The 69,956-nt window shown below is 56.0% G+C and overlaps 1 protein-coding gene across 1 annotated transcript; it reads left to right on the plus strand.

The window, feature by feature from the left end:
- Positions 1–10,404: 10,404 nt before the first annotated feature.
- LOC130024604 (CAP-Gly domain-containing linker protein 1-like) lies at positions 10,405–34,873 on the plus strand (the record flags this gene model as incomplete). Its single annotated transcript, XM_056115310.1, has 8 exons — positions 10,405–10,887; positions 11,571–11,695; positions 12,877–13,099; positions 16,608–16,778; positions 17,207–17,262; positions 18,331–18,385; positions 18,912–19,268; positions 34,769–34,873. Coding segments are annotated over 8 exons (1,575 nt in total), but the record flags the coding sequence as incomplete, so codon positions are not given.
- Positions 34,874–69,956: the final 35,083 nt, after the last annotated feature.

The following is a 69,956-nucleotide window of genomic DNA, read 5'->3' on the forward strand; positions in this document are numbered from 1 at the left end:
CGACCTTTCTAGAAAGCAGGTGCATCACCAGGTTTCCGGGCACCCTTTCCCCTCAGCATGTTGTTCTCAGCAGCACCTTAAGAGAAAGAACCCGGGCCTCGCTGTGCCATCGGCCCATGTGGTTAACGTAAACAAATTTTTTTTAAATACGGAATTATGGCTGGAGCGATATTACAGCGGCAGGGCGTTTGCGTTGCACGCAGCCAACATGGCCGACCCGAGGTCGATTCCTCCACCCCTCTCGGAGAGCCCGGCAAGCTACCGAGAGTATTCGATATGCCAGACACAGTAACAACAAAGTCTCCAATGGAGACGTTACTGGGCCCGCTCGAGCAAATCGACGATCAACGGGAGGGCCTTTACCTTTACCTTTACAGAATTCTGGGTGGTGTGGAGATAGCTTAGAGGGCTAGAGCCCCAGCATCACCTGGAGAGCCCCGGGTTCAGGACAGGAGGGTCCCACACACCACCAGATATGACCCTAGGGGCTTTTAAAGAGGAATTGCAAGGGCTGGAGCTATATACATTCGGAGGGCATTTGCCTAGCATGCAGCTGACCCAGGTTCAATCCCCAGCATCCCATATGGTCCCCGAAGCACCACCAGAATAATTCCTGAGTGCAGAGCCAGGGGTATCCCCTGAGCCTCGCCGGGTGGGAGTTGTTAGAGGTGTCTCTGTACTAATACGCTGTTTTTCAAAATGAATGTTTAGTTTGGGTGCTCGGGGCTGGGCAGGGCCGGGCAGGATCCGGCTTAGCTGTCTGCAGGCAGACACAGTTCCCGCTCTGAACAGTCACCTGGGCCCTTGAGCAGTTCGAAAGATGCCCCCTAATGCTTTCCTTCCCCTGAATCATCCTCTCTACTCTGCTCCAATGCAGAGTTTCTGGTCCTTTTCTGAGGACTCTTTGGACATCCTGACCAGGGTGGCTTAGACTCAAGTGTGAGGCTGCACCCCAGACCTGGAGGACCCATCCTACAGAATCTTTGGGGATGTTATGCTCACTCTGGGCCACTCTTTGGGAGGTCTCCCTCTGCACCCCGCCCCCAGTCTGCACATCTCCACGGTGTTATATTTTTATTGTTAATTTTTTCACCCGGTGATGCACAGGGGTTACTCCTGGCTCTGCACTCAGGATTTACTCCTGGCGGTGCTCAGGGGACCATGTGGGGTGCTGGGATTCGAACCCACGTTGGCTGCATGCAAGGCAAATGCCCTCACTGCTGTCCTATCGTTCCAGCCCCAATACTAGAAGCTTCGACCTGGGATTCTTGTTCCTTCGGGTCTTTTGCATGGAAGGGCGGGTGTGAGTCAGAACTGAGCGACTGTGGGCGTTGGGGGGATTCTATAGCATGTGGGGTGCCCGTGAGTCTTCCGAGGCATGTGAGGTCACCCCTGGCAGGTTCTGCAGGGCAGCTGGGGCTAGGACCTGGGTTAGGCCAGAGACCTGCCTCACCTCCGGTCACCTTCTCTCAGTCCTGTTTGCCGGCTTGCTCTTCTCTTCGAGCTCTTGCTAACTCTGATTTTTCCCCCGTACATGTGACAATTTCCTCGATCTGGATATTTTGAAGTTGAATGCCAGCGTGAGGTGGGTGACTGGGCTGGCTGATGACATTGAATAGATGCCGTTTGCATATGTCCTGTGCCTTCAGGGTATATATAGTCTTGAACTGTGTCTGCAGCTCCTGACATTTTGTTTGGAACGAAAGACTGATTTTTATGTACTTCCTCATAGAACGGTGTGTGGTGCTGCCTCTCACGCCACAGCTCCCAGGGCTGGTGTTTCCCTATCCAGAAAATGCTGGACAGACGTGAGCCAAAGCTCTATCTGGGAGGAAGCATTTGTACCGTGGGATGAAATAGAACTGCCTTTGAGTCAAGCTGACATTTTCAAGAAATACAAAACAGACTTCCCCCCTCCACAACACCCCCCCCCCTTTTTTTAGTACCAGAGCAGATAATCCCCTAAGGTTATTTGCTTCCCTGAAAGATATTTAGCTTGCCCTTTCAAAGTTCATTTAGAGCAGATCTTGGCGTTCAATCAGAGTTGGGTGCTAACCGAGGTCAGAGTGTTTGCTTATTTGTGGCCTTCTTTGTCTCTTAAGAGGAACCGTAGTTAGAGGCCACCAGAGAAAACAAAACACAAGCACCCGCTTCCTCCCAGCTTGGTTCCTCTGTTCTCAACCCCCGGCCATTTGTGTATGCATCTTCCCCAGAACAGGCGGGGGACAGAGGTAGAGGGAAGGTCTGAGAAGCCCCTGCATGGTGCTCCCTGAGCAGTGCTCCCCATCTTTGTGGTTTCTGTTGAGGTTCTGAAATGAGTCATCAGGTGCTAGTGACAAATGTGTCATGTATGGCGTGACACAAAGATGGAGTTTGTGCCATCAGTTCCCAAGGTGGGAGGAGGGAACGTCGAGTTTTGGGGTCAGTGGCAGGAGGATGTGACCCATAGCGTGTCGGCTTTATCTCGGGTGGGGGAAAACGGATCGATTGGGGAGAGGTGTGCTTGGGGTACAGATTTGCCGCATTTTTCAGGATTTCTCTCTCTCTCTCTCTCTTTTGTTATTTTTTTTTTTAATGTAGGAGTACTGCTATTTATCCAGCCACTGATTAGCTGATTGAATTGTGCATGAACTCCACCTTACTCTTTTTTCACTTTTTATGATTTTATTTATTGAATCACCGTGAGAGCAGTTACAAAGCTTTCAGGTCTAAGTCTCCGTCATACAATGAAACACCCGTACCTTCACCAGTGCCCATTCTCCACCCCTAACAACCCCAGTATATCCCCATCCCACACCCTCCCCCTACCAGTGGGGCAGATGATTTCCACATTACTCTCTCTCTACTTTGATCACATTCAATATTTTGACACCAGACCCACCATTATTATTTGAGATTTTGCCCCAACACTCAGATCTGCTGAAAAGGCAACAGTAGACAATTTGTTTTCTATTGCTGGTTATGAATAACATATGATGGTTCGTGGCTGCAGTACTGGCTGCACGATTTTGAAATTCTGACATTTGAACACTTAAATCTGGAGGGATTTCTGTCAAAACCTGTTGGGTTCCCGAGAATTGCTCCTAAGTCTCTGGGATCATGGTCGTTAAGCAGCTTGATCAGGAGCCAGAAAGGCCGTTCGTGGGCAATGACTTGGGGTCTCTTGGGGATGGGGAGGACAGGACTGGCTCCAACCCCATCCTGTGAGGCCCAACAAGTTTTGTCACTGAGGTCCCAAGCCTGACTGTCCAGTGGCCTCTGGAGGATGGCGGCCACCGGGCCACCAGAGGGAACAGGCCAAGGCACGAAACCGTGGGCCCAGCACTGCAGGGACCAGACGCATTTCTGCCAAAAGCCACTGGGTTTCGAGATTTGTTTCTGAGTCTCTGGGATCATGGCCATTAAGCAGTTCAATCAGGACCCAGAGAGGCCATGCCTCCAATGATCTAGCTGAGCCGGAGGTGATTTGTGGGTGTGTCTCCCACATACCTAACTTTTGGCCATTTACTTTCTTGGTAAACTTTGCCCCAAGTATTTGGGGTCTGGCCAAAGGCACAACAGCAATTTTGGGGTATCTGGAAGTGTGGAGGCGCCATCAGGCTGCTGATGCACTCGCCTCACAGGTACAGTGATTTTTGTTTGATGGTTTGTGTTTTTATGTAGGAGTACTGCTATTTATTCAGCCACTGATTAGCTGATTGAATTGGGCATGAACTCCACCTTACTTTTTTTTCCATAATTTTCTTTCTTTCTTTCTTTCTTTCTTTCTTTCTTTCTTTCTTTCTTCTTCTTATATTTATTTATTGAATCACTGTGGGAAAAGTTACAAAGCTTTCAGATTTAAGTCTCGGTCATACAATGATCAAACACCGTCTTCTTCACCCTTCACCAGTACTCATTTTTCACCACCAAGAACCCCAATATACCCCACCTCCCACCCACCCAATGCCTATGAGGCAAATGATTTCTAACTAACTCTTCTCTACATTGATTACATTCATTATTTCGACAAAAGATGCACCATGATTGCTTAGAATTTACCCCCCAACAATCAGAATGGCTGAAATGGCATTGTGAAATACATTGTTTTCTATATAAGGTTCGGAGTTCCGGGGCTGGAGAGATAGCACAGCGGGTAGGGCGTTTGCCTTTCACGTGGGCAACCCGGGTTCGAGTCCCAACATCCATAAGTTCCCCTGAGCAATGCCAGGAGTAACTCCTGAGTGCAGAGCAGGGAGTAACCCCTGTGAGTGCAGAGCCAGGAATAACCCTTGTGCATCGCCAGGTGTGACCCAAAAAGCAAAAAAAAAAAAAAAAAGTTTGGAGTTCCTCCCCTCCAAGTTTCGCTCAGCAAGCTGAAGGAAAGCAAAGAGCTTGGGACCGGGGCTTGATGCAGATTGCTGGGCCGGGCCGTCGATCAAGGGAGATTTGGGGATCTCTGGGACCCATCCTCGGGCCCAGTGCTCTCCGGGGCCCCTAGCTTGGTCGTGTCCTACGAGTTGGGGGCGAGCCTGGCCTTTGGGCTCGCGTTGTGTTTGGACGGGCAGGTGGGGTGTTCAGGGCCCAGCTGCTGACACCTGATCCCGCCCTGGCCAGGTGGGAGGACGGAGATTGGCGGCTGGCCCCTGAGATGCCCAAGATAACCAGTCAAGGAGATAACCAGAGTCAATCCCAGTCGAGCTGGGTGATAGGCTGAGATAACGCACCGAGCTGCTGAGGCAGATCCTGTCTGGAGACACTCGGGCACCTTGATCGCAGGCAGGCCTGGCCTGGCGGGGGGCGGGGGCGAGTGGGCACCAACCTCGGCGTTTCCGTGGCTTGGAGCTTCCATGCCCTTCGGCTTGCTCTGCTGTTATTTTGTTTTTGGGTCACACCTGGACGTGCTCCAGGGTCACTCCTGGCTCTGCACTCAGGACTTACTCCTGGAGGTGCTCGGGGGTCCCTATGGGATGCCGGGATTGAACCCGGGTCAGTTGTGTGCAAGGCAAATGCCCTCCCCGCTGTACTAGACTTCTGGCCCCAAGGCCCAAAACTTAAAGAAAAATCCTTGCTGGGTTTTCCCCGTCCCTGGTGCCCTGTCAGCCTCCTGGGTCTGCACACGGCTTGTGCGACTGACTCGAGTGGCCAGTGACAAGGGCGCCCGCGTGTCCTCCTGCTCCCCAGGGCTGCTCTCTGCCTGGTGCTCCCGGCCCTGCAGCCCTCAACTCCTGCCCTGTGTTCACTCCTTTCTGTGGTGTCCCCCTCCTCTCTCGGTGGCCCTCCCCCTGGGGTCACCCCCCTTCCTGCGTGGTGCTGGGACAGCAGAGCTGACGGGTTTGTGCCGGCTTTGTGCCAGGTGCACGGTTGACCCCGGGGGCTTGGATTCAGGACCTCCTGCTTGTGAGTCAGTGCTCAAAACCCCCTCTCGTACATTCCTCCCCTCCAAGCTGAAGGAACGGACTTGACCCACGTTCAGGCTCACACTTCTGCTTCCTGCCGAATCACTGCCGGCCGCTAGCAGGCCAGGACCCGTGTGCCACGCCTGTGTGAAGCAGGGACGTTCCAGGGCGTGAGCCTGCTAGCGTATTTTTCATGGACACACGTGGTCCCATCACAGGATTTAGGGTCAGGGTCCAAACACAGGAGCATGGGGGTGGGGAGGTGGGGGCTTGTTCAGGCCGGAGACTCTACTAGGCTCACACACAGCATTGAGTGCTCAAGTCTCAGGGAGACAGTGAGGCTCAAACACATTTTCTTTTGCGCTGTTTTTTTCTCTCTCTTTTTTTTTTTTGGCTTTTTGGGTCACACTCAGTGATGCTCAGTGTTGCCTACTGACCAAGTAAAAGAATGCTTGATTTTTCATTCCCCCTTTGTCCTGCTCAAAGCTGGGCAACTTCCCAGTACAGGAGGTTTCAGTTTGGGGAAAATGCACCCTCGTAAATGATTTGTAAATGGTGTATGAGGAACAGCACAATCTTTGCAGATATGTCAAAGCTATATCAAAGCAGGTCGTTCTGACCAATAGCATTATGCCGAAAGGGTCACCAGGTGGCTGACCAACAGTGCATGGCTCTGCTCATTGTCCCACCCCCTTTCCCACGTCCCATCCCCTTTCCTTCTTTTGGGTGGGCTGTGGAAACATACTTAAGTCTGTACTTATGCTCTGAATAAACGCACGCATTCATGCCATCTCCTGAGTGACGAAACCTGTGTGACTCGAGTGCTGACTTCACCCTGACGGCCCTCCCCTGGCTCGGCCCCGCAGCGCCGGACGTGGCACTCAGGAATTACTCCTGGCAGTGCTCAGGACTGGTGATCGAATCTTGGTCAGCCGTGAGCAAGGCAAACCCCTCCCCACTGTGCTCTCACTCCAGCCCCTCCTTTTGCATCTTTTTGTGTTTTTTCAGAATTGATTGATTTCCAAGTAGCGTTTGCTGGCCCTGGCGTTCTCTGCAGAGTCCCTTTGTTGCACACTGTGTTTCGTGGGCACCTTGACATGAAGACTTGGCGCTTGCCTGGTGCATGGCTGACCCCATAGGTCCCCTGAGCACCGCCAGGAGTGATTCCCGAGTGCAGACCCAGGAGTAACCCTGAGCACTGCCGAGTGTCCCAAAAAACAAAAGGAAAGAAAGAAAATAGGTATCCTTGCCTGGAAGGGTAGCCCAGGGCCAAGGAGCCTGCCTTGCCTGTGGCTGACCCCACCCCACCCTGTACGTCCCTCCCCACCCAGGTCCTGCCAGGATGAGCTCCCTTGACTGGATCAGAGTCAGCCCTGAGCACCGTCAGATGTCCCGTCCTCAGCCCCCAGGTTAGGTCACTCCGCCCTCCCCACCTCCCCCCCACTCCCCAGTTCCCGCTCACTTATCCTCGAGGGGACCCGCACTTATTCAGCTTGTGCTCCCATCCGGAGCAGGCCAGGCCATACTCCTCTGTACAGCTCTCAGGCCTTAGTGGGCTGGGCCACTCCCTGGCCATGGTGCGGCCGGTGTTGCTCACAGCACTGGGGACACAGAGAGCAGGGCTGTCAGGGTCGAGCTCAGGGCCTCTGCCCTGTCGCTCTGCCCCCCCGCCAGCACCCCCCCCCCCCGGCTCACAGATTTCCTGGCCCGGCTCCTGAGGAGTGCCTTGGGCAGGGTCACTGGGTCCAGGTCCCACTCGGGGGATGCTGAATGACCTCAGTTGGAGATCTGTAACTGACAAACATTTGTCAAAAGTTTTCTGAAACCACTTTCACAGGGCCCGGGGATCCAGAACTGGGCCCCGCAGGGACCAGAGGCTCATTGACCATGTAGTGCTGACGTCTGCAAGGGCAGCCCTCCGGAGCCTCAGCCAGACACTGACATCACGAAGGGTGGCGCCTGCCCCTTTAAGAATGGCCCATGATGCCCTCCTCCTTGCTGAATTCTACTTCTACCTCAGAACATTCTAGACTACAACTGCCATTTTCAGTCTCTCCACGAGACTGGCACGAGCCTGTTTGGCAGAGCTCAGTACTGAAGCTGCGAGTGCAGTGTGACACAGGTGAATCTGAGTCTCTGGGCTTTCTGCCCGCGTGGGGGCGGCTTTTTTCTCTAACAGTTCTTTAGTGTATGATAGTTTTTAATGTTTAGTTAGTTTAAGTTTTTTTACTAGTTATATATATATATTTTTGGGTGGGGTGGGGGCGGGGTGGGGTGGGGTGGCCATACCTGGCTGTGCCCAGGGGTGACCCTGGCCGGCTAACGTCCCTGTGCTGACGGAGATCGAGCCCAGGACAACTGGATATAAGGCAAGTGCCCTCCCCACTGTCCTGCCTCTCTGCCCCTTGCGGACTTCTCTATTGAAATATGGAATGACTCTGAAGTCAGTGGGCCTTCATGGGGGGCTGATGAGAAGTAGAGGAGAATATATCACTCCCCCGAGACTGGCTGGAGCGCTGGCACTGCTGAGTGCGATGAGCCCCGCCAGCCCCACGACGCCCACTAGGCCTTCCCGGGGTCTTGGGCCGGAGTGAGGGGTTGCCCTTTTCAGGGAAAGGGAGTCGATCCTCGACCTCCTCATGCCCCCGGGTCTTTGTCCTCCTCGCAGAAAAGCATTTCAGGAGATGAGCATGAAGCAGAAACATTTTATTTGGAGGCCTTTAGGAAGGGGAAGGAGGGAGGGAGTAACACGCTCGAGAGAGAGTGCGGCTTCTCCAGAGGTGCGGAAAGCCACTGAACATGTTATGTTGCTAGGTTGCATTCGGTCTGAAAGTCCACACCTCAGGAGGGGAGAAGCCCGTGACATGATGGACCTCATAGGCAAGAGCAGTACCTGGGCTCGGGCACACATGAGCGCCCTCCCTTGGTTCAAGGTGGCTTATCTAGGGATTTCCCCAGGCTGCCCCTGGTGGGAGTTTCTAGCTACCTAGAGTCCGTTGCTAGGGTGGTTGCCAACGGGGTAGAGTTGAGTGGTCCATGGTCCTCTTAGAAATTCCTTTCCTGCCCTTTGTTCCTATTCCCTCAGGGGGTCCAGCCTGCTCTGGGCCTCATAATGTGGGTTAATTTTGACAAGATCTTGGGTCCCGTGCACTCAGGTAGTCTTTTGGTGGCCATGAAGCTTTTGTTGACTTTCTCGGCGTTCCATCGTCATGGGGACGCTTTCCCCATCTACCTGTCTGCCTCAGTTCTGTGGGTTAAGAAATGGAGTTAATACTGGCTTGTGGTTATCCAACCTGGGCAGCGTCACAAGGAATGAAGGAAATGCCGAAAACTCCTTCGTTCCCCTTTGGCACAATTTTTTTTTTCTTTTTGGTTCACACCTGGTGATGCACAGTGTTTACTCCTGGGTCTGGATTCCGGAATCAGTCCTGGCAGTGCTTAGAGGACCATATGGGATGCTGGGAATCGAAACTGGGTCGGTCGCGTGCACGGCAAATGCCCTTCCCACTGTGCTATCGCTCTCCAGCCCCCCATGGCGCAGTCTTGCTGGGCCCTTTTCCCTTGCAGTTCTCAGCCCATAGAAAAAAGTGTGCCTGTTGCTTGCCTTAGCTTCTACGTGTAACCCCGGGCCTCTCACACATGTACATACGCACACACGCACACACAAGACCAGCCATCACTGCTGCGTCGCCTGCCGGCTCGTCAGTGTCTGGACGGGGAGGTGGTCAGTGACAGTCGCGGTGCTCAGGGATGATTTCTGGCTCCTGAATGTGTTTGGTGGTGGGAGTGATGGCAGGGAGGGCGCAAGGGTCAGCTGCCCGCAGGGCTAGTACCTGTCCCCTCTGCTCTCTGGCCCCGAATCGGCAGTTGTTTGTTTGTCTGTTTTGGATTGAGTTTTTGCGCAGGAATGACACTTGGTGGGCTCAGGGGGCTGTGCGGGAGACTGGGGGTCGCACTCGGGGTGGCGAGTGCCAGACTGGCAGCTCTCTGGGCTCCGGAAGCTGCTGTGGTCGCTCGCCTGAGACAGACTCTCTCCTCTGCTCTTCAGAGATTTAGTCCTGAGAACGAGTGTGCCTCAGAAGGCCCCACAGTGGGCTCGATGGTCGGGGCCTGGTAGTGGCCGCGGCAGCGTCTGACCGCCTGACCATGAGTCTGCTGAGGCCCAGCGGGCTGAAGGCCCCCACCAAGATCCTCAAGCATGGGAGCTGGGCCCTGAAGGCACCCTCGGCCGGTAAGTGCGCTCAGCCCAGGCCAACGGAGACTCATTCCCACCCGGGAACCCCATCCTGAGTCCTCGCCCGGGAAGGGCTCCCTGAGCTGTAGACACGTCCGTGGCTCTGGGGACAGCTCTCACACACGAGTGTCACGTTCTGTGAGTTTACTGTCACGGCAACCGGTGACAGCTGAGGCGACCAACCCGCTCCCTTCTAACTGCTAGCTCCCTTGCCCGGGCTTGGGGACAGGCTTAGGGAGGTGGACTCACCTGGACTAGAGGGCCTCATTGCCGGCCAAAGCCACAGTACAGTGGGGAGGGCAACTGGCACCCCATGTGACTCTCCACCCTCAACCTCACCATGAGTAACCCTGAACGGAGAACCAGAAATAGGCCCTGAGCATTGGCTGTGTTGCTCCCCGCCAAAAAGAAAAAGAAGATGGGCCAGTGGACACAGCAGAAATAAGACACTGGGTTCGAGCTTTCACCTGGCTTGGTCCGTAGTATCACGGGGTGTATCCAAAGATTTCCCCTGAGCTGCCCAAAGTATGACTGCGGCCTGGGATGCTGCGGTAGGTGAGCACGTCCGCTTCACGGCTGGCCCGGCCAGGCTTCGCCACAAGCAGCCCCCGTCATTGGCTGGGAGTAGCCACGAGCACTGCTGGGTGTCCCTCTCCCCCAACCACACTTTAACTGGACCTGCACAGGCCCTTCCTGTCCCTTCTGACCCTTTTGACCGTCTCTGCTGTTCCAGCGGCTGCTCCCGTTGAGAAGACCGTGCCTGGGGAGAAAACCCCCAGCGCCCCCTCCTCGGAGATGCAGGAGGAGTTTGTGGGCGACTTCCAGGTCGGGGAACGAGTCTGGGTGAACGGGAACAAGCCTGGATTCATCCAGTTCCTCGGGGAGACCCAGTTTGCCCCTGGTCAGTGGGCCGGGATCGTCTTGGACGAGCCCATCGGCAAGAACGACGGCTCGGTGGCGGGTGTGCGCTACTTCCAGTGCGAGCCGCTGAAGGGCATCTTCACCCGGCCGTCCAAGCTGAGTAGGAGCTTGCAGGCCGACGATGAGACCAACTGCCAGCAGCCAGCGCCTGCCGCCTGTGCCACACCGCCCCTGTCGGCCTCCCCGGCCCTTGCCGGCACCGCGAAGGTGCCCCAGTCCCCCGCGAAGGAGGCACCGGCCACCCCTCACATCAGCAGCCTGACCAGGACGACCAGCGAGTCCATCTCCAACCTCTCTGAGGCTGGCTCCCTCAAGAAAGGGGAGCGGGAGCTGAAGCTCGGGGACCAGGTGTTGGTGAGTGCCGAGGGCAGTGGTCGCGGGTGGCTGTCCATTCGCCTGTCTGGTTCATCAGCTCCTCCAGACTCGCGGTTTGGGTGGAAGCACGAGCAGCCGGGACGCCTGGTCCTGCAGTTTCCAGCGTGATGGATGCGTGCGGGGATGCTGCCAGTTTTACCAGTTTAGCCAAAACAGGGTGGAGGGGTCATGCCGTGGGGAGGGGTCATGCTTTGCACGCCTCTGACCCGGGGTTTAAGTCTTGGTCCCATGTACAGTCCCCCAAGCACATCCCGGAGTGATCCGTGAGCACCAAACCAAGAGTAAGCCCTGAGCACTCTGACTGTGACTCAAAAACAAACCAATGAACAAAGTTGCGGTGGGGTTGCCAGTGCTCCGCTCCCACACCCACGGGGCAGCGATCCCCTCGCCACACCAGGTGGCTGGCCTGGGTCAGAGATTCCCGGGGGTGTGGTCAGCCAGGCCACCGGTGACAGCGAGTGGGTGTGAATGCCGCTGCCTTGCATGGACACTGAGCAGCAGCGTCTGCTCACCCTGTAGGGGTTGCGGGGGGAAATGGCACTTTGACCTTTGGGGTTTCTTCAGGAAATCCCGACTCTGAAGCCAGAATGTTCGTTTGCGGGGGTGGGGGCGCTGTGCTCAGTCCAGGGTGCCTGACCCACGTCCCTCCATCCCTCCTGCAGGTGGGAGGCATGGAGGCCGGTGTGGTGCGCTTCCTCGGGGAGACGGACTTCGCCAAGGGGGATTGGTGCGGCGTAGAGCTGGACAAGCCACTGGGCAAGAACGATGGTGCCGTGGCCGGAAGGAGGTGGGTCCCCCTGCCCCCCAGACAGCCTGGGTCCATGCACGGTGCCCGGGAGGCGCTGAGAGGACTGCAGGCCACTTCACTTGGTTCTTAGGCGGGGCCACTTCCGGTGGCACTCGGGGACCCTGCAGGGATGTGGGTACAGCCTGGGGCCCCCATATGCAGCTGTGCTCGGGCCGCAGGAACCCCCCGGGCCTGCTGTCACCCTTCAGATGCCGGGGAGGCTGCTTGGAATCGCCCTTGGTTTGCGTGGTGGGGGTGGGCGGCATGCGAGCGAGTGTGGGTGTGAATGTATGAGGGAGTGTGTATGTGAGCGTGTGAGTGTGGGGCTGTGAGAGTGTTGGTGGGGACATGGGCATGAGAGTGTTGGTGGGGGCGTGGGCATGAGAGTGTTGGTGGGGGTGTGAGCGTGTTTGTGGGGGAATGAGAGCGTGTCAGTGTTGGTTTGAGAGCGTGCAAGTGTTGGTTGGGGTGTGCGTGTGTGTTACTGTGGGGCTGTGGGTGTGTGGAAGTGTTGGTTGGGGTGTGAGTGTGTGTGGGTGTGGGAGTGTCGGTGGGGTGCGAGTGTGAGTGTGTGTTGGTTTGGGTGTGAGTATGTGTGTTTCTGGGGAGTGAGTGTGTGTGAGTGTGGGGCTGTGGACATGTGGGAGTGTCTGTTGGGGTGTGAGTGTGTGTGTTTGACGGGGTGGGAGTGTGAGAGTATGGGAGTGTTGGTTGGGGTGTGAGTGTGTTTGTTGGGCTGTGAGAGTGTGGAAGTGTGGGAGTGTTGGTTGGGGTGTGAGTGTAAGTGTGTGTTGGTTGTGGTGTTTATGTGTGGCAGTGTTGGTTGGGGTGTGTGTGTGTTTGTTAGGTTGTGAGTGTGTGTGAGTGTGGGCTGGTGGAGGGTATGATGTTTGTTGGGGAGTGAGTGTGAGTGTGGCGCTGTGGAAATGTGGGAGTGTTGGTTGGGGTGTGAGTGTGAGTGTGTTTGTTGGGGTGGGAGTGTGAGAGTGTGGGAGTGTTGTTTGGGGTGCGTGTGTGTGTGTGTTTGTTGGGGTGTGAGTGTGTGGGCATGTGGGGCTGTGGGAGCGTGTTCGTTTGTGGGGGTGTGAGACTGTGGGACTCAGTGGACTTCTGGGTCGGCGCTTGTGTCTCTTGGTCTCTTGCCGAAGGTGTTTTTGTCCCCCCCTCCTCGTTGTCCGCAGGTACTTCCAGTGTCAGCCCAAGTATGGCTTGTTTGCTCCCATTCACAAAGTCACCAAGATCGGCTTCCCGTCCACGACGCCGGCCCAGGGCAAGGTGGCCGCCGTGAGGCATGTGATGGCCACCACCCCCGCCAGCCTGAAGCGCAGCCCTTCGGCCTCCTCGTTCAGCTCCGTCAGCTCCGGGGCCTCATTCGAGTGCAGCAGATCCGGCCGCACGCGACTAGTAAGCAGCCCCCTACCACTGCGGGGTGCTCGGGCCCCCACAGACTCCCACAGCCCCAGGGGCGAGAGGCGGAGCAGGAGCACGTGGGCTGAGCAGCTCCGGGTGGCAGGCGAGTGGCTTCCCAGCCACCACCAGTGACAGGAGCAGGGATGGGCCTTTCCTGGGGTGCTCAGGGCTCCTCTCTGGCCTCAGGCCACCTTAGGGATGAAGTGGGGTAGCTGAAGGGGGCGCCTGAGGGTCAGAGCAGGGCCCAGAGACTCTGGGGAACGCTTGGCCCTTCATCTTGCTTCTTTGCTCTCTCCGTCTCTCCCTGCTCCCTCCTGTCCCTCTGTACCGCTGTCCACATGCAGAGTGGCCTTGACTTCTGTCCATTGCGGTGCCGCAATTCAAAGCTGGGGCCTAGTGGCTTCTCCTCTCATGTCGATCTGAGTCATAAACACTAAAGTGTGTCTGAATATGCAAGGGTGCCCTGAGATATTGTCCACAGGGAAACGGGCCCACGATGGAGAGGGTGTCCCGGGGGGCTGGCTTTGCTGGGGGCTGCGCTTCCTGCCGCCGCCTCTGCTCCGTGCATTGACCCTCGATGCGGAAGAGGAGGGAGTGAGTGTGTGTGCAATGGAAGATACAAAACAGATGACACGGGAACGGGAGCCAGGAGGCCACGCGCCGTGGGCACAGGCCTGGGGCCAGTCCTGTCTTGCTCGACCACCACCAGGTTTCCCTGCCCCACCTGTATCCTCACGTCCGACTCCTCCTTCCCTTCGCCTCACCATTTAGGAGGAGAGCAGACTCAGAAGCCCCTCTCCTTCCCTCGCGAGCCAGCCCATTTGTGGAATTTGGTTTTGTTTTTCTGCTTGACTGTGGGCCATACCCTACAGTGCTTCAAAGGGCCGTTTGCAGTGCTGGGGTTTTGCCGGTGCCTCCCACCTCCAAGCAAGAGCCCTACGCCTGAGACGTATCTCCAGCCTCCCCCCGCTATCTTGTTTGGTTCTGTTTTGGGGTCACACTTGGCAGAGCTCAGGGCTTTCTCCCACCTCTGTGCTCGGGATTATTCCTGGCGGGCCTCCGGGATTGAGCCTGGGCAGCGCTGGGGCTTCGCTCTCCAGCTCTTTGGCCCCTGCCTTGCATATCTTTATGCAGGGTGGAGCTCACTCCTAAACTGAACATCACCGTTAGCGTCTATGACAGGAATATAGAAAGATTCTGTGTGACTTCACGGAAGTATACCTCGACAACATAATTCCATAAGTGCACACACAAGCGTTCATACACACAGTCACTCATACATGTACACGTAGTGCATACCGTATATACACAGGCTTATGGGTATACACACACAGGCACATACATGCATAAACACAACGCGCGCATGCACACAGGTGCGTGTAGATATGCCCACCGGAACATACATGCACGCATACATACATGCACACGGGTCCGTGCGTGCCCTGTGGAGGCCTCCCTGTTCGTCTGTTGGCTGAGTTGCTCTTCTGAGGTACCAGGCTCCCACAGAAGGCCTGGCCTTGCTGGGATGGAGCCTGGGGCCTCACAAACCACGCGCAGGGCAGAGGCTTTGGCATCAGCATCCTGAGTTCAGCTCGTGGCCCCGACCTTGCCCAGCCCCTCAGCACGCGCCTCCCCCCATGCTAGGGGTGCTGCTTTCTCCCTGCTCCGGCGCCTGAACCTCACAGTCTCGTCTCCATAGTTGGCTGAAAGAAGCCCATCGCTCCTGTGCTGGTTTCCTCAGGGAGCTGTCTCGGGCCCAGGAAGCACGTGCGTCTGGCCTGCCCCACCCGCTCAGGCCAGGAGGCTCAGGGAACACCGCCGCCCGCCTTTCTTAGTTTTTATTTTTGCTCTTTGGTGTTCACCTGGCAGTGCTCAGGGACTCCAGGCGTGGTGCTTGGGGGCTGCTCCCGGTGGAGGGGGGTTGAGCCCGGGTCTTGGTGTTAGACCCCCAAGGCTGGCAAGCTCTTCCCAGCCACCCCTTGAAATCCGAGTTGACTGCAGTTCCCGGGAGCACTGCACATGGCTGGCCCGAGAGCTCGTGTGCTCCTAGAAATTTTAGTTATTATTTGGTTTTGGGGCCACACCCAGGGGTGCTCAGGGCTTATTCCTGGCTCTCTGCTTGGGGGGTGGGGTCACTCCTGATGGTGCTGGATCTTGAACCTCTGCAAGCACCTTCCCCCACCCCCTCCAACAGACTCTTTGGCCCTGGGGAGGGCATTTAATCGGACCAGATATACTTTAAGTGTATCGGGAAATCACGGCCAGGTCCTTACGCACAGGCAAGGATGATCCCGCTCTCCGGACAGAACCAGGTGGCTCGAGAGCTCCCAGCAGGCAAAGCAGCAGTGGACAGCCTGGGCCCTGCTGGGCCCGTCGGTCAGGAGGCGTTTGGCAGCAGCTCAGATGATGCGGGGAAGCGGCAAGAGAACCTGCGGCTGGACCGCAGCAGGGCGATGGAACAGGGATGGCCGGGCAGAAGGAGCGGAAGTCCTGGCCATCACCGCTGCAGCCCCCGCCACCATGTGCCCGAAGAATGAAGATCAGGTCCCGCCATGTCCCCTCCTGCAGGGGCCGTTGTGCAGAGAGGGATCTGGGTCTGCAGAGCGACCATGAGCGACCACGAGCCCAGGATAGAATGGACAGGACCCCCGGTCCCCGCAGCCCTTCAGCCCACTCCCCTCCCCTCCTCACTGTCTTTGCCTCTTCTCTCCTTCCCTTTGTGCTTGGTCTTTCCCTGAGCTGCCCTTGCTGTCCTGCTCGCTGGGCGTGAGCCCTCACACATTCGAACCCACCACTTTTTCCTTTTTTTTCCCCTGGACTTTGGCCATGCCCCAGCAATACTCAGGACTTACTCTGGACTCTGCACTCAGGAGTCACTCCTGGTGGGCTCGGGACCCTATGGGGTGGGTACCTGTAATCCAGCTCAGGTCAGCGGCGTGCAAGGCCAGCGCCTTTCCCGCAAGTTTATCATTCTAGCCTCTCATCTCCCATTTTCGAAGGCAGATGGCAAAGGGGTCTTTTATAGGGTCACACCCAGTGACCCCTGTGGGCACGGGGCCATTCCCAGAGACAAGAGTCTCTGGTTACTGCTATTCAGGCATGGGGCGGGTGCCCGGGAGAGCGAGGTGAGCTGGAAGGAAGAGGAAGAGAGAAGGGACAGGCTGCCCAGGGAGACCCTGACGGACCTGCAAGGCTGAAGATGCTGGAGCCGGCCTCAAGCTCAAGCCAAGGGCTCAGCCTTAAGGAAGCTCAGGCCAGAGCGGGCTGTGGAGGGGGCTGCCTCCGGCTCTGCAGAAGAGTCTCTGGATTCCCACGAGGCCCGAGATCAGTGGAGCCCAGGTCCCGTCCAAGGATCTTCGGGAAGGTTTCATGACGTTTCTGCTGAGAGTCGCTGGCCCATATGCAAGGATGCAGCACTGCTCCATGTGCTTTGCCGAGGATCACCGCGAGCATGCCCGTGTCGGCCGGCCCCATCCCCTTCACGTCTCTTTTTCCTTTGCAGTTGCCGGAAACCTCCTCCCGCTACGCCCACAAGATCTCTGGCACCACCGCCCTCCAGGAGGCGCTGAAGGAGAAGCAGCAGCACATTGAGAAGCTGCTGGCCGAGCGGGACCTAGAGCGGGCGGAGGTGGCCAAGGCCACGAGCCACATGGGGGAGATAGAGCAGGAGCTGGCCCTGGCCGGAACGGGCACGACCAGGTGACGTCTGTGCAGACGGCAGTGCCGGGGCCGAGAGACGCCTGCGGTAGAGGCTGGACGCGAGCTTGGTGCAGGCGGTGCAGGCAGAGGCCGTGGGTCCCCGTCTGCCGTCGTTGCGGTGGCGTCCGGCGCGTGGTTTGATCGCATGCGCCTTCTGCTCGCCCTGTGGGGGTTTAGGGAGTGCCGAGTTGTCCGCGCCGGTGCTTTCGTGGTGTGGTTCCCCTCTGGCCTTCCAGAAATGCCGTAGCTTAGGTGGGAGATCCATTCAGCTTGCCGTGGTGACAGGTGGCGATGCCAGCCCACAGAGGGCTGTTGGGGGCGGGCGAGGCCACTCACGCGCCATTGCCTCTACAGCACGTTCTGGAGCTGGAGGCCAAGAACAATGAGCTGCGGGCCATGCTGGAAGCGACCGACTGGGAGAAGGTGGAGCTGCTGAACCAGCTGGAGGAGGAGAAGAGGTGAGGCCGTGCCCGGAGCTGGGGGCTCCCTCGGCTGGGGCACTCCTGGCCTTCCAGGGCTGTGAGAACCAGAAACCAACGGGTGCCCAGTCCTGAGCGCGGCTTCACCGGGAGGGCTGGGGGGGGAGCTCAGTGGAGCCAAGCCACCCCCGGCCCTCCCTGCTGTGTCCACCTGGCCTGGTATTCAGGAGGCCTGTGCTGGGTGGCAAGGAACTGTCCTAACCCAGTGGGCCCTGTGGGAGTCCCTGTGGTTAAGTCCCAGGCGGGAGGAAACCCACAGTACTCATGGGGCACGACAGCAGACAGACAGGGCTCAGGGTAGGCTGCAGACAGACGGACGTGGTGCTCAGGCCGGGGTGCAGACAGACGGACGCGGGGCTGAGGCCTGGCCGCAGACAGATGGACACGGGGTGCTGGCCGAGACCGCCTTTTCAGATGGGCTCCCGGCAGTGTGGTGCCCAGGGGCACTGCCAGTGCCTGGCTCAGCCCCTCAGCTCCACGTGCCGACTCGACAGTCACTGGGAGCCCCTCCTCTCCCCGCCCCCGAGTCGTTGGCTGCTTCTCCCCCAGGGGCTCAGTTGTTGTCCCAATGTGGAGACAGGCGCTGGCTGGGAGGGACTGACAGGCGCCGCGGGTCAGTTTTTAACCACCTCTGTTAGCTGCGAGGCAGAAAGGGTTGATATGATACTGCACCTGGCGTTGGCTCGGCCTAGCTTCCTCCTGTAGCCTGCGGGTCCCACCCAGTGCTCGAAGCTGAGGGGACTCGCTGACTTTCTTTTTTTTCTTTTTGGGTCAACCCAGCGATGCTCAGGGGTTACTCCTGCCTCGGCACTCAGGAATTACTCCAGGCATTGCTCCGGGGTCCATAGTGGTATGCTGGGAATTGAACCCGGGTCGGCCACGTGCAAGACAAACGCCCTGCCTGCTGTCCTCTCGCTCTGGCCCTCCCCGACTCTCTCAGCCCTCCTGTGTGTGGAGCCGGGGGCTGGGTCAGGCGCATCTACAAGATGGTGGCCCTCATGAGGGGCAGCAGTGACGCCCCTCACAACGTCTCCCTCTCCCCCACAGGAAAGTGGAAGACCTCCAGTTCCGAGTCGAGGAGGAGTCCATCACCAAAGGCGACCTGGAGGTAAAGCCCGGGCAGGTCCCGGAGGCTTGCAGGGTGCAGGCAAGGATGCGGGGCGGCCTGGCCGACCCCGCCGGGACCACTTCTGCTGGAGACTCCGAATCAGACAGGGATACCTGGGGTCATGCACCTGGCAGGGCCCGGCTGACACATCTCTGCTCCTTGGGGCTGGAGGCTGCTCTTGATGAGCGTTTTTCTCTCGTTCTGACAGTCGGGTCTATGCCTTTGCCTCAGCTTTGATTTTCAGTCGAGCAGCACAAATCAAATCCTTTAGAACCCCATTTTTTGGAAGCTTTTCCTTAAAACAAGAAGAAGCAAACAGTCAGTTTGGAAAAGACAAATTTCTATTTCTGCTTCTTTTCCTTCCTGTTTTAAGTTCATGGAAATTTTGTTTTCCCACCAGAAGGAGGTGAAGACCCTGCAGGTGGCCTCTGAGAAGCTCGCCAAGGAGAACGAGTGCCTGAGGGCCAAGCTGGACCATGCCAACAAGGAGAACGCGGACGTGATCGCCCTGAGGAAGTCCAAGCTGGAGACGGCCATCGCCCCGCACCAACAGGCCATGGGCGAGCCGAAGGCATGCGTGAGCCAGGGCGTGGGCGCCGAGGCGGCCGAGCTGGCCGAGCTCAAGATGCAGATCGAGAGGCTACAGTTCGAGTACCAGCAGGAGGTGGAGAGCCTGAAGGCCCAGCAGGCGGCTGAGCGTGCAGCGCAAGCCTCCGAGCTACAGACGCTCAGGTCGCGGCTGTTCAGGACGGCCCAGGAGCAGAAGAACAGCCTGGAGGCCGCACGGGCCAAGCTTGAGCAGATTGAGGACCAGCACCTGGTGGAGATGGAGGACGCCCTGAACAAGCTGCAGGAGGCGGAGACGAAGGTAAAGCACCTGGACGGGTTGCGGGCCGTGTGTAGTCAGCAAGCCCAGGCCCTGGCCAATGCCACGGCACAGCTGGAGGCCACCCAGCAGAAGCTCTTGCAGCTCGATGGGCTCTGGAAGGCCAGTTCCGAAGGTCAATTGGGAATGGAGAAGCTCAGGCAGCAGCTCCAGGTGGCTGAGCAGCAGATTCAGGAGTTAGAGAATGCAAAGCGGGCCGAGAGCTGCAGGTTGGTACTCGGGCGCCCTCGCCCACTTCCACGCTCGCTCCCTGCATGCTGTGTGTCAGTCTGCTCGCCGCCGTGTTCCGGCTTGGTGCTGACAGGTCTCCCGGTCACGTCCCGTGCGGTTCCCTCTGAGGGGACTGAGAAGGAGTCGGCATGATTCGGGGGTTGTCATTGGTCCCCAGCACCTGGATGCCGTGCTAGCCTTGGCCCCGGCTAATCGGGCCCGTCTGGGGTCTTTCTGAAACAGAGAATTCTTCACCAGGCCAGTGAGAAAACAAGATAGGAGCCCCCAGAGCAAACCTCTGCCCCCCACCTCTTGGGCTCGCTGCATACTCGCCGAGTTCGCCCAGACACTTGGGCTCGAGTCAGGCCGCGAGGGTCTTCCCCTGACCTTGCTGACCACCTGCTCGTGTGACGGGCTTTGCCCTCCTCTCCCCGAGGCGCCTCAGTTCCCAGCTGGTGCTCGATGCCTCTGAGCCTCTGAGCTCCCTCAAGGCTGGTGACGTGGCCCATCTTGGTATTTCTCATTGCCAGCCCCTCCGTCCCTGCAGCACAAGCCCCCGGCCAGCCCTGCAGAGATTTCATCCCTTTCAGCCTCTAACAGGTGCTTGGGCCAAGTCCGCCTTCCAGCATGGCCCCCTGCTGGCCACAGGCATGGACTCTCATGGTAGCCCTGACCCTGGGGAAGGACGAGACAGTGAGATCTGGGCCAAGCCGAGGAAGCTGCAGTTCTCACCAAGGAGCCCCGAGAGATGCCCTTTTCCTCCTATAGGATTGTGGTGGTAGGGACGTGCCCTCACCCCCCCCCCCCGTTCCCCCCCGCGCTGGGCACTTTGTTGGAGAAACTTCTCTGTTGGCCAAGATGGAAGGGCTGTGAGTTTTGTAGACAGGACTGACAGACATAACAGAAGGGCCCCGAGATCCCTGGGAGTTCCCTTCAGGACTCAGGACTCCTTGGCTGGCATTCCAGAAACACCGGCTGAAACAAATGGAATCAATTCCTAGGACAGAGCAGGGGATAGCTGACCCACTTGTTCGCATCAAGATGTAACAAACGTCAAGTTCGGGTGACTGCTGTCTAGGGGATTAGAGGTTCCTCATTTTAAATTTCATATTGAAACCTCTCAAACTTTTAAAGTCACAGAAAAGAAACTACAAGAAAGTAAATCTTGGGGGCCGGAGTGATAGTACAGTGGGAAGGGCATTTGCCTTGCACGCGGCTCACGTGGGTTCCATCTCCATCATCCCATAGGGTCACTGTCATTGTCTCTACCCTCCCGTTGTTTATCGATTAGCTCGAGCGGACCCAGTAACGTCTCCATTGTGACACTTGTTACTGTGTTTGTCATATCGAATACATCACGGGGAGCTTGGCAGGCTTGCTGTGCAGGCGAGATACTCTCGGTGAGCTGGCCGGGTTACTGCCAAGGAGAAATTCCTGAGCATTTAGGGTGACCGAAAAAGCCAAAAGGAAAAAAAAAAGATAACCTTTTATTCCCTCCCTCCCCTCCCTTTCCCTTTCTTCCCTGTTTCCTCCCTCCCTCCTTCCTATCCTTAGCTTCCCTCCTCCCTTGCTTACTTCCTTCTTCCTCGCCAAGCCATGCTCTGGGCTCTGGGGTCCTCCCGCCCAGCAGTAGTGGGGCTTTTCCGCTTGGGGACCGATCTCAGTCTCGCCCAGTGGTGCTGCAGTTCCAACTCGGGCCTGGTGTGTACTCCAGCCCTTTGTGCCGTCTCCCCGCCCCTGGAAAGTCAGTCTTTCTCATAGGCTTTCTTATTTTCTGGTCACGCCAAAGTTAGGTCTAGAAAACGCCTCTGTTTGGGCCGTTTTCAATAACCACTAGACAGTCATCACCAGAACTGCCGGCGCCAAGGCCTTGGCTTCGTGAGCTTCAGGCAATCACGCTCACCTCTCGCCTCTGTTCTTCGGGGTTGTGTTGGGTCATGGGCTTCTCATACGTGTTTTCTGTTTTGTTTTCCCCTTCCCGTTCCTGTTTGTCTCCTTGGTCCATTCACTCCATCCTTGTGACACTGGTAGGCCGATAGCCTGGCCGAGGAGCTGCAGGGGATGGGGCTAGTGCTTCGTAGTCTTCAGGAGAACTTGAACGAAAGCGGCCGAGCTGAGGGGCCGTGTGTGCGCGCGTGTGTGTGCATGTGTGTTTGTGTGTGCATGCTGGTGAGCAGAGCAGAGGGGCCGTGTGTGTGCGTGTGTGTATGTTTGTGTGTTTGCGTTGTGTGTGTGTGTTCGTGTTTGTTCGTGTGTGTGCGTGTGTGGTGGGAGCGGGCAGGGGGCCGGCGGCTGACGGTGGCCCCCGGCTCCCCACAGGAGAAGGTGGACGTGAGCCGCAGCCAGTGCCAGGCTCTACAGGCCGAGCACGCCAAGGCCAGCGTGGAGATCCAGGGGCAGCACGAGGAGGCGCCGCAGGCCCTTCAGCAGCTGCTGCTGCAGGCGAAGGAGAAGCTGCAGGCGGTGCAGGCGGAGAACGGGAGCCTGCTGCGGGAGGTGGCCGAGCTGAAGACGCAAGCCGACAAGGCCAAGGTGGGTGGGCGCAGGGCAGCGCCGCGGCTGATGGCGGCCGTGGCCCGTGTGTGTGTTGGTGCCCGGCCGCTTTCCACCACGCACCGCAGCCAGGGCTACGTCTCCTCTCTGGACCACCTGCTGGCCCAGTTCTATGGCCAGCAGCCTCGTGTGCATGCTCAGGTCAGTCCCATTCCGGTAACATGGCCGTCAGCGGTCAGCTGCCCAGCACACACCAGTAGCCTGCTGCGGCTCATGGCTGCTGAGCTGGACAGAGAAGATAGCCCTTGCTGCAGAAAGTTCTGGAAAGTACATGGCGGTTCAACTGTGGTGTGCATTGAGACTCAGAAATGAAAACGCACAACCCGTTGCTGACGGGCAGGGAGAGGAGGTGAGGGAGACCCTGACCCGTGTGCGGCCAGTCCTCCTGGAGCCCCTGGGCCCCTCCCAAATGACTGCAAACACTGCCCTCCCATTGCTCATCGATTGGCTCGAGCGGGCCCACTAATGTCTCCATTTTGAGATTTGTTACTGTGTTTGGCAAGCAAAAACTGTTGGCTTCAGTCTCCAAAGCTTGGTGGATTCGTCTGGATTTTCTATAAAGTGTATAACTTTTGGGACTAAGTCCATTTCCTGCCTCTGTTTGTTCCTGTGAAAATCGTTTGACAAGCAGTGGTTGCTTTTCCCTTCCCCTCCTGCACAAAGTTCCAAAACAAAATACTTTTTGTAGTTCTTTGAATTGTATTGAAAACTAGTTTTTGAATGCATCCCTTCTAGGACAGAGTGATGGATTTTATAATAGAAGAATTGAAGTGGGGGGAAAAATCTTATGCCCCAATGTCAAGATCCAACTGTACTTACACCTTCCGGGGAGCTGTCAGGAATCATTTCAGACGGCATTTCAAAAATCAAATTGGCTGATAGTAGAATGGGTAGGGTGCTGCCTTGTACTCGCCAACCCGGGGTTGATCCCCAGCATCCCGTATGGTCCTCCGGCCCTGCCAGCTGTGATCCCTGAACACAGAACCCTGAGCGAGACCCAAACACCAGCAGGTGTGGGGCCCCCATCCACAAAATAGGCAGGTAGTTATGTTGACGCTAAGAAGCTAACTGTGTTTGAGCCTCTCCATCCTGAGTCTGTGTGTGCGTGTGTTTGTGAGTGTGTGCGCGTGCGCGTATACACGCGTGTGCAGGTAAGACTAGTCTGCCATTTTCATTTCTGGTATTTAGGCCACAAGAAGTGCTTGGCTTGCTTGTGCCTGCTTGATCTCATTCTTGTTTCCATTCTTCCCCGCTTTTTGTTTCTGCAGTCCTTAACTTGCTTATTAAGCTCGGCCAAAGAAGAGATGGAGCTGATGTCAGAGGATCGCAGGGCCCTGAGGTCAGAGAATGAATTGCTGGCAAAGGAGAAGCTCTGTCTGAAGTCCGAGAGAGGGTGGTTTCAATTGAAACTCAGAGAAGCGGAGGCCAAAAACTCTTCGCTGCGGGAAGAGCAGAGGAAGCTCTGGCTGTTGAACCAAGCGATTCGCTTGGATAAGGAGAAGGTCATCGAGGCCAGGTGGGCCGCGGAGAAGCTCTGCCAGCAGGAGCGGCTGGACCGAGAAGCCCTCGAGGCGGAGAAAGAGAAAGTGCTGGAAGAGGGCAGGGCGGTGCAGGAGGAGCTCCAGAGGGTGGGCGCGGAGAAGGACGCACTGCAGGTCGCCAAGCTGGGGCTGCAGGCCCTGGTGGAGGAGCTGCAGATGAGCAAGAGCAGCCTGGTGGCCGAGTGTAACAAGGGCCTGGAGGAGAGGGGCCAGCTGGAGGAGCATGTCAAGAAGCTGGTTCTGGACAACCTATCCCTGGCCAAGGACAAGGACAACATCATCCAGAAGCTGCAGTGCTCCTACGAGGAGCTGGCTCGGGATCAGAAGTCGCTGGTGCAAGAGATCGAGGAGCTCACAGCTGAGAAGGAGGAGGCCGCCCGCGTGGATTCGGCCCTGCGTGAGCAGCTGAACAGCCTTGGCTCTGAGAAGGAGCTGCTGGGCCAGAAGGCCACGAAGCTCCAGCGGCAGCTGCACTGGCTGCTGAAAGACCAGGCGCTGCTGGAGGCGCAGCAGACCGAGCTGCTGGCCGAGCGGGAGGCGTCCCTGCAGGCCCTGGCCTCCCTGGAGGACACCAGGAACACCAATGCGATGATGCAGAGTAAGGTGGGTGATGGTAGTGACCAGGGCTGTGTAGGCCCGGCCTCAGCCCTGAGAGAAACCATATCCTGGGCCATAGTGATAGCACAGCGGGGAGGGCGTTTGACTTACACACCGAATTCCCAGGTTCAATCCCCGGCATCCCATATGGTCCCCTGAGCACCGCCAGGAGTAATTCCTGAGTGCAGTTGTAGGTGAGCTAGTGCCCTCTGAACTCACAGCCCCACTTTCCCGGGCTCGAGTGACTGCTGACAGCATGAGCTGTTCGACCCTAGCCAGGAGTGATCCCTGAGCACAGAGCTAGGGTTTAGTCCCTACCCCACCGGGTGTGGCCCCCAAACAAACCAAACTGACTACCCACAAAGTTTCTAGATAAGCATGTATACATACACAGACATGTATATATGTATATATGCGTGTATGCTTCAAAAGAGTCGGGGAATATCTACCATTTAAAATATCCGAGAATGATGCCGGAGCAATAGCATAGCAGGTAGGGTGTTGGCCTTGCACATGGCCAACCCAGGTTCCATCCCCGGCATCCCATATGGTCCCCGAAGCACCGCCAGGAGTACTTCCTGGGTGCAGAGCCTGGAGTCACTCCTGAGCAACGCCGGATTGTGACCCAAAAAGCCCCTCCCCAAATTAATTGATTCATTAAAATAACAGAAGCCAAAAAGAGGGAAGCTGAGGAAGAAGGGGCTGTGCTCCCCTGGCGCCCGTGAGAACCAGGGGCCGCGCACATGCTGCCGGAACCCCACCCCCACACGCTCCCAGCACAAGAGGTGATGCTTAAGGAGTGAGAGGCCCCATGGACAAGGACACATCCCTTCAGTCAAGGGGTCATGTCCTTGCCAGAGCCCTCCAATGCCCTTCCTCTTGCTGCTCTCCCAGAACCTGGGCTTCGGGCTCCCATCACATTGGCAAATCTTCACTTTGCCAGAGTCGAACACCACTTTGGAGGGCTTCTTCCCTGCCAGGAAGGTTCAGTCGCAAACGGAAACGCCCACCAGCATGTGGCTGTCCCAGCCTCTTTGCGCATGCTCTAGGCCCAGAGCTGGGGGAGTCTGGTCCTCTGGGCTGCCTTCCTGCTTCTTGCTCCTGTCAAGGGAGAGAGCTGGGTGGGGTCCTCCGGGGTTTGCACACTTGGCTGCAGTCCGGTGCCTGCACCTACCATCACCAGGCTCGGGTCTGGCCTGCAGCAGGAGTCAGCCTTGGGGCCTCCTTGATGTCTCTCCTTCCCCAACCCCCCTTCCATCCCACCCGGGTCTGCAGCGCTTTATCGTTTGAATCCTCTCCGAGGAAGGGGACCATCTGGGTCCCAGTGCCCTGAGGAGTTCCCGCACACCCTCACTTCCTGCACTTCTGTACTTAACAGCAGGTGGCCCTGGAGGGCACTTGTGGGCTGAAGTGAACTTTGCATGTGGGCTGTGCAGGTGGACCCTGTATGGGTTTGTTGGGAACTGAACATGTCCATGTTTTGTTTTGTTTTGTTTTGTTTTGTTTTGTTTTGTTTTCAGCTGGAGGAAGAGAGATCTGCGTTTCTTGGCTCTAGTGTGGGATGGCCTGGGCACTCTCACAGACTGGCCATCAGAACTTGCCCTGAGGGAGAAAAAGAATCAGTCTGTTTTTCTGGTTTTATTTACACTTTCTTTGGGGGCCACACCTGGCGATACTCCAGGCTTCCTCCTGGCTCTGCACTCAGGAATCACTCCTGGCTGCTCTCCGGTGGCCCCTATAGGATGCCAGGGATCAAACCTGGGTTGGCTGCGTGCGAGGCAAGCACCTTTCCCGCTGTGCTATCACTCAAACCCAACGCGCCTGCCAGTTTTCAAGTGAAACATGAATGTTTGTGCCTACAGTCATGCTTGCTTTTGTAAAGTGGGATTTCCCCCCGCCCCATTCATTTGAAAGAAGTGAGTTTGTCTTTGTAGGAGAGGGAAGACCCCTCTTGACTCCCTGCTCTGAGAAGAACCGAGGGGTACCAGCATCTCCTCCTGGGGTCTTCCCTGGGCACCCGGGAGCTTGCGCTCAGGAAGGGAAAGGGGAGCTCTGGCTGCCTCCAACCCTGGGGCGGGGACTGGAAGCGGGGCCCAGCCTCCTCTGTGGCGGGCTCCCATGGCTCCCGCAGATGGCTCACCGTCTCACGCTCTCCTTGAACACAGATTGATTTCCTGAATTCCGTGATTGTTGACCTCCAAAGAAAGAATCAGGACCTCAACATGAAAGTGGAGATGATGTCCGAGGCGGCTCTCAAAGGGAACGGGGACGACCTCAACAATTACGACAACAAAAACTTCGGCCCGGCCACCTCGTTCTCTGCACTCTGCAGAAATCTCCAGCAGTTCCTGGATTAGATAGCAAGCTACTTGTGAAACACCTACAATAACCAATTTACTGTCTTTACAAAGTTTACTTTTTTTCCACTGTGGTTTTAGATGAATGTATGATGAGAAATTCAACATTAATAATTTTGGATTTTCTTATCAGAAAAAATTAAATGAAGGACCTGAACCATCAGAAGGTGATCATCCAGTCTGAATCTATTTATGTTCATTTGAATGTTTTCTAGTTCTGTAAAACGTGATAAATAATGTACCATCAGGGCTACATGGATTATAAGAACTTCTATAATTGTATATATGCTTTTGATGTATTTTCCTCTGGAGATTATCAAGTGTCTCACCAGTGAAAGATCGTAATCCATTGACATTTTGAGTAATAAACACGATTGAAATTGTTTCACAAACTATGTAAAGCAGTATTAAAATTTGAGCAAACAATGTTCTTTATCTACTTGAATAAAATTATTTCCTTTTTGCCAGTGATAACTGATTATTCTCCGGTTTATTTATAAAAGATTTTTGGCTAGCAATCAAGAACTATAGAGTCAAAGAAGTCAAAGAGTTTCTACAATGGAATTCTGATACACCAATTTCTTTTTGTTTCTTTATGTTTGTGCCACACCTGGTGATGTCTTAGGGCTTATTCATGGCTCTGCACTCAGGAATCACTCCTGACAGTGCTTGGGCAGACTATACGGAACGTCAGGGATTGAAGCCAGATTGGCCAAAGCACATGCCCTACCAGCTGAACTATTGCGCTGTGCCTGTATACCATTTTCTTAAAAGTGTTTATATCTTGGGATAAAGAGGTAGTACAGTGAGTAGGTTTCTTATCTTGCATGTGGCTGATCTGGGTTCAATCACAGGAATCCCATGCAGTCATCTGTGCCCCGGCAGGTGCAATCGCTAAGTGCAGAGGCAGGAGTAAACCGTAAGAAGCACTGGGTTGGGGGTATGGTGCCACAAGCAGGTCTCTCTGTACCTGTGAGGTGAGTGCATCAGCAGTCTGATGGCGCCTTCAGACTTCCAGGTACCCCCTATTTGCTGCTGTGCCTTGGGCCAGACCCCAAAAACGTGGGGCAGAGTTTACCAAGAAAGTAAACAGGCAAAAGTTAGGTTTGTGGGAGACACAGACACAAACCACCTCCAGTCCAGCTATATAATTGGAGGCATGGCCTCTCTGGTTCCTGATTGAACTGCTTAACGGCCATGATCCCAGAGACTCAGAAACAAATCTCGAAACCCAACAGCTTTTGGCAGAAATGTGTCCAGTCCCTGAAGTAAGTTACAGGCACTGGGCCACCCCAGGTGGGAATAGATTTCGTGCCTTGGCCCGTTCCCCCTGGCAGCCCGCTGGCCGCCATCCTCCAGAGGCCACTGGACAGTCAGGTTTGGGCTCACAGTGACGAGACACGTAGGGCCTCACGGGATGTGGGTGGAGCTGGCCCTTTCCTCCCCAATGAGACCCCAAGTCGTCACCCACAAATGGCCTCTCTGGCTGCTGATTTCATCTTGGAACCCAGCAGGTTTTGGCAAGAAATTCCTCCAGATTTAATGGTTAAAATTGTGGAATTTCAAAATCGCGCACAAGTGTAGGGGACAGAGGATACTTAGGATAGAGTAGGGACCAGTAAGTCAATAATGGTTGTGATGTAGGCAGGTAGATAGGGAAAGGCCCTTTGCAATGAAACAAAGTTTCATGGAAGAAGATTTCTAGGAATGAGCCACCTTGTGGATACAGAAAGCAAAGGCCCGATAAGACCATCCGCAGACCCTGAGGATATAGGCCTCCCCATGAAATTCCTCTTTTTGGACCTCCCTGGTAACCTCCTCAGCAACAGACTTTTACCTGGGAAGAAGCCTCAGGTGGGGGCAGGTTGGAGAAACCCTATAAAGGCCACCTTGAACAAAGGAGCCCATGTGCTGCTTGCGCCCACGTGGCCCAGCTCATGTGGTACCCGAGCACATGTGTCACCCGCATCTCCCCTCTTGAGATGTGTACTTTCATGCTTTCGTGTCTAATGCTGGGATGTGTGCAGGGGCTCTCTCCACCCTCGGAGAAGCCCGCGTTCTCTCTGGACCCTATACTCTCTCTCTCTTACTCTCCATTCCCCCGCTTATCTGCTTATCCCTTTCTCTCCCTCTCCAAAAATCCTCCAGATAAAATCTATTTGTTTCACTGCTTGTCAACTCCTGAAATTCCTTTCTGCGAGGTGAGACAAGAACCCAGTAATCCTGGGTCCCGGGTGGAAGAGGCAGCTGGGGAGAAAGTGACCTTCTTTCTCCTCCCCGCTTCACATAAGTCACCCGTGGGACTCACCGACATCAATATCACAGTGGGAGGGTCTTGCCTTGCTTTTTGTCTGACTCACGTTTGATTCCCGCACTCTGTATGGTCCCCCGAGCACCGCCAGGAGTGCTCTCTGAGCACAGAGCCAGGAGTAAGCCCCAAATACCGCCAAATGTGCCACAAAAAAGAACTATCTTGTTACAGATTCGTTTTCTACATTTACTGTTATGACTAAGGAGAACAAAAACTTCAACCAGCGTATCAGGAGAAAAAGACATAATTCAACAGAATGGAAAAAATCTTGAACTGAGGTGGAGCAGATAAGCCCAGAATTTGAACTTCCTGCAGAAATGCAAACGAAAGTCAGAATGAAAAGGACAAATAGGGGAATTGCAGGATAGCACAGCAGGCAGGGAACTTCCCTTGTTGGAGGCCAACCCAGTGGCGATCCCTGGAATCCCAGGTGGACCCTCCCCCCGCCAGGAGTGATCCTTGAGCACAATGCCAGGAGTAAGCCCCTCACATCACCAGGTGTGGCCCCAAAACAAAAGAAAAGAAAAAGGCACATGGGCCTAAGCATATCTGAGCTTTGCTCTGAAGTCTGGGGCCACAGGGAGCACAGGCTTTGCAGGAGGCAGAGTTCCCTCCCTCCACCCAGCCCCCAGCAAGGAGCCAGGAGTATCCCCAAGGCCAGCCCACTGCCAGTCTGCCGAAGATGGAGGACACAAGGACCGGAAATGCGTTTCCCATGAAATCTACTGTGCCGTAATTCCCTGTGACACAGCGCACCCACCACCCCACCCCCACCATCTGTTCTGGTTGCGGGGAGACCCCCTCCTCTGTACTCTTGAGTGGCGATTGTCGGGGTCTGCTGCGTGTCCACGGTTGCCTCCCACCTCAGGTCCTTCCATCCGCTCATCCTCCCAGCCCCCACAGCTGGTCCCAAATGGTCGGTTCATCCCTGGTGCTATTTGCAGGAGACAACTCCCAAGTTGGGGGCACACAGACACCAGAGTCCCATCCTCTCCCGCGCTCCCCACAACGCACATCCCCCCAGAATCAAGGCTGGCGCCCGTGGCTTGAGGAGGAACCATCCGTTAGAACGGGAAGCAGTTTTTTGTTTCATTTTGGTTTTGTTTTTTTAAGACACTCGTCTTGGCATGCAACTTAGTGCTGGAGTGGTAGCACGGCGGGGTATGGCCTTGCACGCGGCCGACCCGGGTTCGATTCCCAGCATCCCATATGGTCTCCTGAGCAACACCAGGAGTAATTCCTGAGTGTAGAGCCAGGAGTAACCCTGTGCATCGCTGGGCGTGACCCCCGGCAAAAATAAATACATAAATAAATTCTAAAATCAAATGACCCATTTAACCACTTGTCCATTTCCCTCTGCTGTCTCATCACCTCTGTTCCCCTTCTCCCCCTATGTCCCAGGAATGTTTATGCAGCCATCCATGGAAAGTCACTCTTTCAGGGGCCGGGGAAGTCGTAGAACTGGTACTATCTTGTCTTGTACACAGCTGAGCTGGGTTCAATCCCTGGCACCCCATATGGTATCCTGAGCCCAGAGCCAGGGTAAACCCTGAGCATGGCCAGGTGTGCACCCATCCACCCCGAAGGAAAAAAACTTTCAGTGAATCTAAGGAACAAATGATGACTTTATTTTTTTTTGTGGGAGTAATAAATTTTAAAACTATTAAAAAATTTTAAAACAAATATTGAACTGTTTCTTCTCGTTAATCATGGCAAGTTGTGTCTGATTCAGAAATCTGAAGACAACTCAATTGTAGCTAATCCCAGGATCTTCATCGGCAGGTAGAGATTGTAAAGGATTCAGATGTAGGTCTGAGTGTGATGGTAGATAAAGTGCTAAAAGGAATTTGCTCTGCTCTCATGTTGAAAGCCTAGAAGGGTTTAGGTCCAGTTTCCCTGGGTTCATGCAGAAACCGCTGCCTGCCCCCAAGGGCCTTGTTGGCGTGCAGTCCTGATGGCGGAGGCTCTCTCCATCCTGGGCTCCCACATGGAGGCGCAGAACTGCTGCCTCTGAGCGAGGTCGTCGGCTACACTCACCCAATCCCTGGGTTTGCTGCGGTTTTTCCCCAGACTGTTGTTATCTCCAGCTTAGCTGCAAGCGATGTGTGCCAAAGGTGTGTCTCTGCACTTTGTGAAAGTCAGCGTTTCTTTCGGGAGATTGTCTCCAAGTTGGGTTTTCAGACAGGTTCAAAACAGGTCCAGCTGCGGAAGGCAGGGCCAGTCCTGCCCTGCTCAGACCACTGCTAAAGCCCAGAGAGGATGGCTGGGGGGGGGAAGTACTGTTCAGAGTCCCCCACTTCCCTGACGGCCAGGGACAGATACCAGAACCAGAATGTCAGGCTCGGGCTTTGGTCAGGAACTCTGCGGGGCCGGGAGGCAGCCTCCGTGGTCCTGAGCTCACTGTGGGTGCTGATGTCTGGCTGTCTCCGCGCTCAAGCGCTGCCGTGCTCACCTCACCCTCTCTTTTTCCTCCCACTCTTGCTTCCTTTGCTCTATCTGTGTGTCGTTGATGGAAAGACTAATGAAACTATCAACGTTATAATAAATATCATATATTTTTTTAGTTTCTAATATTTGGTTCTTGTTTTTTGCATTTTGAAAGGCTGCCCAGTAACACTTTAAGGCATTTGCATCATGACTGAGATTTATTTCTTATGAAAGTCGTAAGGAAAGAATCTGGGTAGTGTGATCCCTTGGGAAAGGTTTCTGGCCCCGGAGACCTCCCTTCCGGCTCTCCTCCCTCTGCTGTTCCTCATGACACCAAATCTAAAGCGTATTTGTGACTCAGGCATCGGTAAAGAGGCCCGATGTCCTCCAGCCACTTGTGGATTGCACGGTAGAAGTCAGAGCTGAGAAGAGACCAAAGGAATTAGCCGTGAGGACTGGTCAGCAGGAGCAGCTGCCGGGGTCTGTTTGGCCGTGTCCATGTAGGGGTCGCCACATGTGCCCACTCGAGGAAAGGCTGCCAGGTGATTGTGCAATGTTCCAGGCTTGTGTCAGGAACACGCCAAGGAAGCTTCCCTCCCCTCCTGCCTCAGAGCTGATGGCTCAGGCTAGTTGGATAGTCCTGACCAAAGAATGGGAGTCTGGGACTGGAGCGATATTCCAGCGTGGAGAGCGTTTGTCTTGCACCCGGCCAACTTGGGTTCGATCCTTGGCATCCCATATGGTCCCCCAAGCACTGCCAGGAGTAATTCCTGAGTGCAGAACCAGGAGGATCCCGTGAGATCTCTCCTTATGACCCCCTCCCCCCCAAAAAATCGGAATCTGCTCACGATCACGATCACAACCATCTTGTTGTTCGTCGATTGCCTCGAACAGGCCCCGGTAATGTCTCCTTTGTCCTAGACCTGAGAATTTTTTAAAAAGTGCCATATTCAAGGCTCTTTCAGGGTTAGTAGAATGAGACCCATCATTGTTACTGGTATTTGGCATATTGGGTAAGCCACGGGGAGTTTGCCAGACTCTGCCGTGTGGGCAGGTTACATTCGGTAGCCTGCCAGTTTGTCCAAAGAAAGAATGAGATAATAAGATGCTTCCGGGAGCTGGGTTTTATAGTCTCTGCGTCTTGGCCGTTGATGGGATTACAGGGCACAAGGGGGGCAGTTGGTGGGTGTAACCCCTGCCTACTGGAATATGGAGGATCTGAGTGGAGGATGCTCAGCCCCAATCTGAGCAGGCTTGAAGATCTCAGCCCCAGGACACGCATGCCTTTTTTCCTCTGCCAGTACCTTCATGCCTGTGGAGAGTGGTCTCAGCATGGTGGTGGCTGGTTGTGGAGGTCTTCGGCTGCCGGAGCCCTGGTCGGGGTGGGGAGGGAAACTCAACCTGCTCCCCTCCAAGGGGTCCCGGCGAGGACAGCCAGGCGCGGGGGCAGGAGACTCTGCTCATCCTCCTTAAACCCCTTCACTTTGAATAAACATTTAAAACCAGATTTTCTAAGTATGTGTTAGATTTAGAGCAAGGAACTCTTAAAATCATCTTATGGTGGGATCAGTTACCAAATAAGTTTGTTTTGTTTTGTTTTGGGGACACAGTGCTCTTCAGTCATTCCTGCCTCCAGAGACCATGCAGTGCTGGGGACCAACCCAGCTCTCCTGTCTGTGAAGCGTAGACCCCAGCCCAGCCCCAAACACATGCCATAGGAAAGTCAAGATTCCTGACCCACAGGTTCGCATCAGAGATTTCCTTTCCACTAAAACGCTCTTATTTCCACCTAAACAAGATCCTATTCCCTAGCGAGGTGTTGCTCATGTAATAGCTTAACTGCACAGAAGTCCACCCTTTCCGGTGTATTTCCAGCCCTTGGGTGTTGAATTCAGGAGATCTCTGTTAGTCTCAGATTCTTTGCTTTCTATTTAATGATCTGGAGTGTAAGTGTGAGCCAGGCGCTGAGAGAAATACACACTTCTCTTTTCATCTCTGTGAGAATTCCCGTTTGCCATAAACCCATGAGAATTCTGTAATGTGTGTGCGGATATCTTGGGTCTCACTAACCAGACATACATTCTGCCATTTCTAACGTGGGCCTCAGTCTCCGAATCCTCCTGTCAGTTTTGGGAAGCATCTGACACTCGGAACATGCTCTTCGTTCACCCACTCACCCGGGGACCAGAGAGACTCGGCTTGTTGCTGTAAGTTATGCCTCATTCAATGTGTCACCTGCCCGCATCACTGGTGCTATGGCCCAGAGCATGTGATCTAAACATGCATGACCCAGTGCCGCAAGGTGGGTTGGAGGGAATACCCAGTGGCCCTCCCGGCTTCTCCCAGGGGTGCACATTCCCTCCATCCCCAAGGCACACAGATTCGAAACACTGAGTAGGACACGAACATCCACTGCTGTCCTGGACCCCAGACTTTAATGAGATCCCCCACTTCACACGCACCTCTGTCTCTCTCCCAATATGCATCCCAGGAGCCACACTTCTGTCCCCTCTCATGTCCTTTCCAGGCTGTGGCATTGCCCAGTCTTGACTGAACGTCCGTCCCCACCCTGTGCTCCCCCACACACGTCCTTTTGTGTGTGTTTTAATTGTTGTCATTGCTTGGAATAATTTATTCAAGAAATAGCACTTCAACCTGGGATTAGGTGTTTCAAAGAATTCTTTTTTTGGGGGGTGTGGTGGGGATGCAACAAGTCCTTTTTTATTCTTTCTGTTCTCCATCTCCCAAAGTTATTAACTTGTTTCTTTAAATTCAAATGGACACAATGCTGCGGGTTCTGTCATGCACACATAGGCAAACTTTTTCTCCCTCACAGTTAGTAAAATTTCACTAAACTTCTTCAAGCATCAGAGCCTGGGCCCCTCCCCCCGCAATAGTCCTGGGAGCCTTTGAGCATCAGTTCTAGGGCAGTTGTGCACTGGCCTCTCTCAGGGTTGATTTCGGGCACAGGAAGGGAAGTTGAGGTCCCAGGGGCCTTGAGGACCCGCAGGGCCTGCGACCAGCAGTCCATGGCCGGCGGGTCCAAGGAGACTCAGTGGGCTAGGGGTTCCCGGGGATTCTCGCTCAGCCGCAGCAGCAGCAGGGCGCGGTTGGGAGAGGACGGTGCCCCCACCCCCCAGACAAGCCCCCGCGACGTGCAGAGGTCGGCCGCTCTGCCCGGAGAAGGGGATGCAGGAGAGACCCCCGACCACGGGGTCAGAAGAAGCCGAGCCCGTCCACGCCTCACTGGGTACCTTTGAGCCTCAGTTTCCCCACCTGGAGTGGAGGGCGCCCCTGAGCAGGCGTGAGGGTGCGTGGTGAGTCTCGGGCGGGGCGTTGCAGCGGGGACAGCCGGCTGCCGGCTCCTGTGGGCCGCTGCTGACCCCCAGTCTCCTAGACCGCGCTGAGCTGGGCGCCCCTGAAGAGGGAGATGCTGAGCCTGAAGCCTGAGCCCGACACCGCGCCTGCCTGACCGGACCCTGCTCTGCTCGCCAGGGGCCCCCGCCCACCCTGCCCCACCTGAGGGGCCAGACGCCGAGGCCGCCGTCCAGTCCTGCCGCCGCCGCCGCCCGGTCCCCCGGACAGACGCCTCTGGACTGAGACCCCCACGGGGGGGGGGGGGAGGAGGGGGGGGGCCGCGCCCGCGCCCCAGGACTCGCGCGCTATGCGCTCCCCCGGCCCGCCTGCCACTGCCCCCAGGAAAGACGGTCAGTGGCCTCGGGGTGAGCCTCGCTGGGCGCCGGGGGCAGGGGTCCGCCCCGTGTCGGGGACACGGGCGCCGGGGGTCGCCCGCCGGGAGTCGCGGACCCTGCTCCGGCCCCCGCCAACCAACCTGGCGCTACGGATCTCGGGCATCCGGCCGGAGGCCCCCCAGGGACCGCTGCGCGGGCAGCGCCCCCTCCTGCGGCTCCGCAGCCACCGGCCAGCCCCCGAGGGGCGGGCAGGGAACCCCCGGGACGCGGGGACGCGGGCCTGAGCGAGGCGCTGCTGAGTGCGGGTGGGCGGGACCCCCGCGCCAGGCAGGGCCCGGCACCCGTGCAGTTCGCACGGCGGCCAGCAGAGGGCGACGCGAGCCGCTCACCGGCCTGCTGGGGCTGCTGGTTGGTCCCTCACTGGGCAGGACCCAGCGATGGCCAGGGGAACCCGAGGACCCCCTGAGACCGCTCCCAGGAGCCGGGATGGGGCGGGGAGGTGTGGGGAACATGCCCTCGCAAGGCCAGCTGGCAGTGCAGGGGGCATGACGCCAGGGCGCCCTCGTCCCCCGCCCCCAGCTTCCCGGCAGGGTCCCTCGGAGGGAGCAGAGGCAGCGCTGTGCCCCAGCTCTGCTGGGGGTCTGGGGGGGTCTGTACAGCCCCCGGGGAGCGCTGAGTCTCGGCGGCCTGTGCCCTGGCTCGGTGGGGCACCCTTGGCGCCCCTAGCGGGATGGTGAGAGATGAGGGGAATGGGGCCCTGGGGTCAGAGCTGGGGGCTCTTCTGCTTCCGCATGGGGGTCACAGAGACCTTGGTGACCTGGGCCCTCTGGGCTGGGGCCCGCCTGCAGCCCCTGCTGTAGCCTGGGCGGGGGAGTCGCGGGGGCCATCCCAGCTGCAGCAGTGCTTGGGGACCATGTGGCGCAGACCCCTGTGCTGCCTCTCTGCCCCCAAGTTCTTGATTCTTTAAAAGAAGCGTCTGGGAGCCAGAGACACTACAGCAGACAGGGCACTTGCTTGGCGTGCAGAAGACTCGTGGTCGAATTCCGGCACCCCATAAGGTCCCCCTGTATTGTAAACCAAAAGGCGTGTGTCAGAGAGAGGGGGAGAGAGAAAAGAGGGAGAGAGGGAGTGGAGAGAGAGCACTGCAGAAAGGAGGAGGGAGAGAGAGGTGCCTTGCCTGCCTGGGGGCGTAGGGAGACTGGGAACATTGGTGGTGAGCAATGTACACTGGCGAAGGGACAGGTGTTGGAACATGATATGACTGAAATCCAACCATGATCAACTCTGTATTTCATTAGGATTTAAAATTTTCACAAAGAAAATAACATTTTTAAAAAGAAAAAACAAATTTAAGTCAATCTTGAAATTTTGAGCGAGCAGCAGTGCAGTGGGCTGGTGAGCGATGCTAGCAGAGCCTCACCGGGCAGCTGTGGTGGGAGTCAGCTCCCACGCTCCAGAAGCTTCCGAAGCTTGGCGCCTCTCCCTGGTCCAAACGGAGCCTTAATCATCAGCGTTCTTTGGGGGGCTGCAGGGGCTGAAGCGTATGAAGCATATCCCTCCTGCAGGAAAATGCCTTAATCCCTGTACTATCTCCAGCCCCTGAAGGTGAGACTGTTAAGCGGACGAAGACCAATTTTATCTTTAGTCATTTTGTTTCTTTTATTTATTTATTTTGCTTTTTGGGTCACATCGAGAAATGCTCAGGGCTTACTCCTGGCTCTGCACTCAGGAATTAAGCCTGGCGTTGCTTGGGGGACCCTATGGCATGCTGGGGATCAAACCCGGGTGGGCCGTGTGCAAGGCAAACGTCCTAACCGCTGTGCGGTCGCTCTGGTCCCTTCTCTTTATTTTATTTCAACCAAAGAAACAAAACCAATGTTCTGCGCCCCACCGGCGGTGTCCAGGGGCTGCCCGGGCAGGGGTCGCCCCGACATCTTAGCACCAGCGCTGCTGTCTCTGACGCCAGTTCTCGGCTCCCGGGGGCTCGCGGGCCGCGGCGAGGACCTTGCGGGAGCCTCGGGCCCAGGGTGGGATGGTCCCGGGCAGGGTGGAACCAAGAGGTGGAGGGCAAGACCAGAAAGAGGCCCGGGGACTCCAGTGGCTTCTAGCTTCAGACGGCGGTGTGATGTCACTCTTTTCACGTGACCGCGGCGTCACGTGGGGGCGGGGCTGGACGGTGCCAAGGCCATGCACCTGACCTTAGAGCAGGTGACCTGAACTTGCTGTGCAAGTTCCTGGACAAGTGCGGGGGCAGCAAGCTGAGGGCCCGGGTGGGCAGCGGCCTCTGGGGCCGGGGGCACCCACAGTGCCAGATGCCCAGAGAGAGGGGGCGTTGTGCTCCCCGCCCCTGCGGCTCGGCTCTGGGAAGGAAAACGGTGCCGACTCGAGTCGCTCTCCACAGGAAGAGCGCAACAACACGTCCAGGCACACCCCGCTGTCCCCGTGTGCGGGGTGTCGCGGCATGCTACCCTGGGAACCACTTTTCCAGATGCCTGTTCCTCCACAGTTTCCTTGGCAGTTCACCCATGGGGTTCATGACCCCAGTCTGACCCCAGGACACTGCATACACACTCTTTGTGGATGACAGTGAATGTGCTTCCGTGGCCAGTAGCACCCCTTGCCCTGACGCTGTTTTTCTTCAGGCCACGGAATATGAGTGTGGCCAGCTATTGCTAACTACAAGTTTTGTTTGTCCAGAGTTTGCAAATGACTGTTGTTTGCTGTTGGCCGTTACTGAAATTGCTTTTACTAGAAGAACGGGATGCTTCTCCCTCCCGCAGGCAATAGTTTGGGATGAGTATCTCACAGGACTGTTTGGGTTGATTGCACAGTACTCACTTCTAAAGGTAAAAAGGTTTTGGTTATTATTACTTTTTTTGAAACTGTCATTCTGGACTCTAGCAAGAGTAATATGATGTTCCACTTCTGGAGTAACTGGTGTGCAGAGCTGTCTGGTTTTTAGAATCACTGATGCTGTTATGAGTGGTAAATGTTTTATCTTCTGTGGACCTTTGGTTTATTTATTTGAAGTAAAAAACAAAAACATTTTATTTGGTGACCTTTAGGAAGAGGATGAGCGTAGAGAGAGTAACATTTCAGGAGAGACAGTGGGCTTCTCCAAAGACAGAGAGAGCCCCTACACACATCCCAACATTAGAAAGGAAAGCACAAAAGTCCCCATCTGAAGGAGAGCTGCGGGCACCGCATTTGTTCAGCTACATGGGCACAAGCAACTCAGGGGCTCGGGCAGCATAGGAGCCTTCAGTGGACCTTTCAAGGGTGGGTGTGCACCCCCCTCTTCTCCTTGACGGAGCGGCATGTCTTCTGATTGTTACTTCATGTGGCTCCAAGTTTTTCAGACACAGGATTGGTTACTTCAGCCTGAATTTATACACCTGGCTTTGGGGAATCTAAATTTTTATCCTAAAGTGGTTTTGAATTTTATTTGGGGGCTCGTGCCAGGCAGTGCTCAGGACTTACTCCTGGCTTTGCACTCAGGATGACTCCTGGCAGTGCTCAGTGGACAGTATGGGGTGCTGGGGATAGAACCCCGGGTCAGCTGAATGCAAAGCAAGCACCTTAACCACTCTACTTTCTCCCTAGCCCCAGATCTCCTGAGCACTGCCCCAGGGCACCTCCTGGTGGTGATTCTTAGCACTTCGATGAGGCTTGGCGCTGTGGTGGCAGGGATATCCCAGGCCACTCCAGTGGCCTCTCTTGGGATGCACATGGCAATGCTTGAGACCCTTGTGGTGCCAGGGGGCGAAGTTGGCAGTCATGTGTCAGGCATGTACCATAACCCCTGCATTCTCTGACTCAACACTAAAGTCTACTGTGCTTTGGAGTGGGAGTGTTGGAACACCTGAGTTTTTGTTGTTGGTCTGTTTTGTTTGGGCCACCCCAGGCAGTGCTCAGACTTACCCCTAGCTCTGCACTCAGGAATGACTCTTGGTGGTGTTTGGGGACGGAGTGGGAGGCCGGCAATCCAACCCGGGTTGGCTGCCTGCAGTGATGTCCAAGTTTGGGTCGGCTGCTAAGCTTTAGGGGTTCTGTTCACCATTTGTATGTGTGCTTTCCTAGGAACATGAGGTGGAGAAAATGTTCACACTCAAAGGAAGCCTGTGCAAGCAGCGGATGTCAAGAATATCATTTTTTTGTCAGACGCCCACTAGAACTGATGGATATAATTGCTGAAAATGTACTTAGGTATCTCAGAGCTGATGCTTGATCCATACGGAATCATTCCTCTGGTGGTTTTAGTGCTCATCAGGACACCTTTGCTTGCCAGCGCTTTAGGAAGTGGATCTTTGGACAGATGTGAGAGTGTGTCAGAGGAGAATGGGGGGTCAGGAGTAGGATACTCTGCAGTCAGCCAAGGATAGATCCTCGGAACCCAGTGTGGTCCCCAAGTCTTCCGGGAGTGACTTCTGTGTGCATAGCCAGGAGTTATCCCTGAGCACCTGCAGGTGTGGCCCCAAAACTATAAATAGAGAATGGGAAACTTTGTAGATTTGGGCTTGGGGAGGCAGGGCAAACCACAGAAACCCACTCTCTCAGGACAGTAGAAAGCTCCAGCCTGTCGCAGTAGAAGGACCCAAATTTCTTTATAAAAAGAAAAGCAGCTAATGGTTCTTCTTCAAGTACTGAATACCATATGCCAAAATTTCATAAGCAAAGTCAGGAGAAGCTGATTAAAATTTAATGCTGCAACATCTATGGAGGAAGTGCACCAGCCCAGTCTGCATTACGTTTGATCGACATGGCCCCTAAGGACTTAAAAGCATGCGGGGTATTTGCGCAAGATCGGGCACGGTGTGGAGCAACCTTTTATTTTCCTAGCGACACCGCTTGATTAAATAGAAACTTTTTTTTTTTCTGCAAGAAACAGATGTCCATTGCAATAACCCTGAGAGGTTTTTGGGTTTTTTTCCCTCTTTTTGGGTGACACCCGGCAATGCACAGGGATTACTCCTGGCTCTGTACTCAGGAATTACCCCCGGTGGTGCTCAGGGGACCATACAGGATGCTGGGAACTGGGAATCGAATCCGAGTCGGCCGCGTGCAAGGCAAACGCCCTACCCGCTGCGCTGTTGCTCCAGCCCCAACCCTGAGAGTTTTCATGTCCCATCAATGGCCCAAGAGAAAGCAGCACTTCCCCTTGGCAGAGCACAGGTCAGCGGTTTCCAGAAAAAGCATCACATCAAGAGAGCAGGAAAACTTGAAACTTGGGCCGAGTCGGTAGTGGGGGGTTAGCTCATAAGCGTCTCTTTAGAGCCCACTGTGTGTCAGGCACAGGTGGGGCCCTGGGGAGCAGTCCTCGCATCGGGGCCTCGGGCCAAGGCACGGTCCTTCTCTTGCAGTGAAGACAGACGTGGCCCCACAAGAGATTTCCACATTTTGTTTGTGCCCCGGCGTAGCCTGCTGTGTGACCAGCGGCTGAAGGACCTGGGCGTCCTGGGCTCCTTCATCCGTAGGGAGGAGTACAGCCTGGACCTCATTCCCTTCGACGGGGACCTTCTCTCCATGGAGTCGGAGGGCGCCTTCAGAGTAAGTTCAGTGTTTGCCCTTTGAACTTGACACTCGTTTCTGCCTCTTTTGTGATGGTGACACTCACGCTGGCATTTTAGTGATTCCTGGAAGCGTCCAGTTTCTTCCTTTTGGGGAGAGATGGGAGTTGGGCCACACCCAGCAGTGCTCAAGGTTTACTCCTGGTTCTGTGCTCAAGGATCACTCCTGCGCATGCTCGGGGACCATATGTGGTACTGGGGCTAAAACCCAGATTGGCTGCGTGCAAGACCAGCGCCTTCCCCTGTGCTGTCTCTCCGGCCGCTGCTCCTCTTGCTTATGGAGAACCTCCTGTTCCAACAAATTGGCTTAAAATTGTTGTTGCCCTTACTGAATTCTCAAAAATCAATTGGCCTTAAATGTGTTGATTTCTGGTGTTTCTCTGCTGCTGTTCGATATTTGTCCTTGTGCCCGTCACACCCTGAATTCACCGTGGCTGTGGAGGAAGCTTTGAGAGTGGAAGGCAGGGCTGCTCCAGCCAGAAAGAGTCAAGTCTGTCACTGCGTTTTTCCAGTTAGCCCTTTGTGAGTGATTTTGTTTCCATGACTCGCCTTTCCCCTTGATTGAGTCTTCGCAGGATCTGAAGACTTTTATCTTACATTTTCATTTTCTAGAAATAAAATTGCTTACATTTTTCATTCAAACTCGAGGTTCTGCAGTGTGACCTCAGGGCTGGGTGCAGGGTGTGAGGGAAATTCTGTTTCTCCCACATGCCCGTCCCAGCCCGTTTCCTACTGGTTATTTTCAGCACATATTTATTTGTTTGCTTTGCTTTGGTTTTTCCTTGGGGCCTCACCTGGTGATGCTCAGGGGTTACTCTTGGGGGTCCTCAGGGGTCCATATTTGACTCTTTGATGCCAGGGAAGCACCTTCCCACTATACTATCTATTTGGGCCCCCGGAGTTTTTCTTTTTTAAATATTGTCTTTTTCTGAAATCTGGATTTTTGTTTGCAAATATGATTTTATATGTTTTGTTTACTATCTTTATGACAGGGAGCACTTCTGAAAAATTTCTCTTTCAAAGTGTCAGCTTGGCTCTTAGGGGCACCTGGGCCAGAACTCTGGCTCTTTCTTCTGTGGGGTGAGGTTTCTCCACGCTTAGGCCCTTAATGGAATCTGTAGACCCTAAGCATTGATTTATGTGAGTTTTCAACCACATGTTTTTCCTATAGCATATTCTTCACTGGAAATAGGGAACATTGGGCATGGCTGGAGTTCTGGCAGGCCGAGTGAGACCCCCCACCCCCCAAGTGGGTAACCACCATCTAGAGTGTACGACCCTCAGCCTCAGCGAGAAAGGGAGGGAAAGGGAAAATAAATACCAGAATGAAGGGGAAGATGCAAGGGGGAAACACATCAGCTTGAAAATGTCTTCTAAAAACGGCGTACCAGGGCCAGAGAGATAGTAATGTTGGTAGGGCACTTGCCTTGTCCCTTGCAGACCCGGGTTCATTCCCTGGCACCCCATATGGTCCCCAAAGCCCCGCCAGGTATGACCCCCAGTGCCAAGCCAGGGAGTCAGCCTGAACCCGTGCATTGCCCCAACGCTCCCAGTGCCTGTCTACGCCCTCTGCGCCCTCTATCATTGAAAGCTTGTGCAGGTGTGTTTGAGATGCGACCGCATTTCCCTGCAATCCTTGGGCGTGTGAGTTAATTTGTGGTACTGCTGCTGCTGGTCTCAAGACACGACCTTTCTAGAATGCAGGTGCATCACCAGATTTCCGCGCACCATTTCCCCTCGGCATGTTGGTCTCAGCAGCACCTTAAGAGAAAGAACCTGGGGCTCGCTTGGGTTCTGGGCTGCTGTCACCCAGCTGCCTGTGGGTTTGCTCACGTCTCTGGGCTTAAGCCTGTGGAATCCAGAACTTTCCTGGGCTCCCCCGATGGTCTCTCCCAACCCCAGTCATGAAGCAGGGAGGGGCTTGCATGCCCTTGTGTGGTGACAGGACACAGGCCTGCATGCCCCTGTGTATTAATAGGATATGGGCCTGCATGCTCCTATGTAGTAATAGGATACGGGCCTGGCTGCCCCTGTGTGGTGACAGGACTAGGGGTTCGCCTTCCATCCGAGCCATTGCAGGTCTGGGAGCGGCCTCTCTGCTCCCTTTCCTAGTCAGCAGTGCGGAAGCGTTGAGGAAGCGGCTTGGTCAGCCCAGCTGAGGATAGGAGCTGTCTCGGTCACACCCATGGTTGGTCCTGGCCCTGCGTGGGCGGGGCAAGGCCATCCGAACAGACAGACCTGAGACAGGTCGGAGGCAAGGGCCCCACTCGCCCCCGTGGATGCTGCAATCACGCCTTCTCTCCCGCCCTGAGCCACGATGGCCCCCGAGCCCGCATCACCTGGGGAGCCCCGAGTTCAGGACAGGAGGGACCCACACACCACCAGTTATGACCCTAGGGGCTTTTAAAGAGGAATTGCAAGGGCTGGAGCTATATACATTCGGAGGGCATTTGCCTTGCACGCAGCTGACCCAGGTTCAATCCCCGGCATCCCATATGGTCCCCGAAGCACCACCAGAATAATTCCTGAGTGCAGAGCCAGGGGTATCCCCTGAGCCTCACTGGGTGGGAGTTGTTAGAGGTGTCTCTGTAGTAATACGCCGTTTTTCAAAATGAATGTTTAGTTTGGGTGCTCGGGGCTGGGCAGGGCCGGGCAGGAGCCGGCTTAGCTGTCCGCAAGCAGACACAGTTCCCGCTCTGAACAGTCACCTGGGCCCCTGAGCAATTTGAAAGAGGCCCCCTAATGCTTTCCTTCCACTGAATCTTCCTCTCTGCTCTGCTCCAATGTGGAGTTTCTGGTCCATTTCTGAGGACTCTTTGGACATCCCGACCAGGATGTTTTGGACTGAAGTGTGAGGCTGCACCCCAGACTTGGCAGAGACATCCTACGGGATCTTTGGAGATGTTATGCTCACTCTGGGCCAGGCTCTCTGGGAGGTCTCCCTCTGCAGCCTGCCCTCAGCCTGCACCCCTCGTCCTCACGCCTTTGGGGTGCACGCCTGTTGGCCGCTGCCTTACAAAGGTTCAAAGATTCCACGATGAGGGGCTGGAGCAATAGCACAGCAGGTAGGGCATTTGCTTTGCATGCGGCCGACGCGGATTTGATTCCCAGCATCCCATATGGTCCCCCGAGCACCACTAGGAGTAGTTCCTGAGTGCATGAGCCAGGAGTAACCCCAGTGCATTGCCGGGTGTGACCCAAAAAGAAAAAAATCAAAAAGAGAGTCCTGCGATGGGCACCAGCAGTGCCGCCCCATCAGGTGGAGTGCAGGTGAAGCGCGTTGCGTGATTTCCCTCCTCTGCTCTCTGCACTTGCTGGATGAAGGGATTGAGGCACAGGAGAGATCTTGAGGCCCCGCTGGGGACCGTGTGTGCTCCGTCAGCCCTGCTGAACCGCCCAGCTGTGGGGCGTGTGTGTGCTCTTTGCTCTTTCTGGGCCAAAGATGTTTCTTTTTGTCTGTGTGTTAAATGGACCTTGTGGCCCTTGTCCGAGACCGTGGCTGCCCTCCTGCTGTCCCCTGTGACACTCGCTGCTGTATGTGGGAGAGGCTGCCTGCCCTTCCACAAGCCCAGAGTGTTCTGCTGTGTGGTCACGCGGGCATGCGGAGGCCAGCCTTTCCTCGCCCGCCCACCAATGCTTGCCCCCAGTCGAGGTGCTGCCTTGGGGCCTCGGCGCTGACTCACAGAGCCTGTGCCCGCCTGGCCCTCTACCACAGGAGTGCTACCTGGACAGCGACCACAGGAGCCTGTACCACGCGGCCAAGGGCCTGATGACGCTGCAGGGCTGTGCGGGACCATCCCCTAGATCTTCTGCAAGGGTGAGTGCGCCAGGGTGAGCCGGGGCTGGGAGGGAGGCCTCTCTCCTGCGGGTGGGGTTTGGGGCTCCACCTCGCAGTGCTCTTGGCTCTGTGCTGGGGCCACCAAACTGAGGCTGTCTGCGTGCAAGGCGTGACCCCTGGCCTCTCTGCTGTCTCCCAGCCCTCTTTCCTTTTCTCTTTTCTGTTCTTTATCTTTTCTTTTCCATCCCTACTCTCCCTCCCTCTCTCGCCCTCTCCCTCCTCCCACCCTCTCTGTACCCAGCAGTGCTCGGGGCTCACTCCTGGCAGGGTTTGAGGGATCGTATGTGGTGCCAGGAATTGAACCTGTGTCAGCCACCTGCAAGGCAAGCATCCTGTCTCGGGTCTGTCTTGTTTTATTTTATTGTTCCATTTTTTTCCGTCTTATTTTTAAATTTTGGATTGCCGGGCTCCTTTTAGCTTCATTTTAAAATCCGCCCATTGCTAAAAAGGCTCTGCCTGATTCTGTACTTTGTTCCCAGCAAGTGGCCAATATGATGATCAGGATGAAGAGAGAGTTTACTGAAAGTCAGAATTCAATATTTCCTGTTTTTGATAACCTCTTGTTGCTTGATTGAAATGTGGATTTATTAACACCCCTTGCGACTCAGCTGACATACGAAGGACTCATCGATGAAATTTATGGCTTCCAGAACAGTAAGTGAAGCGACATCATTTACTAATAGGTTAGCTGAGTAAAATCAATCTCAAAAGTGTCTGTTTTTAAAGGTGTGGCATTTGTGTATAAGTCAGAATACTTGAAAATGTCAGGCACTGACTTTCAGCCCAAGGTTAAAGCGAGCTCGAGCCAGGACACCATCGGGGAAACTGAGGCGAAGGCCTTGTGCAGAGGGCCATGCGGTGTGCAGCCCCGCTGCTTGGGCCGCCCAGGGAGGCGTGAGGAATAGAGCGTTTCTGAGGGGTGCCTGTGTCCGAGGTCAGGGGCCTTTGGCCCCGGATGTTAGATTCTGTAGCATTTCAGATCTGAGTGGGGGCTAGGAAAGCTCACGGGGCTAGTGCCAGGCTCACAGCCAGCGCTCGGTTCCATCAGCGCTCCTGCCTCGTCCAGTGAGCACTGAGCCTGGAGTAGCTCCTGCTGGGATACAGTCTGAGAAGTTTCCCACAGTCTGATTTGTGTCTTTTCTTCAGAACAGGGAGCCCCAGGCCGCAAGAGGGGTAACTCCGGCGCCTTCAGGAGTGACCCTGGCCGGGGGCTGGGGAAACAGCCCTGGGGATAGAGCCCCGGTCTGGAAGGACGGGGATGCAGCTAACTGCATGGGGTCTCTCTGGGGACACAGAGCCCTGAAGCTGCTGAGTGCTGGCCGAGTCCAGACAGTGCTGTCTGTCCAGTGTGCCAAGCTGGTTATCGCAGAGTGGATTGCGATGGCGTGTGTGTGTGTGTGTGTGTGTGTGTGTGTGTGTTCGTGTGTGTTAGTGTGTATGTCACTGCAGTGGTGAATGCGTGGCTCAGTGACAGCGGCCACGGAAGCAGAACAGGACCACACATGGAGGCATTTCCACACAACAAAGCGTTTTCCTGCTTTTTAGTGATTATGGGGGTGTTTCCGGTTTGTTTTTTACTAGTTCTGAAGGATAACTTCTTAAGTTGCTTCTTTTTGTGGGGACAGTCGTAAGCAGTGCCCAAGGGACTGTGGGGCTGATCTCGGTGATTTTCTGCTCTGTGGGCCCAGTCCGTGGCCCTGGGGCCACCGGGGCTGTGCCTGGCAGCAGCTGGGGGTGATGCCACACACACAGCCCCTCCCCAGACTCCTGCTACGAACTTTCACTGGCACGGGAGCACCCATTGCGAGGGGTCCCCACCTCCTATTGCTTCTGCAAGTCCCTCGATGGATCTGGCAGAGGTGCTGGGGTTGCTGGTGCGGAGGTGTGAGAGATGGGGCTTGTGGGGTGCCTCCGGGGGGAAGGAGTTTCGGGAACTCATAGTCTCTTCACATCACACACTTACTTCTGATCAAATATTTAATTAAGGGAGAGGGCTGGAGTGATAGCACAGAGGGTAGGGCGTTTGCCTTGCACGCGGCTCAGCCCGGATTCGATTCCCAGCATCCCATATGGTCCCCTGAGCACCGCCAGGAGTAATTCCTGAGTGCAGAGCCCGGAGTGACTTCTGTGCATTGCTGGGTGTGACCCCCCCAAAAAGAAACAATTAAGAGAAATCTAAAAAACAAGGGGAACTTGGGCTTCCTCATTACCCCCCAGCTCTGCGCCCATGGCTGTACCGAGGGCGATGGCAGGCCCGTGTAGGAGCTGCGTGCAGGCTGCCTGGGCCAGCGGCTGCCCCTCTGCTTTGAGCTGGAATGCGAGGTCTTGCCGACCTTGTGTATCTCAGCATGTGCTCAGGCCCTGGGTCCCGCGGCCACCGTGGCGTGCTGTCTCCAGACGCTGGCGCCCGGGCTGTTCCGAGGGGCTTAGGATTTGGAAAGCATCCGAGAAGTATTTTTCTTCCGTCGGTCACTTTCTCTCCCCACATTCTCCGATGCAGGAGTTCTTGTTGTTGCTTTATGATTCTCAGCACCCACCCCACAGTGCTCAGGGACCACACGGGGCAGTGCTCAGAGGAACAGACAGCTGGACTTGAGCGTGCGCTGCCCCCCGATGACCCGTCTCTCTGGACCCACAGCAGTGGAGCTGATTGTGTGTAGACACGTCGGGATTTGTGTTGAAAGTGGAGGAGATGATTTTTTGAAAGGAACCAACTTGGAGCTAGAGGCAGTGCAGCAGTTAGGGTGAGTTTGGTCCCCAGGACCGCATATGGTTCCCCCAGTCACTGCCAAGAATTAGCCCAGAGCACAGAGCCAGGAATAAGCCTTGAGCACTGACAGGTTTGGCCCCAAAATCAGAGAAAGGAAACAGAAAGGAAAGAAGCCGTTGGAGCTGTCTCCCGCCCTCAAGCACACTTCCATGCTGAGATGATTCCTGGGATCTTGTTTTTTTTTTGTTGTTGTTGTTGTTGTTTTTCTTTTTTTTTTTTTTTTCGGAGAGTATCTTGCCTGCACGATAAAGTCTGGCAAGCTACCCTTGACCTGTTCTATATGGCAAATAAAGTAACAAGTCTCAAAATGGAGACATTACTGGGCCCACTTGAGCAAAATCGAATAACAATGGGAGGACAGTGACAGGGTTCACACTTGGCAATGCACAGGGGTTACTCCTGGCGCTGCACTCAGGAGTTACTCCTGGCTGGTGGGAAGGCGCTGCCCTTGCAGAAGCCAGGACTGAGTGGGGTTTTGGGGGGGATACTCTTTGAAAATGGGGGCTGGGGGGTGGGAAGCGGGGGCCCTTGTCCACTTAGGCCTCAGGGCGGGGGAGGCTGGTCTGGACTCAAGGAAGCCTCTGGTCATGGAAAAGGCCAGCCTCAAGTAAGAGGATTGGGGACCAACACAACTGACTCACTGTGGGCAGTTGGGGCTGCTGGATTCAGAGTCACTGTGAGAGGGGGGGGGGTTTCAGACTGGGGGTGACTGTGATGCTGGGGGCTGTCACTCTCACCCTTGGGAGATTTGGGCTTGGCTGTGCCCTGGGGCCTTGCCCCCTGGAAGAATGCCTGAGAGTAGCTTGGCTGGGCTTAGAGCTCTCCACATTCCCTCCCCCCCGTGGGCCAAGTTTCTATAGGAGAAGTTTCTCACCAAATCGATGAAAAGTTTTTCTTCTGTGGGGGTCAGATGGAATCTTTCCGGGGCAGACAATTGAATGTTCAGAGCCAGCGGTGCTGGGGTTTGACCATGCACCTGCCCTCTGCACGTGCTGTCGGGCACTGGCACCTTGCAGCACACAGGGGCACCAAGCAGCTTTCTGAGATTGGTTTGAGACAGAAGGACTCAGGGCCAGGAGAGGTGAGGGCAGAGCCATGCGTCAGCTCTGCACCACCAGGTCTGATCCATAAAGCTGTAGGGGCGGGGGTGGGGGGGAGAGAGAGAGAGAGAGAAGGAGAGAAGAGAGAGATTGGGAAATTGGGTAGAGGGTGGAGATGGCAGGGCTGAGCGGGATAGGCTGGAGCACACTGTGTTCCTCCCCAAAGTCAAATCCAGGATGGCAGCGTGGAGGACATTTGCCTTTAATGCAGCCAACCCAGGTTGTGATCCCTGAGTGCAGCAACAGGAGGGAGCCCTGAGCACCGCAGGGTATGGCCTCCGCCGAAACAAACAAACACAAAAAGATCCCATGGCCCATTGGGCAGAGAAGAGTTGGTTGAATCCAGGTGTCCCTCTCGAATCCTCCGCAGAACCCCACGGACATCTCGGCTATGCCTCCCTCAGCATGCGGCTGGCCCAGCTGCTCTCCTGGCCTGGTTGGCGCAGAATCGAGGAATTTCTGCACATCCTCCCGGGTCCCCACTTCGAGGAGTGGCAGCCGCTGACCACGGGCCTGCAGAAGAAACGTAGGTTTGTGAGTGATTTTGTTTTCGTGACCCGCCTTTCCCCTTGATTGAGTCTTGGCAAGATCTGAAGACTCTTTTCTGACATTCTCATTTTTAGAAATAAAATTGCTTACATTTTTCATTCAAACTCTTGAGGTTCTGCAGTGTGACCTCAGGGCTGGGTGCAGGGTGTGCGGGAAATTCTGTTTCTCCCACACGCCCGTCCCAGCCTGTTTCCTACTGGTTATTTTCAGCACATATTTATTTGTTTGCTTTGCTTTGGTTTTTGCTTGGGGCTTCACCTGGTGATGCTCAGGGATTACTCTTGGGGGTCCTCAGGGGTCCATATTTGACTCTTTGATGCCTGGGAAGCACCTTCGCACTGAACTATCTGTCGGGCCCCCCGGAAATTTTCTTTTTTAAATGTTGTCTTTTTCTGAAAGGTGGATTTTTGTTTACAAATATGATTTTATATGTTTTGTTTACTATCTTTATGACAGGGAGCACTTCTGAAAAATTTCTCTTTCAAAGTGTCAGCTTGGGTCTTAGGGGTGCCCGGGCCAGAACTCTGGCTCTTTCTTCTGGGCGGTGAGGTTTCTCCATGATTAGTCCCTTAAGAGTATCTGTAGACCCAAAAGCATTGATTTATGTGAGTTTTCAACCAGATGTTTTTCCTATGGCATATTCTTCACTGGAAATAGGGAAAATTGGGCATGGCTGGAGTTCTGGCAGGCCGAGTGAGACCCCCCACCCCCCAAGTGGGTAACCACCATCTAGAGTGTGCGACCCTCAGCCTCAGCGAGAAAGGGAGGGAAAGGGAAAATAAATACCAGAATGAAGGGGAAGATGCAAGGGGGAAACACATCAGCTTGAAAATGTCTTCTAAAACCGGCATACCAGGGCCAGAGAGATAGTAATGTTGGTAGGGCACTTGCCTTGTCCCTTGCAGACCCGGGTTCGTTCCCAAGCACCCCATACGGTCCCCCAAGCCCCGCCAAGTGTCACCCCCAGTGCCAAGCCAGGGAGTCAGCCGGAACCCGTGCACGGCCCCAACGCTCCCAGTGCCTGTCAACGCCCTCTGCGCCCTCTATCATTGGAACCTTGTGCAGGTGTGTTTGAGACGCGACCATGTTTCCCTGCTTTCTTGGGCGTGTGAGTTGATTTGTGGTACTGCTGCTGCTGGTCTCAAGACACGACCTTTCTAGAAAGCAGGTGCATCACCAGGTTTCCGGGCACCCTTTCCCCTCAGCATGTTGTTCTCAGCAGCACCTTAAGAGAAAGAACCCGGGCCTCGCTGTGCCATCGGCCCATGTGGTTAACGTAAACAAATTTTTTTTAAATACGGAATTATGGCTGGAGCGATATTACAGCGGCAGGGCGTTTGCGTTGCACGCAGCCAACATGGCCGACCCGAGGTCGATTCCTCCACCCCTCTCGGAGAGCCCGGCAAGCTACCGAGAGTATTCGATATGCCAGACACAGTAACAACAAAGTCTCCAATGGAGACGTTACTGGGCCCGCTCGAGCAAATCGACGATCAACGGGAGGGCCTTTACCTTTACCTTTACAGAATTCTGGGTGGTGTGGAGATAGCTTAGAGGGCTAGAGCCCCAGCATCACCTGGAGAGCCCCGGGTTCAGGACAGGAGGGTCCCACACACCACCAGATATGACCCTAGGGGCTTTTAAAGAGGAATTGCAAGGGCTGGAGCTATATACATTCGGAGGGCATTTGCCTAGCATGCAGCTGACCCAGGTTCAATCCCCAGCATCCCATATGGTCCCCGAAGCACCACCAGAATAATTCCTGAGTGCAGAGCCAGGGGTATCCCCTGAGCCTCGCCGGGTGGGAGTTGTTAGAGGTGTCTCTGTACTAATACGCTGTTTTTCAAAATGAATGTTTAGTTTGGGTGCTCGGGGCTGGGCAGGGCCGGGCAGGATCCGGCTTAGCTGTCTGCAGGCAGACACAGTTCCCGCTCTGAACAGTCACCTGGGCCCTTGAGCAGTTCGAAAGATGCCCCCTAATGCTTTCCTTCCCCTGAATCATCCTCTCTACTCTGCTCCAATGCAGAGTTTCTGGTCCTTTTCTGAGGACTCTTTGGACATCCTGACCAGGGTGGCTTAGACTCAAGTGTGAGGCTGCACCCCAGACCTGGAGGACCCATCCTACAGAATCTTTGGGGATGTTATGCTCACTCTGGGCCACTCTTTGGGAGGTCTCCCTCTGCACCCCGCCCCCAGTCTGCACATCTCCACGGTGTTATATTTTTATTGTTAATTTTTTCACCCGGTGATGCACAGGGGTTACTCCTGGCTCTGCACTCAGGATTTACTCCTGGCGGTGCTCAGGGGACCATGTGGGGTGCTGGGATTCGAACCCACGTTGGCTGCATGCAAGGCAAATGCCCTCACTGCTGTCCTATCGTTCCAGCCCCAATACTAGAAGCTTCGACCTGGGATTCTTGTTCCTTCGGGTCTTTTGCATGGAAGGGCGGGTGTGAGTCAGAACTGAGCGACTGTGGGCGTTGGGGGGATTCTATAGCATGTGGGGTGCCCGTGAGTCTTCCGAGGCATGTGAGGTCACCCCTGGCAGGTTCTGCAGGGCAGCTGGGGCTAGGACCTGGGTTAGGCCAGAGACCTGCCTCACCTCCGGTCACCTTCTCTCAGTCCTGTTTGCCGGCTTGCTCTTCTCTTCGAGCTCTTGCTAACTCTGATTTTTCCCCCGTACATGTGACAATTTCCTCGATCTGGATATTTTGAAGTTGAATGCCAGCGTGAGGTGGGTGACTGGGCTGGCTGATGACATTGAATAGATGCCGTTTGCATATGTCCTGTGCCTTCAGGGTATATATAGTCTTGAACTGTGTCTGCAGCTCCTGACATTTTGTTTGGAACGAAAGACTGATTTTTATGTACTTCCTCATAGAACGGTGTGTGGTGCTGCCTCTCACGCCACAGCTCCCAGGGCTGGTGTTTCCCTATCCAGAAAATGCTGGACAGACGTGAGCCAAAGCTCTATCTGGGAGGAAGCATTTGTACCGTGGGATGAAATAGAACTGCCTTTGAGTCAAGCTGACATTTTCAAGAAATACAAAACAGACTTCCCCCCTCCACAACACCCCCCCTTTTTTTAGTACCAGAGCAGATAATCCCCTAAGGTTATTTGCTTCCCTGAAAGATATTTAGCTTGCCCTTTCAAAGTTCATTTAGAGCAGATCTTGGCGTTCAATCAGAGTTGGGTGCTAACCGAGGTCAGAGTGTTTGCTTATTTGTGGCCTTCTTTGTCTCTTAAGAGGAACCGTAGTTAGAGGCCACCAGAGAAAACAAAACACAAGCACCCGCTTCCTCCCAGCTTGGTTCCTCTGTTCTCAACCCCCGGCCATTTGTGTATGCATCTTCCCCAGAACAGGCGGGGGACAGAGGTAGAGGGAAGGTCTGAGAAGCCCCTGCATGGTGCTCCCTGAGCAGTGCTCCCCATCTTTGTGGTTTCTGTTGAGGTTCTGAAATGAGTCATCAGGTGCTAGTGACAAATGTGTCATGTACGGCGTGACACAAAGATGGAGTTTGTGCCATCAGTTCCCAAGGTGGGAGGAGGGAACGTCGAGTTTTGGGGTCAGTGGCAGGAGGATGTGACCCATAGCGTGTCGGCTTTATCTCGGGTGGGGGAAAACGGATCGATTGGGGAGAGGTGTGCTTGGGGTACAGATTTGCCGCATTTTTCTGGATTTCTCTCTCTCTCTCTCTCTTTTGTTATTTTTTTTTTAATGTAGGAGTACTGCTATTTATCCAGCCACTGATTAGCTGATTGAATTGTGCATGAACTCCACCTTACTCTTTTTTCACTTTTTATGATTTTATTTATTGAATCACCGTGAGAGCAGTTACAAAGCTTTCAGGTCTAAGTCTCCGTCATACAATGAAACACCCGTACCTTCACCAGTGCCCATTCTCCACCCCTAACAACCCCAGTATATCCCCATCCCACACCCTCCCCCTACCAGTGGGGCAGATGATTTCCACATTACTCTCTCTCTACTTTGATCACATTCAATATTTTGACACCAGACCCACCATTATTATTTGAGATTTTGCCCCAACACTCAGATCTGCTGAAAAGGCAACAGTAGACAATTTGTTTTCTATTGCTGGTTATGAATAACATATGATGTTTCGTGGCTGCAGTACTGGCTGCACGATTTTGAAATTCTGACATTTGAACACTTAAATCTGGAGGGATTTCTGTCAAAACCTGTTGGGTTCCCGAGAATTGCTCCTAAGTCTCTGGGATCATGGTCGTTAAGCAGCTTGATCAGGAGCCAGAAAGGCCGTTCGTGGGCAATGACTTGGGGTCTCTTGGGGACGGGGAGGACAGGACTGGCTCCAACCCCATCCTGTGAGGCCCAACAAGTTTTGTCACTGAGGTCCCAAGCCTGACTGTCCAGTGGCCTCTGGAGGATGGCGGCCACCGGGCCACCAGAGGGAACAGGCCAAGGCACGAAACTGTGGGCCCAGCACTGCAGGGACCAGACGCATTTCTGCCAAAAGCCACTGGGTTTCGAGATTTGTTTCTGAGTCTCTGGGATCATGGCCATTAAGCAGTTCAATCAGGACCCAGAGAGGCCATGCCTCCAATGATCTAGCTGAGCCGGAGGTGATTTTTGGGTGTGTCTCCCACATACCTAACTTTTGGCCATTTACTTTCTTGGTAAACTTTGCCCCAAGTATTTGGGGTCTGGCCAAAGGCACAACAGCAATTTTGGGGTATCTGGAAGTGTGGAGGCGCCATCAGGCTGCTGATGCACTCGCCTCACAGGTACAGTGATTTTTGTTTGATGGTTTGTGTTTTTATGTAGGAGTACTGCTATTTATTCAGCCACTGATTAGCTGATTGAATTGGGCATGAACTCCACCTTACTTTTTTTTCCATAATTTTCTTTCTTTCTTTCTTTCTTTCTTTCTTTCTTTCTTTCTTTCTTTCTTTCTTCTTCTTATATTTATTTATTGAATCACTGTGGGAAAAGTTACAAAGCTTTCAGATTTAAGTCTCGGTCATACAATGATCAAACACCGTCTTCTTCACCCTTCACCAGTACTCATTTTTCACCACCAAGAACCCCAATATACCCCACCTCCCACCCACCCAATGCCTATGAGGCAAATGATTTCTAACTAACTCTTCTCTACATTGATTACATTCATTATTTCGACAAAAGATGCACCATGATTGCTTAGAATTTACCCCCCAACAATCAGAATGGCTGAAATGGCATTGTGAAATACATTGTTTTCTATATAAGGTTCGGAGTTCCGGGGCTGGAGAGATAGCACAGCGGGTAGGGCGTTTGCCTTTCACGTGGGCAACCCGGGTTCGAGTCCCAACATCCATAAGTTCCCCTGAGCAATGCCAGGAGTAACTCCTGAGTGCAGAGCAGGGAGTAACCCCTGTGAGTGCAGAGCCAGGAATAACCCTTGTGCATCGCCAGGTGTGACCCAAAAAGCAAAAAAAAAAAAAAAAAAAAAAAAAAAGTTTGGAGTTCCTCCCCTCCAAGTTTCGCTCAGCAAGCAGAAGGAAAGCAAAGAGCTTGGGACCGGGGCTTGATGCAGATTGCTGGGCCGGGCCGTCGATCAAGGGAGATTTGGGGATCTCTGGGACCCATCCTCGGGCCCAGTGCTCTCCGGGGCCCCTAGCTTGGTCGTGTCCTACGAGTTGGGGGCGAGCCTGGCCTTTGGGCTCGCGTTGTGTTTGGACGGGCAGGTGGGGTGTTCAGGGCCCAGCTGCTGACACCTGATCCCGCCCTGGCCAGGTGGGAGGACGGAGATTGGCGGCTGGCCCCTGAGATGCCCAAGATAACCAGTCAAGGAGATAACCAGAGTCAATCCCAGTCGAGCTGGGTGATAGGCTGAGATAACACACCGAGCTGCTGAGGCAGATCCTGTCTGGAGACACTCGGGCACCTTGATCGCAGGCAGGCCTGGCCTGGCGGGGGGCGGGGGCGAGTGGGCACCAACCTCGGCGTTTCCGTGGCTTGGAGCTTCCATGCCCTTCGGCTTGCTCTGCTGTTATTTTGTTTTTGGGTCACACCTGGACGTGCTCCAGGGTCACTCCTGGCTCTGCACTCAGGACTTACTCCTGGAGGTGCTCGGGGGTCCCTATGGGATGCCGGGATTGAACCCGGGTCAGTTGTGTGCAAGGCAAATGCCCTCCCCGCTGTACTAGACTTCTGGCCCCAAGGCCCAAAACTTAAAGAAAAATCCTTGCTGGGTTTTCCCCGTCCCTGGTGCCCTGTCAGCCTCCTGGGTCTGCACACGGCTTGTGCGACTGACTCGAGTGGCCAGTGACAAGGGCGCCTGCGTGTCCTCCTGCTCCCCAGGGCTGCTCTCTGCCTGGTGCTCCCGGCCCTGCAGCCCTCAACTCCTGCCCTGTGTTCACTCCTTTCTGTGGTGTCCCCCTCCTCTCTCGGTGGCCCTCCCCCTGGGGTCACCCCCCTTCCTGCGTGGTGCTGGGACAGCAGAGCTGACGGGTTTGTGCCGGCTTTGTGCCAGGTGCACGGTTGACCCTGGGGGCTTGGATTCAGGACCTCCTGCTTGTGAGTCAGTGCTCAAAACCCCCTCTCGTACATTCCTCCCCTCCAAGCTGAAGGAACGGACTTGACCCACGTTCAGGCTCACACTTCTGCTTCCTGCCGAATCACTGCCGGCCGCTAGCAGGCCAGGACCCGTGTGCCACGCCTGTGTGAAGCAGGGACGTTCCAGGGCGTGAGCCTGCTAGCGTATTTTTCATGGACACACGTGGTCCCATCACAGGATTTAGGGTCAGGGTCCAAACACAGGAGCATGGGGGTGGGGAGGTGGGGGCTTGTTCAGGCCGGAGACTCTACTAGGCTCACACACAGCATTGAGTGCTCAAGTCTCAGGGAGACAGTGAGGCTCAAACACATTTTCTTTTGCGCTGTTTTTTTCTCTCTCTTTTTTTTTTTTTTGGCTTTTTGGGTCACACTCAGTGATGCTCAATGTTGCCTACTGACCAAGTAAAAGAATGCTTGATTTTTCATTCCCCCTTTGTCCTGCTCAAAGCTGGGCAACTTCCCAGTACAGGAGGTTTCAGTTTGGGGAAAATGCACCCTCGTAAATGATTTGTAAATGATGTATGAGGAACAGCACAATCTTTGCAGATATGTCAAAGCTATATCAAAGCAGGTCGTTCTGACCAATAGCATTATGCCGAAAGGGTCACCAGGTGGCTGACCAACAGTGCATGGCTCTGCTCATTGTCCCATCCACTTTCCCACGTCCCATCCCCTTTCCTTCTTTTGGGTGGGCTGTGGAAACATACTTAAGTCTGTACTTATGCTCTGAATAAACGCATGCATTCATGCCATCTCCTGAGTGACGAAACCTGTGTGACTCGAGTGCTGATTTCACCCTGACGGCCCTCCCCTGGCTCTGCCCCGCAGCGCCGGACGTGGCACTCAGGAATTCCTCCTGGCAGTGCTCAGGACTGGTGATCGAATCTTGGTCAGCCGTGAGCAAGGCAAACCCCTCCCCACTGTGCTCTCACTCCAGCCCCTCCTTTTGCATCTTTTTGTGTTTTTTCAGAATTGATTGATTTCCAAGTAGCGTTTGCTGGCCCTGGCGTTCTCTGCAGAGTCCCTTTGTTGCACACTGTGTTTCGTGGGCACCTTGACATGAAGACTTGGCGCTTGCCTGGTGCATGGCTGACCCCATAGGTCCCCTGAGCACCGCCAGGAGTGATTCCCGAGTGCAGACCCAGGAGTAACCCTGAGCACTGCCGAGTGTCCCAAAAAACAAAAGGAAAGAAAGAAAATAGGTATCCTTGCCTGGAAGGGTAGCCCAGGGCCAAGGAGCCTGCCTTGCCTGTGGCTGACCCCACCCCACCCTGTATGTCCCTCCCCACCCAGGTCCTGCCAGGATGAGCTCCCTTGACTGGATCAGAGTCAGCCCTGAGCACCGTCAGATGTCCCGTCCTCAGCCCCCAGGTTAGGTCACTCCGCCCTCCCCACCTCCCCCCCACTCCCCAGTTCCCGCTCACTTATCCTCGAGGGGACCCGCACTTATTCAGCTTGTGCTCCCATCCGGAGCAGGCCAGGCCATACTCCTCTGTACAGCTCTCAGGCCTTAGTGGGCTGGGCCACTCCCTGGCCATGGTGCGGCCGGTGTTGCTCACAGCACTGGGGACACAGAGAGCAGGGCTGTCAGGGTCGAGCTCAGGGCCTCTGCCCTGTCGCTCTGCCCCCCCGCCAGCACCCCCCCCCCCCCGGCTCACAGATTTCCTGGCCCGGCTCCTGAGGAGTGCCTTGGGCAGGGTCACTCGGTCCAGGTCCCACTCGGGGGATGCTGAATGACCTCAGTTGGAGATCTGTAACTGACAAACATTTGTCAAAAGTTTTCTGAAACCACTTTCACAGGGCCCGGGGATCCAGAACTGGGCCCCGCAGGGACCAGAGGCTCATTGACCATGTAGTGCTGACGTCTGCAAGGGCAGCCCTCCGGAGCCTCAGCCAGACACTGACATCACGAAGGGTGGCGCCTGCCCCTTTAAGAATGGCCCATGATGCCCTCCTCCTTGCTGAATTCTACTTCTACCTCAGAACATTCTAGACTCCAACTGCCATTTTCAGTCTCTCCACGAGACTGGCACGAGCCTGTTTGGCAGAGCTCAGTACTGAAGCTGCGAGTGCAGTGTGACACAGGTGAATCTGAGTCTCTGGGCTTTCTGCCCGCGTGGGGGCGGCTTTTTTCTCTAACAGTTCTTTAGTGTATGATAGTTTTTAATGTTTAGTTAGTTTAAGTTTTTTTACTAGTTATATATATATATTTTTGGGTGGGGTGGGGGCGGGGTGGGGTGGGGTGGCCATACCTGGCTGTGCCCAGGGGTGACCCTGGCCGGCTAACGTCCCTGTGCTGACGGAGATCGAGCCCAGGACAACTGGATATAAGGCAAGTGCCCTCCCCACTGTCCTGCCTCTCTGCCCCTTGCGGACTTCTCTATTGAAATATGGAATGACTCTGAAGTCAGTGGGCCCTCATGGGGGGCTGATGAGAAGTAGAGGAGAATATATCACTCCCCCGAGACTGGCTGGAGCGCTGGCACTGCTGAGTGCGATGAGCCCCGCCAGCCCCACGACGCCCACTAGGCCTTCCCGGGGTCTTGGGCCGGAGTGAGGGGTTGCCCTTTTCAGGGAAAGGGAGTCGATCCTCGACCTCCTCATGCCCCCGGGTCTTTGTCCTCCTCGCAGAAAAGCATTTCAGGAGATGAGCATGAAGCAGAAACATTTTATTTGGAGGCCTTTAGGAAGGGGAAGGAGGGAGGGAGTAACACGCTCGAGAGAGAGTGCGGCTTCTCCAGAGGTGCGGAAAGCCACTGAACATGTTATGTTGCTAGGTTGCATTCCGTCTGAAAGTCCACACCTCAGGAGGGGAGAAGCCCGTGACATGATGGACCTCATAGGCAAGAGCAGTACCTGGGCTCGGGCACACATGAGCGCCCTCCCTTGGTTCAAGGTGGCTTATCTAGGGATTTCCCCAGGCTGCCCCTGGTGGGAGTTTCTAGCTACCTAGAGTCCGTTGCTAGGGTGGTTGCCAACGGGGTAGAGTTGAGTGGTCCATGGTCCTCTTAGAAATTCCTTTCCTGCCCTTTGTTCCTATTCCCTCAGGGGGTCCAGCCTGCTCTGGGCCTCATAATGTGGGTTAATTTTGACAAGATCTTGGGTCCCGTGCACTCAGGTAGTCTTTTGGTGGCCATGAAGCTTTTGTTGACTTTCTCGGCGTTCCATCGCCATGGGGACGCTTTCCCCATCTACCTGTCTGCCTCAGTTCTGTGGGTTAAGAAATGGAGTTAATACTGGCTTGTGGTTATCCAACCTGGGCAGCGTCACAAGGAATGAAGGAAATGCCGAAAACTCCTTCGTTCCCCTTTGGCACAATTTTTTTTTTCTTTTTGGTTCACACCTGGTGATGCACAGTGTTTACTCCTGGGTCTGGATTCCGGAATCAGTCCTGGCAGTGCTTAGAGGACCATATGGGATGCTGGGAATCGAACCTGGGTCGGTCGCGTGCACGGCAAATGCCCTTCCCACTGTGCTATCGCTCTCCAGCCCCCCATGGCGCAGTCTTGCTGGGCCCTTTTCCCTTGCAGTTCTCAGCCCATAGAAAAAAGTGTGCCTGTTGCTTGCCTTAGCTTCTACGTGTAACCCCGGGCCTCTCACACATGTACATACGCACACACGCACACACAAGACCAGCCATCACTGCTGCGTCGCCTGCCGGCTCGTCAGTGTCTGGACGGGGAGGTGGTCAGTGACAGTCGCGGTGCTCAGGGATGATTTCTGGCTCCTGAATGTGTTTGGTGGTGGGAGTGATGGCAGGGAGGGCGCAAGGGTCAGCTGCCCGCAGGGCTAGTACCTGTCCCCTCTGCTCTCTGGCCCCGAATCGGCAGTTGTTTGTTTGTCTGTTTTGGATTGAGTTTTTGCGCAGGAATGACACTTGGTGGGCTCAGGGGGCTGTGCGGGAGACTGGGGGTCGCACTCGGGGTGGCGAGTGCCAGACTGGCAGCTCTCTGGGCTCCGGAAGCTGCTGTGGTCGCTCGCCTGAGACAGACTCTCTCCTCTGCTCTTCAGAGATTTAGTCCTGAGAACGAGTGTGCCTCAGAAGGCCCCACAGTGGGCTCGATGGTCGGGGCCTGGTAGTGGCCGTGGCAGCGTCTGACCGCCTGACCATGAGTCTGCTGAGGCCCAGCGGGCTGAAGGCCCCCACCAAGATCCTCAAGCATGGGAGCTGGGCCCTGAAGGCACCCTCGGCCGGTAAGTGCGCTCAGCCCAGGCCAACGGAGACTCATTCCCACCCGGGAACCCCATCCCGAGTCCTCGCCCGGGAAGGGCTCCCTGAGCTGTAGACACGTCCGTGGCTCTGGGGACAGCTCTCACACACGAGTGTCACGTTCTGTGAGTTTACTGTCACGGCAACCGGTGACAGCTGAGGCGACCAACCCGCTCCCTTCTAACTGCTAGCTCCCTTGCCCGGGCTTGGGGACAGGCTTAGGGAGGTGGACTCACCTGGACTAGAGGGCCTCATTGCCGGCCAAAGCCACAGTACAGTGGGGAGGGCAACTGGCACCCCATGTGACTCTCCACCCTCAACCTCACCATGAGTAACCCTGAACGGAGAACCAGAAATAGGCCCTGAGCATTGGCTGTGTTGCTCCCCGCCCAAAAGAAAAAGAAGATGGGCCAGTGGACACAGCAGAAATAAGACACTGGGTTCGAGCTTTCACCTGGCTTGGTCCGTAGTATCACGGGGTGTATCCAAAGATTTCCCCTGAGCTGCCCAAAGTATGACTGCGGCCTGGGATGCTGCGGTAGGTGAGCACGTCCGCTTCACGGCTGGCCCGGCCAGGCTTCGCCACAAGCAGCCCCCGTCATTGGCTGGGAGTAGCCACGAGCACTGCTGGGTGTCCCTCTCCCCCAACCACACTTTAACTGGACCTGCACAGGCCCTTCCTGTCCCTTCTGACCCTTTTGACCGTCTCTGCTGTTCCAGCGGCTGCTCCCGTTGAGAAGACCGTGCCTGGGGAGAAAACCCCCAGCGCCCCCTCCTCGGAGATGCAGGAGGAGTTTGTGGGCGACTTCCAGGTCGGGGAACGAGTCTGGGTGAACGGGAACAAGCCTGGATTCATCCAGTTCCTCGGGGAGACCCAGTTTGCCCCTGGTCAGTGGGCCGGGATCGTCTTGGACGAGCCCATCGGCAAGAACGACGGCTCGGTGGCGGGTGTGCGCTACTTCCAGTGCGAGCCGCTGAAGGGCATCTTCACCCGGCCGTCCAAGCTGAGTAGGAGCTTGCAGGCCGACGATGAGACCAACTGCCAGCAGCCAGCGCCTGCCGCCTGTGCCACACCGCCCCTGTCGGCCTCCCCGGCCCTTGCCGGCACCGCGAAGGTGCCCCAGTCCCCCGCGAAGGAGGCACCGGCCACCCCTCACATCAGCAGCCTGACCAGGACGACCAGCGAGTCCATCTCCAACCTCTCTGAGGCTGGCTCCCTCAAGAAAGGGGAGCGGGAGCTGAAGCTCGGGGACCAGGTGTTGGTGAGTGCCGAGGGCAGTGGTCGCGGGTGGCTGTCCATTCGCCTGTCTGGTTCATCAGCTCCTCCAGACTCGCGGTTTGGGTGGAAGCACGAGCAGCCGGGACGCCTGGTCCTGCAGTTTCCAGCGTGATGGATGCGTGCGGGGATGCTGCCAGTTTTACCAGTTTAGCCAAAACAGGGTGGAGGGGTCATGCCGTGGGGAGGGGTCATGCTTTGCACGCCTCTGACCCGGGGTTTAAGTCTTGGTCCCATGTACAGTCCCCCAAGCACATCCCGGAGTGATCCGTGAGCACCAAACCAAGAGTAAGCCCTGAGCACTCTGACTGTGACTCAAAAACAAACCAATGAACAAAGTTGCGGTGGGGTTGCCAGTGCTCCGCTCCCACACCCACGGGGCAGCGATCCCCTCGCCACACCAGGTGGCTGGCCTGGGTCAGAGATTCCCGGGGGTGTGGTCAGCCAGGCCACCGGTGACAGCGAGTGGGTGTGAATGCCGCTGCCTTGCATGGACACTGAGCAGCAGCGTCTGCTCACCCTGTAGGGGTTGCGGGGGGAAATGGCACTTTGACCTTTGGGGTTTCTTCAGGAAATCCCGACTCTGAAGCCAGAATGTTCGTTTGCGGGGGTGGGGGCGCTGTGCTCAGTCCAGGGTGCCTGACCCACGTCCCTCCATCCCTCCTGCAGGTGGGAGGCATGGAGGCCGGTGTGGTGCGCTTCCTCGGGGAGACGGACTTCGCCAAGGGGGATTGGTGCGGCGTAGAGCTGGACAAGCCACTGGGCAAGAACGATGGTGCCGTGGCCGGAAGGAGGTGGGTCCCCCTGCCCCCCAGACAGCCTGGGTCCATGCACGGTGCCCGGGAGGCGCTGAGAGGACTGCAGGCCACTTCACTTGGTTCTTAGGCGGGGCCACTTCCGGTGGCACTCGGGGACCCTGCAGGGATGTGGGTACAGCCTGGGGCCCCCATATGCAGCTGTGCTCGGGCCGCAGGAACCCCCCGGGCCTGCTGTCACCCTTCAGATGCCGGGGAGGCTGCTTGGAATCGCCCTTGGTTTGCGTGGTGGGGGTGGGCGGCATGCGAGCGAGTGTGGGTGTGAATGTATGAGGGAGTGTGTATGTGAGCGTGTGAGTGTGGGGCTGTGAGAGTGTTGGTGGGGACATGGGCATGAGAGTGTTGGTGGGGGCGTGGGCATGAGAGTGTTGGTGGGGGTGTGAGCGTGTTTGTGGGGGAATGAGAGCGTGTCAGTGTTGGTTTGAGAGCGTGCAAGTGTTGGTTGGGGTGTGCGTGTGTGTTACTGTGGGGCTGTGGGTGTGTGGAAGTGTTGGTTGGGGTGTGAGTGTGTGTGGGTGTGGGAGTGTCGGTGGGGTGCGAGTGTGAGTGTGTGTTGGTTTGGGTGTGAGTATGTGTGTTTCTGGGGAGTGAGTGTGTGTGAGTGTGGGGCTGTGGACATGTGGGAGTGTCTGTTGGGGTGTGAGTGTGTGTGTTTGACGGGGTGGGAGTGTGAGAGTATGGGAGTGTTGGTTGGGGTGTGAGTGTGTTTGTTGGGCTGTGAGAGTGTGGAAGTGTGGGAGTGTTGGTTGGGGTGTGAGTGTAAGTGTGTGTTGGTTGTGGTGTTTATGTGTGGCAGTGTTGGTTGGGGTGTGTGTGTGTTTGTTAGGTTGTGAGTGTGTGTGAGTGTGGGCTGGTGGAGGGTATGATGTTTGTTGGGGAGTGAGTGTGAGTGTGGCGCTGTGGAAATGTGGGAGTGTTGGTTGGGGTGTGAGTGTGAGTGTGTTTGTTGGGGTGGGAGTGTGAGAGTGTGGGAGTGTTGTTTGGGGTGCGTGTGTGTGTGTGTTTGTTGGGGTGTGAGTGTGTGGGCATGTGGGGCTGTGGGAGCGTGTTCGTTTGTGGGGGTGTGAGACTGTGGGACTCAGTGGACTTCTGGGTCGGCGCTTGTGTCTCTTGGTCTCTTGCCGAAGGTGTTTTTGTCCCCCCCTCCTCGTTGTCCGCAGGTACTTCCAGTGTCAGCCCAAGTATGGCTTGTTTGCTCCCATTCACAAAGTCACCAAGATCGGCTTCCCGTCCACGACGCCGGCCCAGGGCAAGGTGGCCGCCGTGAGGCATGTGATGGCCACCACCCCCGCCAGCCTGAAGCGCAGCCCTTCGGCCTCCTCGTTCAGCTCCGTCAGCTCCGGGGCCTCATTCGAGTGCAGCAGATCCGGCCGCACGCGACTAGTAAGCAGCCCCCTACCACTGCGGGGTGCTCGGGCCCCCACAGACTCCCACAGCCCCAGGGGCGAGAGGCGGAGCAGGAGCACGTGGGCTGAGCAGCTCCGGGTGGCAGGCGAGTGGCTTCCCAGCCACCACCAGTGACAGGAGCAGGGATGGGCCTTTCCTGGGGTGCTCAGGGCTCCTCTCTGGCCTCAGGCCACCTTAGGGATGAAGTGGGGTAGCTGAAGGGGGCGCCTGAGGGTCAGAGCAGGGCCCAGAGACTCTGGGGAACGCTTGGCCCTTCATCTTGCTTCTTTGCTCTCTCCGTCTCTCCCTGCTCCCTCCTGTCCCTCTGTACCGCTGTCCACATGCAGAGTGGCCTTGACTTCTGTCCATTGCGGTGCCGCAATTCAAAGCTGGGGCCTAGTGGCTTCTCCTCTCATGTCGATCTGAGTCATAAACACTAAAGTGTGTCTGAATATGCAAGGGTGCCCTGAGATATTGTCCACAGGGAAACGGGCCCACGATGGAGAGGGTGTCCCGGGGGGCTGGCTTTGCTGGGGGCTGCGCTTCCTGCCGCCGCCTCTGCTCCGTGCATTGACCCTCGATGCGGAAGAGGAGGGAGTGAGTGTGTGTGCAATGGAAGATACAAAACAGATGACACGGGAACGGGAGCCAGGAGGCCACGCGCCGTGGGCACAGGCCTGGGGCCAGTCCTGTCTTGCTCGACCACCACCAGGTTTCCCTGCCCCACCTGTATCCTCACGTCCGACTCCTCCTTCCCTTCGCCTCACCATTTAGGAGGAGAGCAGACTCAGAAGCCCCTCTCCTTCCCTCGCGAGCCAGCCCATTTGTGGAATTTGGTTTTGTTTTTCTGCTTGACTGTGGGCCATACCCTACAGTGCTTCAAAGGGCCGTTTGCAGTGCTGGGGTTTTGCCGGTGCCTCCCACCTCCAAGCAAGAGCCCTACGCCTGAGACGTATCTCCAGCCTCCCCCCGCTATCTTGTTTGGTTCTGTTTTGGGGTCACACTTGGCAGAGCTCAGGGCTTTCTCCCACCTCTGTGCTCGGGATTATTCCTGGCGGGCCTCCGGGATTGAGCCTGGGCAGCGCTGGGGCTTCGCTCTCCAGCTCTTTGGCCCCTGCCTTGCATATCTTTATGCAGGGTGGAGCTCACTCCTAAACTGAACATCACCGTTAGCGTCTATGACAGGAATATAGAAAGATTCTGTGTGACTTCACGGAAGTATACCTCGACAACATAATTCCATAAGTGCACACACAAGCGTTCATACACACAGTCACTCATACATGTACACGTAGTGCATACCGTATATACACAGGCTTATGGGTATACACACACAGGCACATACATGCATAAACACAACGCGCGCATGCACACAGGTGCGTGTAGATATGCCCACCGGAACATACATGCACGCATACATACATGCACACGGGTCCGTGCGTGCCCTGTGGAGGCCTCCCTGTTCGTCTGTTGGCTGAGTTGCTCTTCTGAGGTACCAGGCTCCCACAGAAGGCCTGGCCTTGCTGGGATGGAGCCTGGGGCCTCACAAACCACGCGCAGGGCAGAGGCTTTGGCATCAGCATCCTGAGTTCAGCTCGTGGCCCCGACCTTGCCCAGCCCCTCAGCACGCGCCTCCCCCCATGCTAGGGGTGCTGCTTTCTCCCTGCTCCGGCGCCTGAACCTCACAGTCTCGTCTCCATAGTTGGCTGAAAGAAGCCCATCGCTCCTGTGCTGGTTTCCTCAGGGAGCTGTCTCGGGCCCAGGAAGCACGTGCGTCTGGCCTGCCCCACCCGCTCAGGCCAGGAGGCTCAGGGAACACCGCCGCCCGCCTTTCTTAGTTTTTATTTTTGCTCTTTGGTGTTCACCTGGCAGTGCTCAGGGACTCCAGGCGTGGTGCTTGGGGGCTGCTCCCGGTGGAGGGGGGTTGAGCCCGGGTCTTGGTGTTAGACCCCCAAGGCTGGCAAGCTCTTCCCAGCCACCCCTTGAAATCCGAGTTGACTGCAGTTCCCGGGAGCACTGCACATGGCTGGCCCGAGAGCTCGTGTGCTCCTAGAAATTTTAGTTATTATTTGGTTTTGGGGCCACACCCAGGGGTGCTCAGGGCTTATTCCTGGCTCTCTGCTTGGGGGGTGGGGTCACTCCTGATGGTGCTGGATCTTGAACCTCTGCAAGCACCTTCCCCCACCCCCCCAACAGACTCTTTGGCCCTGGGGAGGGCATTTAATCGGACGAGATATACTTTAAGTGTATCGGGAAATCACGGCCAGGTCCTTACGCACAGGCAAGGATGATCCCGCTCTCCGGACAGAACCAGGTGGCTCGAGAGCTCCCAGCAGGCAAAGCAGCAGTGGACAGCCTGGGCCCTGCTGGGCCCGTCGGTCAGGAGGCGTTTGGCAGCAGCTCAGATGATGCGGGGAAGCGGCAAGAGAACCTGCGGCTGGACCGCAGCAGGGCGATGGAACAGGGATGGCCGGGCAGAAGGAGCGGAAGTCCTGGCCATCACCGCTGCAGCCCCCGCCACCATGTGCCCGAAGAATGAAGATCAGGTCCCGCCATGTCCCCTCCTGCAGGGGCCGTTGTGCAGAGAGGGATCTGGGTCTGCAGAGCGACCATGAGCGACCACGAGCCCAGGATAGAACGGACAGGACCCCCGGTCCCCGCAGCCCTTCAGCCCACTCCCCTCCCCTCCTCACTGTCTTTGCCTCTTCTCTCCTTCCCTTTGTGCTTGGTCTTTCCCTGAGCTGCCCTTGCTGTCCTGCTCGCTGGGCGTGAGCCCTCACACATTCGAACCCACCACTTTTTCCTTTTTTTTCCCCTGGACTTTGGCCATGCCCCAGCAATACTCAGGACTTACTCTGGACTCTGCACTCAGGAGTCACTCCTGGTGGGCTCGGGACCCTATGGGGTGGGTACCTGTAATCCAGCTCAGGTCAGCGGCGTGCAAGGCCAGCGCCTTTCCCGCAAGTTTATCATTCTAGCCTCTCATCTCCCATTTTCGAAGGCAGATGGCAAAGGGGTCTTTTATAGGGTCACACCCAGTGACCCCTGTGGGCACGGGGCCATTCCCAGAGACAAGAGTCTCTGGTTACTGCTATTCAGGCATGGGGCGGGTGCCCGGGAGAGCGAGGTGAGCTGGAAGGAAGAGGAAGAGAGAAGGGACAGGCTGCCCAGGGAGACCCTGACGGACCTGCAAGGCTGAAGATGCTGGAGCCGGCCTCAAGCTCAAGCCAAGGGCTCAGCCTTAAGGAAGCTCAGGCCAGAGCGGGCTGTGGAGGGGGCTGCCTCCGGCTCTGCAGAAGAGTCTCTGGATTCCCACGAGGCCCGAGATCAGTGGAGCCCAGGTCCCGTCCAAGGATCTTCGGGAAGGTTTCATGACGTTTCTGCTGAGAGTCGCTGGCCCATATGCAAGGATGCAGCACTGCTCCATGTGCTTTGCCGAGGATCACCGCGAGCATGCCCGTGTCGGCCGGCCCCATCCCCTTCACGTCTCTTTTTCCTTTGCAGTTGCCGGAAACCTCCTCCCGCTACGCCCACAAGATCTCTGGCACCACCGCCCTCCAGGAGGCGCTGAAGGAGAAGCAGCAGCACATTGAGAAGCTGCTGGCCGAGCGGGACCTAGAGCGGGCGGAGGTGGCCAAGGCCACGAGCCACATGGGGGAGATAGAGCAGGAGCTGGCCCTGGCCGGAACGGGCACGACCAGGTGACGTCTGTGCAGACGGCAGTGCCGGGGCCGAGAGACGCCTGCGGTAGAGGCTGGGCGCGAGCTTGGTGCAGGCGGTGCAGGCAGAGGCCGTGGGTCCCCGTCTGCCGTCGTTGCGGTGGCGTCCGGCGCGTGGCTTGATCGCATGCGCCTTCTGCTCGCCCTGTGGGGGTTTAGGGAGTGCCGAGTTGTCCGCGCCGGTGCTTTCGTGGTGTGGTTCCCCTCTGGCCTTCCAGAAATGCCGTAGCTTAGGTGGGAGATCCATTCAGCTTGCCGTGGTGACAGGTGGCGATGCCAGCCCACAGAGGGCTGTTGGGGGCGGGCGAGGCCACTCACGCGCCATTGCCTCTACAGCACGTTCTGGAGCTGGAGGCCAAGAACAATGAGCTGCGGGCCATGCTGGAAGCGACCGACTGGGAGAAGGTGGAGCTGCTGAACCAGCTGGAGGAGGAGAAGAGGTGAGGCCGTGCCCGGAGCTGGGGGCTCCCTCGGCTGGGGCACTCCTGGCCTTCCAGGGCTGTGAGAACCAGAAACCAACGGGTGCCCAGTCCTGAGCGCGGCCTCACCGGGAGGGCTGGGGGGGGAGCTCAGTGGAGCCAAGCCACCCCCGGCCCTCCCTGCTGTGTCCACCTGGCCTGGTATTCAGGAGGCCTGTGCTGGGTGGCAAGGAACTGTCCTAACCCAGTGGGCCCTGTGGGAGTCCCTGTGGTTAAGTCCCAGGCGGGAGGAAACCCACAGTACTCATGGGGCACGACAGCAGACAGACAGGGCTCAGGGTAGGCTGCAGACAGACGGACGTGGTGCTCAGGCCGGGGTGCAGACAGACGGACGCGGGGCTGAGGCCTGGCCGCAGACAGATGGACACGGGGTGCTGGCCGAGACCGCCTTTTCAGATGGGCTCCCGGCAGTGTGGTGCCCAGGGGCACTGCCAGTGCCTGGCTCAGCCCCTCAGCTCCACGTGCCGACTCGACAGTCACTGGGAGCCCCTCCTCTCCCCGCCCCCGAGTCGTTGGCTGCTTCTCCCCCAGGGGCTCAGTTGTTGTCCCAATGTGGAGACAGGCGCTGGCTGGGAGGGACTGACAGGCGCCGCGGGTCAGTTTTTAACCACCTCTGTTAGCTGCGAGGCAGAAAGGGTTGATATGATACTGCACCTGGCGTTGGCTCGGCCTAGCTTCCTCCTGTAGCCTGCGGGTCCCACCCAGTGCTCGAAGCTGAGGGGACTCGCTGACTTTCTTTTTTTTCTTTTTGGGTCAACCCAGCGATGCTCAGGGGTTACTCCTGCCTCGGCACTCAGGAATTACTCCAGGCATTGCTCCGGGGTCCATAGTGGTATGCTGGGAATTGAACCCGGGTCGGCCACGTGCAAGACAAACGCCCTGCCTGCTGTCCTCTCGCTCTGGCCCTCCCCGACTCTCTCAGCCCTCCTGTGTGTGGAGCCGGGGGCTGGGTCAGGCGCATCTACAAGATGGTGGCCCTCATGGGGGGCAGCAGTGACGCCCCTCACGACGTCTCCCTCTCCCCCACAGGAAAGTGGAAGACCTCCAGTTCCGAGTCGAGGAGGAGTCCATCACCAAAGGCGACCTGCAGGTAAAGCCCGGGCAGGTCCCGGAGGCTTGCAGGGTGCAGGCAAGGATGCGGGGCGGCCTGGCCGACCCCGCCGGGACCACTTCTGCTGGAGACTCCGAATCAGACAGGGATACCTGGGGTCATGCACCTGGCAGGGCCCGGCTGACACATCTCTGCTCCTTGGGGCTGGAGGCTGCTCTTGATGAGCGTTTTTCTCTCGTTCTGACAGTCGGGTCTATGCCTTTGCCTCAGCTTTGATTTTCAGTCGAGCAGCACAAATCAAATCCTTTAGAACCCCATTTTTTGGAAGCTTTTCCTTAAAACAAGAAGAAGCAAACAGTCAGTTTGGAAAAGACAAATTTCTATTTCTGCTTCTTTTCCTTCCTGTTTTAAGTTCATGGAAATTTTGTTTTCCCACCAGAAGGAGGTGAAGACCCTGCAGGTGGCCTCTGAGAAGCTCGCCAAGGAGAACGAGTGCCTGAGGGCCAAGCTGGACCATGCCAACAAGGAGAACGCGGACGTGATCGCCCTGAGGAAGTCCAAGCTGGAGACGGCCATCGCCCCGCACCAACAGGCCATGGGCGAGCCGAAGGCATGCGTGAGCCAGGGCGTGGGCGCCGAGGCGGCCGAGCTGGCCGAGCTCAAGATGCAGATCGAGAGGCTACAGTTCGAGTACCAGCAGGAGGTGGAGAGCCTGAAGGCCCAGCAGGCGGCTGAGCGTGCAGCGCAAGCCTCCGAGCTACAGACGCTCAGGTCGCGGCTGTTCAGGACGGCCCAGGAGCAGAAGAACAGCCTGGAGGCCGCACGGGCCAAGCTTGAGCAGATTGAGGACCAGCACCTGGTGGAGATGGAGGACGCCCTGAACAAGCTGCAGGAGGCGGAGACGAAGGTAAAGCACCTGGACGGGTTGCGGGCCGTGTGTAGTCAGCAAGCCCAGGCCCTGGCCAATGCCACGGCACAGCTGGAGGCCACCCAGCAGAAGCTCTTGCAGCTCGATGGGCTCTGGAAGGCCAGTTCCGAAGGTCAATTGGGAATGGAGAAGCTCAGGCAGCAGCTCCAGGTGGCTGAGCAGCAGATTCAGGAGTTAGAGAATGCAAAGCGGGCCGAGAGCTGCAGGTTGGTACTCGGGCGCCCTCGCCCACTTCCACGCTCGCTCCCTGCATGCTGTGTGTCAGTCTGCTCGCCGCCGTGTTCCGGCTTGGTGCTGACAGGTCTCCCGGTCACGTCCCGTGCGGTTCCCTCTGAGGGGACTGAGAAGGAGTCGGCATGATTCGGGGGTTGTCATTGGTCCCCAGCACCTGGATGCCGTGCTAGCCTTGGCCCCGGCTAATCGGGCCCGTCTGGGGTCTTTCTGAAACAGAGAATTCTTCACCAGGCCAGTGAGAAAACAAGATAGGAGCCCCCAGAGCAAACCTCTGCCCCCCACCTCTTGGGCTCGCTGCATACTCGCCGAGTTCGCCCAGACACTTGGGCTCGAGTCAGGCCGCGAGGGTCTTCCCCTGACCTTGCTGACCACCTGCTCGTGTGACGGGCTTTGCCCTCCTCTCCCCGAGGCGCCTCAGTTCCCAGCTGGTGCTCGATGCCTCTGAGCCTCTGAGCTCCCTCAAGGCTGGTGACGTGGCCCATCTTGGT

Source organism: Sorex fumeus, unplaced genomic scaffold (genome assembly GCF_029834395.1).
Source record: "Sorex fumeus unplaced genomic scaffold, SorFum_2.1 ptg000029l, whole genome shotgun sequence".
Taxonomy (NCBI): Eukaryota; Metazoa; Chordata; class Mammalia; order Eulipotyphla; family Soricidae; genus Sorex; species Sorex fumeus.